This window comes from Crotalus tigris, unplaced genomic scaffold, assembly GCF_016545835.1.
Source record: "Crotalus tigris isolate CLP2741 ecotype Arizona unplaced genomic scaffold, ASM1654583v1 scf7180000023632.101745, whole genome shotgun sequence".
NCBI lineage: Eukaryota > Metazoa > Chordata > Lepidosauria > Squamata > Viperidae > Crotalus > Crotalus tigris.
Window position 1 is genome coordinate 33279 of NW_024100090.1, and position 68467 is coordinate 101745.

General features: G+C 50.7%; 4 protein-coding genes across 6 annotated transcripts; 2 read left to right on the plus strand and 2 right to left on the minus strand.

The window, feature by feature from the left end:
- Nucleotides 1-5691: 5691 nt before the first annotated feature.
- LOC120297534 (H-2 class II histocompatibility antigen, E-S beta chain-like) lies at nt 5692-19619 on the minus strand. Of its 3 annotated transcripts, none has more exons than XM_039320260.1 (6): nt 19440-19619; nt 12062-12334; nt 7202-7483; nt 6935-7048; nt 6672-6695; nt 5692-6059 (listed from the first exon to the last, which is right to left on the minus strand). In XM_039320260.1, exons 1-6 carry the CDS (start codon nt 19522-19524, stop codon nt 6046-6048), a joined length of 792 nt encoding a protein of 263 aa, XP_039176194.1. In that variant the 5' UTR covers nt 19525-19619; the 3' UTR covers nt 5692-6045. The 3 variants fall into 3 exon arrangements, with proteins under 3 accessions (XP_039176194.1, XP_039176193.1, XP_039176192.1); XM_039320259.1 differs by lacking the exon at nt 19440-19619 and adding an exon at nt 16312-16939; XM_039320258.1 differs by lacking the exon at nt 19440-19619 and adding an exon at nt 14585-14757.
- Nucleotides 19620-28788: 9169 nt separating this feature from the next.
- Nucleotides 28789-38191, minus strand: LOC120297532 (DLA class II histocompatibility antigen, DR-1 beta chain-like). The gene is made up of 6 exons (XM_039320255.1): nt 38101-38191; nt 35663-35935; nt 30312-30593; nt 30050-30163; nt 29785-29808; nt 28789-29169 (listed from the first exon to the last, which is right to left on the minus strand). Exons 1-6 carry the CDS (start codon nt 38189-38191, stop codon nt 29156-29158), a joined length of 798 nt encoding a protein of 265 aa, XP_039176189.1. The 3' UTR covers nt 28789-29155.
- Nucleotides 38192-40174: 1983 nt separating this feature from the next.
- LOC120297535 (H-2 class II histocompatibility antigen, E-S beta chain-like) lies at nt 40175-52044 on the plus strand. The gene is made up of 6 exons (XM_039320261.1): nt 40175-40350; nt 42459-42731; nt 50281-50562; nt 50712-50825; nt 51065-51088; nt 51664-52044. Exons 1-6 carry the CDS (start codon nt 40260-40262, stop codon nt 51675-51677), a joined length of 798 nt encoding a protein of 265 aa, XP_039176195.1. The 5' UTR covers nt 40175-40259; the 3' UTR covers nt 51678-52044.
- Nucleotides 52045-58750: 6706 nt separating this feature from the next.
- On the plus strand, nt 58751-60515 carry LOC120297533 (H-2 class II histocompatibility antigen, A-D beta chain-like; the record flags this gene model as incomplete). Its single annotated transcript, XM_039320256.1, has 2 exons — nt 58751-58930; nt 60243-60515. Coding segments are annotated over exons 1-2 (367 nt in total), but the record flags the coding sequence as incomplete, so codon positions are not given.
- Nucleotides 60516-68467: the final 7952 nt, after the last annotated feature.

The window sequence follows — 68467 nt, forward strand, 5'->3', positions numbered from 1 at the left end:
TCCATTCCCGATTCTGCTCCAAAGAGCTTTGGGGGTCCAGAGGGGGCCTGAATCCTTCCTAAGGATGGGGGGGTCTGGAGGGGTCAAACTCCCCCCTGGCCCAGCATCACCCTCGGCAGGCCAGAGCCGGGTCTCCCCCCCCGCAGCTGAAGGAGGCTGCACCACAGTTGTGTCCATCCAGCCAGTCGCCCAAAGTGGGTCCGAGATCCAGGCAGCGTCTGGGGGGGGGGGCTCCATCGCTCGCCTGATCAAAGCAGAACTCCTGGACTCTTTTCCTGTTTCCCCAGGAAGATTTTGGTTTTCTCTGAGTTCCTCCTGCCACCCCAGCCCTCCACACACCCCCCACACACAAACACACAAACACACAGAGGAACTTTGTTTGTTTCTGCAACCCCCAACAGCTGGAGAAGTGCTGAAGTCCCGCTTCCCCCCCCCGCCCCCGCCCTGGAGCGCTGGGCTCCCCCGAAGCGGAACCGAGGAACTGGCCCTGATCCAGCAGGCAAGAAGCCCGGATTCTTCCCCGGGGCAGCTCCGGGACTCTCCCGCTTCTCCCCAAGGCTGAGTCTCCCCCTCGGTCCTCTGCCCTCCCCCCTTGAAGCGGTGGAGGGGCCCCTCCCGACCCCCGAGGAGACCCCGGACAGCCCAGGGAAGAAACCCAGGGAGGGCTGGAGAAACGTCCCCGGAGGCCAAAAGGACCCAAAGGCTCCGATTCTCGATTCTCCTCCTTCACACGTTACGGGGAGACTCGGCTCTCGGGGGGGGGTGAGAGGTTGAAGGGGCTCTGATGCCGGGAAAAGTGGAAGGAAAGAGAGGCAAAGGAGGAGAAGCAGGGAGGGGGAGGGGCTCAGCTGCAATGGGGGGAGGGGGATGCTGAGGGAGGACCTGGAGGAGTGGGGGGAGGGTCTCCCCAGAGAAAGTCCATCCATGGGGGGGGGGTTAAAGGTGGACACCAACTTGATGGCACAAACGATCTTTAGCCCATCTGGTTCAAGGAGATCTCCCGTCTTTTCCCCACCAATTAAAGCGCTGGGGATGGAGATGACTTCACAGCAGTTCATCTCATGGCTGTTCAACAACCCGACTCTTCGCCTAATATTTCTTCTTTTTAATTTTTTGTTTTTAATGTTTTTTTAATAATTTCATGTACATACCTGTGTTTAGCTTTGTGTATCCAACCCAGTCACTTGTTGTGAGATGGGTGGTTACATAAATTTGATAGCTAAATAATATAGAGTGGTAGAGAGATAGATAGAGATGATAGATAGATGATAGAGAAGAATGAAGAGATAGATGATAAAGATAGATGATAGATAGATAGATAGATAGATAGATAGATAGATAGATAGATGATAAATAGATGATAGACGATATAGAGAGAGATAGAGAGAGAGAGATGGATAGATGAGAGAGAACGATGAGACAGAGAAAGAGAGATAAAAAGATATATAGACAGATAGACTGACTGACAAGATAGAGAGAGAGATGTAGATAGACATAAAGAGATGAGAGAGATGAGGGGGTGGCAGGCAGAAAGAGGGAAAGAGGGACGGAAGGAAAGAGAGAAGGGGATAGAGAGATAGAGATGAGAGATAGATGATAGAGAGATAAGAGAAAGAGGATAGACAGACAGACAGATAAGATAAAGAGGGAGAGATGTAGATAGACACAAAGAGATGAGAGGGAGAGAGAGAGAGAGAGAGAGAGAGAGGGAGGGAGGGAGAGAGAGAGAGAGAGAGAGAGAGAGAGAGAGAGAGAGAGAGAGAGAGAGAGAGAGAGAGATTCTGGGATTTCCAGACCGCTTCAGCCCAGGACTAGCCTGGACTGGCCTTGCAGAGTTTCTGTGATCAGCCCTGCTGAGTGAGGGATTTTCTTCACCTGCTGACGGAGAGTCTTTCCTCTCCAGATCATCCGAAAAGCCCTTGTGGAAGAGAGAAAATAGCGTATCTGAGACAAGACTCAAATGAAGGAGCTGCTTCTTCTTTACCCTTCATATAATGTGTTTGATTTCATCTTCCAAAATACATTCTCCTTCTGGCACACCAATCAAAATGGGTGAAATAATCAAATTAGTTAATTCCCATTTTAAAAAGCATGCTTTCAAACCGGCGCAAAGAATGGCAAGAACACTGGATTAAAAAAACAAACAATGTAAAATTATGGGAAACAGAAGGAGACAATTTTTCCTAGGCAGCAAAAGGAGGGAAAGAAAGGGAGCAAATGGATCAGTCTCTAAGGAAGGATTTGGCCCAAAGGCTTTGAATTAAAGTGGTTGGGAGTCTCCTGGCCTTTCTCCACCTTTGATTTCAGTGCCCAGGGGAGACGCCCCAAATGGGAAGCATCCAGAATCTGCTGTGCAAAAATGTAACAGAATAACACAGCTGGAAGGGACCTTGGAGGTCCTCTAGTCCAGCCCCCTGCCCGTGCAGGAGAGAGACCCTATACCACTTCAGACAAATGGCTGTCCAGTCTCTTCTTCAAAGCCTCCAGTGATGAAGCCATCACAACTTCCAGAGGCAAGCAGTTCCACTGATTAATTGTTCTCACTGTTAGGAAATTGCTCCTTAAATCCAGATCTTCCATCCACTGCTCCTCGTCCTGCCTTCAGGGGCTTTGGGGAATGGCTTGACTCCCTCTTCTTTGGGGCAGCCCTGAGATATTGGAAGACTGCTATCCTGTCCCCCCTCGTCCTTCTCTTCGTTAAGCTAGACTTACCCAATTCCAGCAACCGTTCTTCGTATGTTTTAGCCTCCAGTCCCCTGATCATCTTTGTTGCTCTTCTCTGCTCTCTTTCCAGAGTCTCAACTTGTTTTTTACATCGTGGCGACCAAAACTGGTTGCGATATTCCAAGTGTGGCCTTACCGAGGCCTTGTAAAGTAGTATTAACACTACACGTAATCTTGATTCTGTCCCTCTGTTGAGGCAGCCTAGGACTCTTAGGGAGATTGGAGTCCAGTGGGGCTGACCCCCTAGTTCCCTTCTCTACTTTATGGGGGACAAAGTTGTCTGCTAGGTTCATCAGGAGCCTGCTGGATCTCCCACTAGGCGCAAAAAACTGTCTCCCAGTTGATGTCAGGGTGGTCAAAGTCCCCCATTGTTATTTTGCTCTGCTTTCTCCATGCCTTAGCTGACTGATTAAGAAAAATTTCATCTATTTCCTCTGTTGGGTTGGGGGGCTTTATAGTACACACCAATGGTGATGTCGTTCTGTTTCCCCTTTTTTTTAACCCAAATGCTTTCAAGGAGATTTTTGTCTTTGTTCTGTAGCATTTCTGTAGTTATTTGTTATATATAGTGCAACTCCCCCTTTTATTAAGTCTGTTTCTTTGCAACACTTTAAATGTTAAGATACTAAATTTAGTAGATGGAACAGTAAAGTGGACAATGGGCCGGGACACAGAGTTGTAGTTGATTGGTTGGAGAGTGCTGGCTCCTGTATGAGGTTATCTACGCAATGATTGGTTGCTGTGGGTGTAAAGGGGGCGTTTCCTCCTTTTTCCCCGCCCTTTTCTTCTGTGTGCTCCATCTGCGGATTGGTTTATCTCATGATGTTCCTGTGTTCCTGATTATCTTGTCTGCTGTGAATATAGATGCTACATAGATTTATGTAACACTACAGGTTTGTGTCATTTGGACAGCTGCTGTGCAATATAAATGTTATATATATTGATGTAAAACTACAAGTTTGTGTCAGTGTCTCCCACTTCATTTAAACAGCTCCTGCGCAATTCCTCAACATTAAATCTTTTTAGTTGTGCTTTCCAGTCGTGGGTTTCATCCCACTGAGTTTCGCTAATTGCAACATCATACCTGCCTTTGGGTTTCAAGTTCTCCCTGGTTTATTCCTCATACTTTGAGCATTGTTGTAGAAGCATCTGAGTCCCTTTTGACTGACCCTGTGTTTGGTTTCCACATCCCCTCTTTTTGTGTCCGAGTTCTCCTTTTTCCCTTCCATTTGGTTGATTGCCCAGAGATTTGTGCTTGGAATTAGCTTCTAAAAAAATCCGTCTCCCTCCTCCTTTGGTTTCAGTTTAAGACTCTTCAGATAGGACAAGCCAGTTAGCTTCTGAAGACGACATTCTCAATTCTTGTGAAGTGTAGCTCATCCCCTGCCAGAAGTCCCTCATGTGGGTATTGTAGACCATAGTCCAAGAATCCAAAGTTCTCTCGACAGAACCATCCTCTAAGCCAGGAGTTGACTTCAAAGGCTGTGCGTATCCTCATTGGATGCTGACCTTTATTGGGAGTACAGAAGGGAACACGACCTGTGCTCCCATCTCTTTGGCTTTGATCCCTACCTGCTCATAATCTCTTGATATTGTTTCCAGGGATTTTGTGTATCATTCATCCCCACATGAAAGAGGAGAAAGGAATAATAAAATAATCTGTGGATTATTTTTAGTAAGCCTCTCACTCACATCTTTGATAGTTGTTCCCGGGAAACAGCTAACTGCTAGTCTGACTGTCCATTCTACAAATTGCTGGTTCAGTTCCTCTGACCAATAAATCCTCAAACACCAACACAGGTCTTTGTTTATCTTAAGGAAGTCTGGTCTGATTTTCTTTCTGCAATTGGTACATTTGGAGTTGTCCCTTTTCCAGGTGCCTGCAGGCCCTCTTCCAAGGGGGGGGGGTATTACTGACAGGAGCCCAAGTCTGTGTTTGAGACAGTTCCTCCACTGACCTATTCTTTATGTGCCCCAGATGAGGAGTGGGAGGGAAAAAATCAGCCCTTGGAGATCGATGCCAGGGGAATCCTGCAGAACCAGTCTGGATGGCTTCTGGAGGGGGCAAGGCTCAGTGGGAGAGCTATCTAGGGGCATCTAAGGGTGCTGGGAAGAAGGGAGGGGTCTTCCACTCAGAGTTGCCCCCTTGATCTTTCCTCTCTCCCGCAGAGCTGCTCTCCCTCCCCCCTGATGGCAAATGTCTCCTACACCAGGAATGGCTTCGGCTGGACTTTCTGCTCTGGCCCCAAGAGGCCCTGGCGAAGACACCCTTCCCAACAACCCCTGCCCAGGAGCCCTCAGACCAGGGAGATGGACATCAGTGCAACCTTCCCAGAGATCAAGGCCATTGGCCACAGGACCACTCAGGGCCTTTTCTGTGGGGGCGGTCTCAGATGAGCTCCGGTTGGGGGCCACACGAGACTCGCCCAGGACTCTCTCTTTTGGAGACTCTCTGCCCAGAGGGAGGGGGCTTCAGACCCAAAGGCAGGAAAGGCTGTGGGGCAGCAGTAGCGATAGTTTGGCAGTCCTGGAAAAGGCCTCTGGGGTCTCAGGTGGAGGGAGGGAGGCATTGGGTGCCAAAATGGGGCAGGACCCTCCAATTGTGAAGGAGAAAAATGGCAGAAATGGCTGGGTGAGTATAGGGGGAGTCACGGGTGTCCCCCAATGGCTCCCCACAAATGGTTGAAGGGGACCATGCCTCCTGGCATCCTGGTCCTCAAAGGGAGGCTTGAGGTAAAGCACAGAAAGGGGGCCCTGAGCAGGAGGGGATTCCTGCCCCTTCCCCTCCCTGGATCTGCCCACCCTCCTCTCAAACCAGTTTTGACTTCAGACCTGAAGTAGTTGGGATGGTTGATCAGAGGCAGGGGAGGTGTCAATCTGGGGAGGGGAAGGGGAGAAGCAACAACCCTCCTGCGGGGAAGAGGGAGGAAAGAGGAGGAGGAAAAGAAAGGAAGGAAGGACGAATTCCAGGATTTTTCCTACAATGTTTATTCTTTTATAGCAAAGCGAAGGGAAGGGATTCGGACGAAGAGTAATGAAGATGAAGCTGCTGTGGATTTAAAGTCAGGAGAGATTTGGGTGTCTGGACTGACAGGCAGTTCCAGAGTCCCTGGGGTCAGTCTAGATGGACTCCACCTCTCCCTCACAAGAAAGCCAGAGTGGTCTCAGCAGGAAAAGCTCCAGGCTGCCATTCTCCTCCTCCCCCCAATCTAAAATCTTGACCCTCCATTTTTCAGAGGTTGCAAAAAAGAGACAGAAATTCATCAGCTAATGGAAAAAAGCCCCTTCCTTTCCCACAAGGAAGCAGGAAGGATGGCAGAATTAATTCATGAGTGCTGTAGAAAAAAAGAGATGGGGAGAAAATTAGAAAATAAAGTGAAACCAGTGTAAATAGCTTATTATTCCTCTCTTTCAGCCACCCCCCCAGACAGGCCCACATTGCAGGGGGGTGGTTGATGGGTAAGAACAAAGTGAGGGAGTTTCCACCCCCTTTTTTTTCAGAGAGGAAAAGGATGCAAAGGATCAACAATTCATTTTCAGAGGCTTATGGAATTTACCCCAATTGACTTAGCTGGGGGGTTAATCAAGAAAGGAGGTCTCCCTCCCCTCAGACGTTTCATATTAACAAAGAAGATGGGGCCAGGATGGGGAGTAGTAGAAAACCTGGGTGTCGCTTTGCCAGAAATTGTGTGAAATGTCACAAGGAGACTTCCCTTCTCTTTTGCAATTACCCAAAACCTGGAAATCTCCTGGGCCAGATTTTAGTGTTTATGTGTGTGTGCTTGTTTTTCATTGCACTCTTTTCAGGTCTCTGTAATGAAAAGCTGCCCAAAATTTCAAAAATTTGTGTTATCCACAGCTAGGAGGTTTTGTTCGGGCACATTTTTCTTTTAAAGGAACAATTAACAAATATTAAAGAAACATCTATAACTTGACGAGAAACTCACCTGCAGGAGGCTGGATGGGAATTGCTGGAATGAGAAAAAGACCCAATCAGGACCCTTTGTGGGATGGAGGACTCAGGGGGGGCTCCCTATCGATAGCCCATAATAGTTTGCAGGATGCTCACTTATACAATAGACCCTCAAAGAACAGAATTTCCCAAGCAAATTTCCAGGGGGGGCCTCCTTGCCATCTGCTAAGCTTGCTGAGAGGCCTCCCCTGGATGGTCCCCTCCCCACAATCTCTTATCCAGCCTCCCCAGACTCACCTTTCTTGCTCTTCAGGTAGAGGGAGAGCCCCATGGCAAAGAAGATCACCCCGATCACGGCTGCCACGATCCCCGTCCAGAGTTTGCTCTTGGCAGAATTGGAGGATCGGGGCTCTGGGGAAGGAGAAGGAGCTTCACTGAGTAGGAAGATCAGGGCCAGCTCCCCCGCCCCCCAGGAGGGTCCATCCCAGCTCCCCCGACAGAGAGGGTCTCTCCCCCCTTCTCAGGACAGGAGGAGGTCCCCAGAGGGGGAGGGGAGTGGCTCACCCCACTGGACGGTGATTGGGGCTTCCAGGCTGGCATGCTCCACCTGGCAGGTGTAGACGTCCCCTCGCTGGGGCTGGGTCTCCAGCATCACCTGGAGCTGGTAGGTCCAGTCTCCATTCTGGAGCTCCTCCCCGAAGGCCACGCCCTCCTCCTCTGGCCGCCCGTTCTTCAGCCACAGGACCTCAATCTCCACAGGGTAGAAGCCCCTCGCGATGCAGAGGAGGATGGTGTGGGGGGAAGCGGGGTCCAGCTTGGTGGGGGAGATGGAGACGGTGGGCTTGGCTGGAGGGTAGGAGGGGGAGGAGGAGAAGGGACATGGGGGGGAGACACAGGAGGGACCAGAACAGGAGACCAAGTTGGTTAATTCAGGCCAAGAGCCCTTTTCAGTCCTGAAAATAGTATTTGTTTTAAGTCATTTCCAAAGCAAATTGCAGCAAGAAGTTAAATGGGATCCTGAAAGATGGAAAAACATAAATCGTTCCTGGTTGGGATCAGTTTCCATCATCAAATTGCACAAGTCCAACAGAAATAAATACTGGAAACGCTCCGGAACGGAAGGAATTTCCTGCCAGATTTGGGGGAGACGGAAAGAGACCCAGAAGACAGGGAAGACACACAGCATGTTTTGGAGAATTGCAGGGATCCCATTCAAAAGAAAACCACATTTTTTAAAAAATAGGTAGAATACCGGAACATTTATTTATTTATTAAATTTGTTTGCCACCATCTCATGATAAAATGACTCTAGGCAGCTTACAGCAGGGCTTTTCAACTGGTGGTATGTGTACCACCTGTGGTACATGAGCACATGACAGATGGTATGCTGCCCTGCCCAGTCAAGTGTAGTGGGGGAGGGAACGGGCCAGCACAGGGAAGGACTTACTATGAGAGAGTCCTCTGGAGCTGCAGAGTGGCTGGGGTGAGGCAAAGGTCCCAGGCTCACTTCTGGCTCACCCCCCTCCCCCATGAGAAAGGAAGAGGAGGGTGCGGAGACAGGAGAGGCTATAAAAGGAGGCAGTTGGGTCGGGAGAAGGAGAGAGAGAAAAACAAGCAGCCTTGGGAGGAGGTGGAGTCAGCTCTAGCTGCACAGAATGGAAAGAAGGAGGAGGGTGGGGGGAGAGGAGAGGAGATCAAGCAGGCTGGCCACAAGTGGATCTACAACTTCTGTGGCAGCCACCTGTGCTGGGAGCAACCAAGAGGCAAGGAACATAGGGAGGAGGGTTGCTCTCCACGAGGAATGAAGAAAGGCAGCAATGAAGAAAGGCAGCAATGAAGAAAGGCAGCACGGGTAGAGGTGAGGCAAGGAGGGAGATGGAGAGTGGAAGGATTCTTTTGTCCTTTTGTGACTTTGAAGTTCTGGGATTTGTGCAATGGGGCTTTGTGTTCTTAAGGAGTGTTTGGCAATTTCTATTTGGCTGATGGCTGATGTCTCATGTTAGCTTCTACTGCTCTGCTATTGTTAGCTGTAAGTTTTGCTGCAAGGGATTTTGAAGTATTTTTCTCCTGAATGGATTTTGCCTGTAGCAGTCTTTTACTTAAGAATGGAGCCATTTGGGGAGGCTACCTTAGCCAGCAGCCATACTTACTACATTTTTTTTCTTCCTTAATTGGCGATTGATCTCCTTAACTTTCCTTTCTAGCCAGTAGCTAATTCTTAAAGGGGAATGCGCCTTTTTATGCTAGTTCCCTCAATGGCTTTTCTGTCTCTGGAGGCTTTTCCTTGTTCAATGAATATATGGAAGAAGGGAAATGGGGGGGGGTTCAAATTCTTCCTTCAGAAGGAGATGGGAATGAGAAAGAGGGAGGGAGGGAGGGAGGGAGGGAGGGAGGGAGGGAAGGAAGTCCCGCCTTAGCACTTGGCCACCTGCCAATGGCTTTGCTTGGCAAAAGGTTGCAGAAGGGGATCACATGACCCTGGGACACTGTGACCATCATAAATATGAATCTGTTGCCAAGCATCCAAATATAAATCACATGACCCTGGGGACACTGAAATGGTCATAAGTGTGAAAAATGGTCATAAGTCATTTCAGTGGAATTGCAACTTTGAACAGGGCTTTTTTTTGGGGGGGGGGTGATCAAGTGTTTGACACCTTGCTAGGTGGTACTCGAATATTGCCATATATCCTAAAAGTGGTACAGTCGGTGAAAAGGTTGAAAAGCCCTGGCTTACAGCATTAGAACATTAAAGTCCTAACAGATAAATATTTCTATAGCAATCAAAATGGAATTCCCAGTCAAGATAAAATTATAGTTAAAAGATGGGGAGGAACAGGAGGTGTGAGGGGGGAGGGGGGATTGCCTCTGAATTCAACAACTACCTCCAGTGTGAGGCTCCCCATTGGGACCCCCTGATTTTGAGCCAGATTTTGCCTAATCTGTACTTGAACCTTTGGTTTTTATTGCCCAGGTCCCCCCCAACCTCTCCCTGCAGCTTCCGGCCTCCCTCCCAGCCCCATTTCCCTGGGGAGGGGTCCCACCCTCCTGCCTGGGATGGGGGGGGCAGGGAGGGGTCTAGGACTACTCAGCCAAGTCAAGGCAGCACAAAAGTTACACAATATGGAAGAAATGGAGAAAGAGAATCAGGAAAGGAAGGAGGCCGAGGGAGGAGGAAAATGAAATAGGAAAGACAAAAATTAAAAAAAAAAACATTTTAAAAATTATTTTAAATAATTGAACAAAATTGTTGAATTGTCCTGCAGTGAGTTGTCCCATTCCGGACAGGGAGGGGGGAGGGGATCTGGGGGGGGATCTTGGGGAAAGGGAAGGTGGGGGCAGTTGGTGGCTGAGGAGATCAGGCAGATTCCAGGATCACAGAAGAGCCTTGGAAGGGATCCCTCTTGATCTCCTCCTTCAGCAAATGGCACAACTCTTGGGTGGATTAATGGGGGGGGGGCTGAGTGACCCCCCCAAGAGGGTCCTTCTTAGATCCACTCCAGATCAGAGAACTTTTGCTAGCAACGTTTCTCTCTCTTGAGGGATTTTCTGATGAACAGCTCATTATATAATGTTTAAGAACCTGCAATTTTTAAAGGTTTGATTATTTGTTATTTAATCCTGGGATTTTTTTATGAACAGTTAATTATCCTCCCAGGTTTGCAGGGAAGAATTTAGGAGTAAAAATGAATTCCAGACTGAATATGCGGAGAACAAAATCTGTGTCGGTTCCCCTTAAACATTCCATAATTTCCGGAAGGAGCAGATGCCCAGCTTCACCTGGTAAAATGCCTTTTTCTCTTGGGATCTTTTGGTTTTTCTCTCGTGGAAGAAAGACCTTATTTAATTCTTTGGTAGCGTGTTATTTTGGGAGACCCTGGCAACAAGAAATGGCAACAACTGCAGATGAAACACTTGTTTTGCACTATGAAACCTTTTCGGCTGATAGAAATAAATAAGGTTTTTTAATATAAACAAATAAAACTAGACCAACAATTTGCCAGGAATCTGGAACAGGGAAAACAATCCGAGCCTTCAGGGCTGAACGAAAAAATTCAGTTTTAATGTTTGTGGTGTTTTTTTAATCCTTGCCCCCATATGAGGAACCTTCCCAGATACGAAGAGGGAAGTGATTCGGCTGCAGGTGAAGCTGAGTCTCTGACCAAAAAGGGGGTTTCAAGGGGGGCTTTTCTCCCAGACCCCCAACATTGGATGAACAAATGACTCTGAATAAAGGATAAAAAGAACTAAAAGAGAGACAGGGCCCAGCAGACGAAAGAGCCTTCCCTGATTCCCTTTTCCAGACCTTTGGAAGTTCACTTTTTATCCTAAAATCCCAAAGGCCCCAGAGGTGAAGGGAGCCCCTCCCCCACTCCTGGCCTTCCGGAAAGGGGGGAAAAGGGGGCTCTGGGGCTTTTGTTGGGGGGAAAAGAGGGGGAAGAGGCAGCCGTGGGGCCGGTCAGCCTCCTGAAGCCCCCCCCTTTTCATATATTTTTATCACTGGATTTTAATCATTCCTGCCTTTTAAATGTTAAATTGTATAGAATATTTTGGTGGTTTGATATTTTATGTGTACACCATGCAAAGTCCCTCTGTGGGGGAGATGGAGAGAGAAGGTTTTAAAAGTTGATAAGTAAATCAATAAAGAAATGTTGATTTATTAATATAAAATATTATATTGAAATATTATATAGCATATAGATTATCTTGAAATATATCTATATACTGGACAAGAGAGAGATCTTGCTGGATTCCAGCCCCCCAAAGAAAAATATAATATTTGGTATAATATTCTGGAAAGAAGTTTTTCTGGGGAGGGGAAACTTTGGACCGTGAGAAGAGAAGGAAGATGATGGGAGGGATGGGAAGGAGAGGAATCTATTTCTTCCCTTTGGCATGTTTCATGGTCATCCTTGCTGAATTTCAAACTTTTTAACTGTAATTTAATTTTAAAGCTTATTTGTTATACATTTTTATTTAGGGGTGATGTTATATCGTGCACCATCCAGATCCCCGCTTTGAGGGGGGCAGTTTAGGAGTATCAATAAATATCAATAAATACCAATGAGTAAATTTCATAGGTCTGAGAGCAGAGAATGCATAAGATAAGATAACCTTTATTGTCATTTTTTTACGGTGGGCACAATGGCACACATCCCAAACGAAATTGAGTTGCCCGCTCTCAAAGTGAAAGACATGCATGACACACCCTAAAAACATCCTATGTGCAACATATGTTCAGACCCACAGCCCTCCATATACAGAACAAATCAATATTAAACACGCTCCCTCCTGAGTAGATAAGGGGAGGAGGAAGCTGGAGAGGGGCAAATCTTTCTCCGGGAGAGTCCTAAGAAATGAAAGGAAAAAAAGGGGGGGGTCCCGGCATTCCCCCCCCCGTGGAACTCCCCCTCCCCCACTCACCTCTCCGGCCAATCACGGAACCGCTCTGGAAAACCTCGTAGTTGTGTCGGCAGAAGGCATCCACTCCGGTCTTCCGGTACTGCAGCTCGTGCTTATCCCTGTTCCAAGCCTCCGCAATCGCCTTCCCCAACGCCGTGACGGCCTCGTACTCCCCGCGGGCGCTGTCGAAGCGGAGATACTCCTCCCGGTCGTAGAAGTTCCTGTACAGGTATCGCACCCGCCGCGTCCCGTTGAGGAAGCGGCACTCGGACTTCCACTGGGCCAGGAAATGGGCTGCGGGGGGGAGGAGGAGGAGGAGGAGGGAGGGGATGGAGCAGAAAGAAGAAAGCCCTCAGGAGGGACTCCAGGGCCCATCGTCCCCAGCGGCTCCTAGAGGAGGGACGGAGCGACGGGAAGGCGGAGCGACTGGAGACCTGCCGCGAGGGACCGCCGGAAGGCGCCCCCTGGAGGAGGGATGGAGAACTGTCGGTCCCAGCGGGATTCCCCCTTGGTGGGGGTCTGGAGGGGGGAGGAAAATGAGGGAGGGGGAAAGAGGGACCCCCCCCATCTCTCCAGGGAGGAAAAAGGCAGGCAGAAGTTCAGCCGGTCCAGCCCTCCGTCTGTCTGCAGGGAACGCTGGATTTCCCCCCCCCAAAGCGACAGGAAATATGGGGGGAGGGAAGAGACCCCCCCTCTGGGCTGGAGGGGAAATAATATCCAAGCTTCTCTCTTTCTCTCCCTTTTGGGAGCAGAAGGGAAGGGGGGGGGTCACAATCAGGATACCCACACCCATGCTCCTGGGCTCTCCCCGCCCTTCAACCCCCACCTCCCCTTTCTCCCCCTCTGCCCCATCTTCAGCCCCACGAGCTGCCTTTGGGTGCTTTTCAAAGCTTCTTTCCTGTGCCCCTTCCAAAATAAAACCCCCCTGCAGCCCCCCAAGACCACCTCAAAGGGAGGGGCTCCAGCCCCCTTCACTAAAGGGGGAGTCTGGAGGAGCAACTCAGACCCCCCCCATATCCCTCCCAATAGAGGCGGAGAAGGTGAGGGAGGGGAAGATTTTCAGTCTTGGGGGCTGCAGCTTTAGAGGGCTGTCGGGGGGGGGGTTGTGGACTTCCTTTTTCGCCCCCTCCCATGAATCTGAACCACAGTCCCCCTTTCTCTTTCTGCCTGGAGGGGTGGACTAGATGCCCCTTTAAGCTCCCTTAAGACCCCCCATGAGGAGTCCAGGCTGGGTGAGCGGAGACTTCAGAAGGGCCGAGGGGAGCCGGGGGGGTTCTCTCCAGAGACCCTCCCTCCCCCTGGTCTTACTTGGCCCAAAGGGGCTTCTCCAAAAGGCAGCTGGACTTTTCTGGTTCTTCCCTTGAAGATGTTTCGCTTCTCATCCCAGAAGCTTCTTCAGTTCTGACTGAGTGGTGGAGGGTGGAAGGACAGATATTCCTTGCGGTCATTTGGTCATTTTGAAAGCCAATCCCTGGTTCTCTGAGGGGCCTTGAGGACCCCCAGGGGTTTATCTGGGCCCTCAGGGTCCCCTGAATTGGGGGGCAAAGGGGTGGGGAGCCTTCCTGGGGCTGCCGAAAGGACCCCGTTGTAGACAGGAGATGGGGGGTCCTTTCCCTCCCCCCACTCTGTTGAGGGGGGGCTGCTCAATTTTGATCTAGATGGCTTGGGGGTCTGAGGATCTTGGGGAGAAGAGAACCCCCAAATTCCCGAATTACCCCCAAATTTTCTTTCCCATCAACTTCACCCCTACTGGCTGCCTTTGCATGATTTCTGGGTTTAGCCCTATTTTCTGTCACCCTGGAGCCCCCAAGACCATCTCAAAGGGAGGGTCTCCAGCCCCCCTCACTAAAGGGATAGAGTAGAGAATTTAGGGGAGCAATTCAGACCCCCCAGTATCCTTCTCCCTCAGTTTCCCCTCCCCTCCAAGTCCCGATTCAGCAATGGGGGAATATGGGGTGGGGGGTTCTGGGTCTCCTTCCCAAATTCAGAGTCTCCCCCAAGAAGGAATCCAGCTCAACTCTCCCCTCCCCTTAAAAAAATGGAGATTCAGAAGAAAAACTGAGGTTGCAAAAACACTTTTGCCAAAAAAAACCCTTTTTTTTCTTATACTCTTTGCTGGCCTTTGTGGATTCAGGTCTGAAAATGCCTCAGTTTCCCTCTTTCGCTTTCGCTTTCTGTCTTCTTCCTCTTTCGGTGCAATAAACTTTAGGGCTCAGGCGCTAATTCGGGGTGCACAAGGTCCCCCTCCCACCCAGCCACGGGGGGGAGGTGGAGAGGGGGTCCGGCTGCCTCTTATCCCATCTCGGCTGCCTTCTAACGACCCTCGCCCACCTCGGCCATAATTAGGGAACGGGGGCTCCCTCTTCGTCCTGCGGGGGAAAATGCGGCGAGGGAGGGAGACCACGCGGAGATCGAGGCCACTGCAGTCTCCCGTCTCTCTTGCCTTCGACCTCTTTCCCTACTTCAGGGGTCCCAGCCCCTTTCTCCCCCCCCCTCAGGAGCACTGACGGCCCCTCCCAGCCCCTCTCCGAGCCCCCTCCTTACCGGGCGTCTCCTTCCCCCCTTCGCTTCCGGGAATCCGGGCCAGCGCCCCCGCCAGCAACAGAAGAGGGACCCCAACGGAGCCCATGGACGCCGCCCCACCAGCGCCCCCAGAGAGCGGGGAGAGAGACGCGGAGGCTCCCAGCCCCAGAGGCGGAATCGGGGGGGGGGGTCTGGCTTGGGGGGAGGAAGCGGTTTCCTCGGACTTCGTCATCGGGAGGGCCCATAAAAGCGGAAGGACCAATGGGAATTCTCCCTTCTGCATCGTCATCGGTCTCCGGGCAGAGCCTCCCTTGAGTTCATCCACAGGAGGAGATAGTGCGAAGCCGAGAGAGAAGCGGAGAAAGTTGGAGGGGGGGGGAAATCCCTTCGGTCTGGGGGGGGGCTGCATTTTAGGGGGGCGTTTCATGCCAGCTGCGGAGAGGAGAGGAAGCGGCACTCGCACGTCCCCTGGTGCAGGAAATGGGCTGCAGGGAGGAGGAGGAGGAGGAGGAGGAGGAAGGGGATCAGGAGGGATTCCAGGGCCCATGGTTCCCAGCCTCCCCTCGAGGAGGGACACAGGCTTGTCAGAGGAGAGGAGGGAAACCTGCCGCAAGAGGCTACCGGAAGGCGCCCCCTGGAGGAGGGATGGGGAACCGTCGGTCCCAGCGGGATTCCCCCTTGGTGGGGGTCGGGAGGGGGGAGGAAAATGAGGGAGGGGAGGAGCTTAGTGAGGGACCGCCTCCATCTTCCCCAGGGTGGAAAAAGGCAGGCAGAAGTTCAGCTGGTCCAGCACTTGGTCTAAGTGTCTGCAAGGAATGTTAGATCCCGGTGGGGCCTCTTTCCCCCCAAACTGGCAGGAAATATGGGGGGAGGGGAGAGACCCCCCCTGCGCTGGAAGGAAAGGAATATCCAAGCTTCTCTCTCCCTCTTCCTTTTGGGAGCAGAAGGGAAGGGGGGGGTCACAATCAGGATACCCACACCCATGCTCCTGGGCTCTCCCCGCCCTTCAAGCCCCATCTTCCCTTTTCCTCTTCCCCCCTCGCCCCCATCTTCAGCCCCACTAGCAACTTTTGGATGATTTTCGACGCCTCTTTCCACTCCCCCGTCGAAACAGACCCCCCTGCAGCCCCCCCAGAATGTCTCAAAGGGAGGGGCTCTTAGGGGAGCAATGCAGACCCCCCAATATCCTTCTCCCTCAGTTCCCCCCTCCCCTCCAAGTCCGGATTCAGCAATGGGGGAATATGGGGTGGGGGTTCCGGGTCTCCTCCCCAATTCAGAGTCTTCCCCAAGAAGGAATCCAGCTCAACTCTCCCCTCCCCTTAAAAAAATGGAGATTCAGAAGAAAAACTGAGGTTGCAAAAACACTTTTGCCAAAAAAAAATCTCTTTGTCTTATACTTTTGGTGGCTTCTCTGGATTCAACTCTGAAAATGCCTCAGTTTCCCTCTTTCGCTTTCGCTTCCCGTCTCCTTCCTCTTTCAGTGCAAGAAACTTTGGGGGTCAGGCGCTAATTCGGGGTGCGCAAGGTCCCCCTCCCACCCACGGGGGGGGGGCGAGAGAGGGGCCCAGCTGCCTCTTAACCCACCTTGGTTCCCTTCCCGAGACCCCTCTCCGTCCTCCTGAGGGAGGGGGCGGAGACCACGCGGAGATCGAGGCTCCTGCAGGCTCCCGTCTCTCTTGCCCTCCACCCCCTTTTCCCCCTACTAGGGTTCCAGCCCCTCTCCTCCCCCCTCTGAGCCCCCTCCTTACCGGGGGTCTCCTTCCCCCCTTGGCTTCCGGGGATCCGGTCCAGCGCCCCCACCAGCAGCAGCAGCATCAGGGGGAGCCCAGCGGAGCCCATGGACGCCGCCCCACAAGCGCCCCCCCAAAGAGGGGAGAGAGACACGGAGGCTCCCAGCCCCAGAGGTGGAATAGATGGGTCTGGAGTGGGGGGAGGGGGCGTTTTCCTCGAATTTCGGACGTGGGAGGGCCCAGGAAAGCGGAGGGACCAATGGGAGCCTCAGCGTCTCCCCAAGAAGGAATCCAGCTCAACTCTTCCCTCCCCTTAAAAAAATGGACATTCAGAAGAAAAACTGAGGGTGCAAAAACACTTTTGCCAAAAAAAATCTCTTTTTCTTATACTCTTTGCTGGCCTTTGTGGATTCAGGTCTGAAAATGCCTCAGTTTCCCTCTTTCGCTTTCGCTTCCCGTCTCCTTCCTCTTTCAGTGCAAGAAACTTTGGGGCTCAGGCGCTAATTCGGGGTCCGCGAGGTCCCCCTCCCTCCCAGCCACGGAGGGGGGCGAGAGAGGAGCCCAGCTGCCTCTTATCCCTCCTGGGCTGCCTTCCCGCGACCCCCGCCCCACCTCGGCCACAACAAGGGAAGAGGGGAGGGGGCTCCCTCTCCGTCCTGCGGGGGGAAATGAGGCGAGGCCGGGGCGGAGACCACGCGGAGATCGACGCTCCCGCAGTCTCCCGTCTCTCTTGCCCTCGACCCCTTTCCCCACTTCTGGGGTCCCAGCCCCTTTCTTCCCCCACCCCCAGGGGCTCTGACGGCCCCTCCCAGCCCCTCTCCTCCCTCGACGAGCCCCCTCCTTACCGGGGGTCTCCTTCCCCCCTTCGCTTCCGGGGATCCGGGCCAGCGCCCCCGCCAGCAGCAGCAGCATCAGGGGGAGCCCAGCGGAGCCCATGGACGCCGCCCCACAAGCGCCCCAGAGAGACCAGAGACAGAGACGCGGAGGCTCCCATCCCCAGAGGCGGAATCGGGGGGTCTGGATTGGGGGGGGGAGGGGGCGTTTCCCTCGAACTTCGGACCTGGGAGGGCCCAGGAAAGCGGAAGGACCAATGGGAATTTTCCCTTCTGCAGCGTCATCGGTCTCCGGGCAGAGCCTCCCTTGACTTCGCCCGATAGAGGAGATAGTTCGGCGCAGAGAGAAGCGGAGAAAGTTGGGGGGGGGGGACAATCCCTTCAGTCAGGGTGGGAGGGGCTGCATTTTAGGGGGGCGTTTCAGGCCAGCTCCGGAGGGGAGGGCGGACTTCCTTTTGCGCCCCCCCCTCGTGATTCTCAGCCAGAGCCTCCTTTTCTCTGGGTGTGTGGAGGGGTGGACTAGATGCCCTTTCGGTTCCCAGAGGGAGCCTAGAGCAAAGTGGAGGCAGAGCTTGAGGGCTCCTCTTGGGCTCGCCCGGCTCAGTTTGGGGGCAGGAAGCCCCCCACAGGTCTGGACCATATGGGGGGGGGAGAACTGCAGACACAGGTACACACACACACACACACACACACACAAACTCCCAAACCCTTCAGGCAAGCGATACCAGATGTTATATCAGAGCCGTTGCAGGACTTCTTTCACAAATCCTGGAGCACCGGGGAAAAACCCGAGGATTGGAAAAGGGCTGATGTGGTTCCATCTTCAAGAAAGAAAGAAAAAACGGACCCAGGAAACTGCAGACCAATCAGCCTAACCTCAATACCTGGGAAGATCCTGGAAAAGATCATCAAAAAAACAGATCTGCGAACAACTAGAAGCAAAGAAAGCTATAACCAGGAGCCGGCAGGGGTTTGTCAAAAACAGCGCCCTCCCCCCTCCATTCTGGGCAGGGATCCCAATGGAAGCTCCCCCTCCCCACCCAAGACACTGCCTGGCCTCCAGTGACACCCCCGCCCCCCCCCCCACGCAGGGGAGCCCACCGGCTTTCGGGGCCGCCCTGAGGCTGCTCTCCCCCGGGCACATCGTTCCAAAGTGGGGGGGTCGCCCTTTCTCGCCTCCCCCTAGCTGGGAAAAACGTTCCCCTGGGATACGGAGCGTTTCCCCCCCTCCTCCTCCTTCACCCCAGAGCGAGGCTGCGAGAGGTTCCCCTCCCGGGGAGGGGCCATGAAAGCCCCCCCCCTTGTGATCCACAACAGCCATTCTTGAACCAAAACCGACCTTCTCTTTGCGGTGGGTCAGAAGACCCCACGGCGCTTGGAGGGAGTGGGGGGAGAGGGCGAAAGGAAGGGAGGGAGAGAGGGAGGGACGATGGAAGGAAGGGAGGGAGGGAGCAAGGAAGGAAGGAAGGGAGGGAGGGAGGGAGGGAGGAAGGAAGGAAGGAAGGAAGGGAGGGAGGGAGGATTCTCGCTTCCCCCCCTTCTGACCCCCCCCCCCTTGAGACCAACAACAGCCCTTCTTCAACCAATTCCGACCTGGGACAAAACCTCCCCCCCCTCCGGCAGCCCCTTTGCCAGGAACGGAAAAGGTCCAAGCAGAGGTTTCCTTCTCCCTCAGTTCCCCCCTCCCGTCCAGGTCCCGATTCAGCAATGGGGAATATGGGGTGGGGGCTTCTGGGTCTCCTCCCCAAATTGAGAGTCTCCCCCAAGAAGGAATCCAGCTCAGCTCTTCCCTCCCCTTAAAAAAATGGAGGTTCAGAAGAAAAACTGAGGTTGCAAAAACACTTTTGCCAAAAAAACGCTTTTTTTCTTATACTCTTTGCTGGCCTTTGTGGATTCAGGTCTGAAAATGCCTCAGTTTCCCGCTTTCGCTTTCGCTTTCTGTCTTCTTCCTCTTTCGGTGCAAGAAACGTTGGTGCTCAGGCGCTAATTTGGGGTTCGCAAGGTCCCCCTCCCACCCAGCCACGGGGGGGGGGGGCGAGAGAGGCGGTCCAGCTGCCTCTTATCCCATCTCGGCTGCCTTCTCACGACCCTCGCCCACCTCGGCCATAATTGGGCAACGGGGGCTCCCTCTTCCTCCTGCGGGGGAAAATGCGGCGAGGGAGGGAGACCACACGGAGATCGAGGCACCTGCAGTCTCACGCCTCTCTTGCCTTCGACCTCTTTCCCTACTTCAGGGGTCCCAGCCCCTTTCTCTCTCCCCCCCCCAGAAGCACTGACGGCCCCTCCCAGCCCCTCTCCGAGCCCCCTCCTTACCGGGGGTCTCCTTCCCCCCTTCGCTTCCGGGGATCCGGGCCAGCGCCCCCGCCAGAAACAGAAGAGGGACCCCAACGGAGCCCATGGACGCCGCCCCACCAGCGCCCCCAGAGAGCGGGGAGAGAGACGCGGAGGCTCCCAGCCCCAGAGGCGGAATCGGGGGGTCTGGCTTGGGGGGAGGAAGCGGTTTCCTCGTATTTCGTCATTGGGAGGGCCCAGAAGAGCGGAAAGACCAATGGGAAATCTGCCTTCTACATCGTCATCGGTCTCCGGGCAGAGCCTCCCTTGAGTTCATCCACAAGAGGAGATAGTGCGAAGCCGAGAGAAGCGCAGAAAGTTGGAGGGGGGGGGAATCCCTTCAGTCTGGGGGGGGGCTGCATTTTAGGGGGGCGATTGATGGCAGCTCCGGAGAGGAGAGGAAGGGCACTCGCACGTCCCCTGGTGCAGGAAAGGGACTGCAGAAGGAGGAGGAGGAGGGAGGGCGTCAGGAGGGACTCCAGGGCCCATGGTTCCCCACCTCACCCCATCTTCAGCCCCGCAAGATGCCTTTGGATGCTTTTCGAGGCCTCTTTCCACTACCCCGCCCAAATAGACCCGCCTGCAGCCCCCCAAGACCCTCTCAAAAGGAGGGGCTCAAGCCCCCTTCACTAAAGGGACAGTTTTGGATAGCCAATTTAGGGGAGCAATTCCTTCTCCCTCAGTTCCCCCCTCCCCTCCAGGTCCCGATTCAGCAATGGGGAAATACGGGTTGGGGGGGCGGGTCTCCTCCCCAAATTCACGGTCTCCCCCAAGAAGGAATCCAACTCTTCCCTCCCCTTAAAAAAAATGGGGATTCAGAAGAAAAACTGAGGTTGCAAAAACACTTTTGGTGGCTTCTCTGGATTCAGCTCTGAAAATGCCTCAGTTTCCCTCTTTCGCTTTCGCTTCCCGTCTCCTTCCTCGTTCAGTGCAAGAAACTTCGGGCTCAGGAGCTAATTCGGGGTCCGCAAGGTCCCCCTCCCACCCAGCCACGGAGGGGGGCGAGAGAGGAGCCCAGCTGCCTCTTATCCCACCTGGGCTGCCTTCCCGCGACCCCCGCCCCACCTCGGCCACAACAAGGGAAGAGGGGAGGGGGCTCCCTCTCCGTCCTGCGGGGGGAAATGAGGCGAGGCAGGGGCGGAGACCACGCGGAGATCGACGCTCCCGCAGTCTGCCGTCTCTCTTGCCCTCGACCCCTTTCCCCACTTCTGGGGTCCCAGCCCCTTTCTTCCCCCACCCCAGGGGCTCTGACGGCCCCCCCAGCCCCTCTCCTCCCCCCATGAGCCCCCTCCTTACCGGGGGTCTCCTTCCCCCCTTCGCTTCCGGGGATCCGGGCCAGCGGCCCCGCCAGCAGCAGCAGCACCAGGGGGAGCCCAGCGGAGCCCATGGACGCCGCCCCACAAGCGCCCCAGAGAGAGAAGAGACGAGAGACGCGGAGGCTCCCAGCCCCAGAGGCGGAATCGGGGGGTCTGGAATGGGGGGAGGGAGGAGGCGTTTCCCTCCAACTTCGGACCTGGGAGGGCCCAGGAAAGCGGAGGGACCAATGGGAATTCGTCCTTCCGTAGCGTCATCGGTCTCCGGGCAGAGCCTCCCTTGACTTCGCCCGATGGAGGAGATAGTTCGGCACAGAGAGAGAAGCAGAGAAAGTTGGGAGGGGGGAACAATCCCTTCAGTCGGGGTGGGGGGCTGCCTTTTAGGGGGGCGTTTCAGGCCAGCTCCGGAGGTGAGGGCGGACTTCCTTTTGCGCCCCCCCCCTCGTGATTCTCAGCCAGAGCCTCCTTTTCTCTGGGTGTGTGGAGGGGTGGACTAGATGCCCTTTCGGTTCCCAGAGGGAGCCTAGAGCAAAGTGGAGGCAGAGCTTGAGGACTCCTCCTGGGCTCGCCCGCTCAGTTTGGGGGCAGGAAGCCCCCCACAGGATTGGACCATGTGTGTGGGGGGGACCGCGGACACACACACACTAACTCCTCAGACAATCGATACCCATGTTTAAAGGCTCTGGGACGAAACCTCCAGTGCTGAGTGGGGAGTCCTATTTCCCCCCCCCCCTTTCTGGGGTCGCTATGCTGCAGCCGGGGTCACCGGAGGGAGATTTCCGTACGTGTAAAGTGGCGTCCTTTCCCTGGAGGGAGGGAGGGGGCTCCGCTGGGGGTCATTCCCGATCAGCAGGGGGTCCTCCTCCTCCTCCTCCAGGGGGTCCAGCCCCCACAGAGAGTGGCCCCCTTGGCTTCTCTCAATTCTGCCCCCTGAAGGGCTGCAGGAGCGGAGCCGGGTCGGGGTTCAGCCCGGAGCCAGGAGCGTCCGGGGCAGCTTCCCCTCCCCTCCCCCACCCCGAGGCAGGGGGGGCTGGGCTGGCGGAAGGCTTGGGGGGAGGGGAGAAGGGAGGGGGGAGACCTCAGACTCAGAGACAGGGTGGAGGGGACCCTTGAGATCTTCTAGTCCATCCCCCTGCTCGAGGCTGGAGTCCTTATTCCACAACCTCCTCCTCGAAGACCTCCAGGGATGGAGCCCCTCCCACCAATTCCAGGCTCCACTGATTGATTGGTTCTCACGGGCAGGAGATCCCTCCCGTTCCCTTCCAAGTCGGATCCCCCTCGGAGGCTCCGGACGGTCCCATCTTCCCTCCCAGGCTGAGCGACCTTCTCCGGGCTTCGGCTTCGGTCAGCGCCGGGGGATCCCTGGCGAGGCTGCCCCCCTCCGGGATCTGCCCGGGAGATCCCAAAGGGAGCGAGGGGGATCCCGAGGGCGGGAGTGGGTCTCCACCCGGTCTCCTCCTCCGGGAAGGGCCGCGAGTGGATCTCCCCTCCCACCCAGGGAAAGCCCGGCCGAGACCCCCGTTCCCCCCTCCTCTCCCGGCCGAAGCCCCGGATCCGGGAATCTTCCCCGAGGGATCCGGGAATCTCCCCCGAGGGATCCGCGGCTCTTCCTCGCTCCGCCCGGCCCGATTCTCCGCCAGGGGAGCTTCAGGCGCGGCTTGTCCTCCCGCGTGGAGATTCCGGGCGGGTTTTTCTCCACGACCCTCTCCGGCTTTTCTACGGGGGTTCCTCGAAACCCTCTTTTGAAGGGAAAGACCGTTTCCAAACACGGGCAGCCTTTCCCGCCCTTCCAAATCTCCGCCTTAATTCGAGATAAAGACTAACAAAGTCCCCGACAGCCCCGAAGACGCGGAGGAAGGAAAAGAGGATTCCGAGATTCAGGTCTGGCCAAAGGATTTCAGCTCCATCAATCGGAGAAAGAATTCCCAGGATGAGCAGGACAGAATTCCCCATTCCCGCCTTTCGCCCTTTGCCAGGGAATTCAGCATTCTGACTGCCGGGAGGGGGGCGGGAAGGGACGGTTGTGGGGAGAGGAATCCGCCCTGGGACTCGGTCCTCGGGATCCAGACTCTGAGAGGAACGCCGCTCTTCTGCATGGGAGGGGAAGGGAACCTTTGGCCGAAAAAGGAGAAGAAAAAAAGATCCACACCCCTGGGCGTGATGGCTGAGATTTTCCTCCAGGTAAATTGTTTTATATCCTTCTGACAGGGACGAAAGGACTGAGGGGTGGATAGACGGTATGTTAAACCAAAGGGTCAGTTTACAATTTGTCATCTAAATCGGAATTTTAATAGAAATTCTGTGGACTTCAATAATCCTTTGCCTTCAAATATAGGATGACAGGCTTAACCATTAATGTCTGAAAACCTTTTCTCTCCCCCCCCCCCAAACTCTCCAAAAAAACCAGACATTCCCCCAGCCCCAGAGGCGGAATCGGTGGGCCTGGATTGGAGGGGGGGGGGCATTTTTTCTCTCAAAGTCAGTCTTGGGAACGCCCAGAGATCCGAAAGGACCAATGAGAATTCTCCCTTCTGTAGCGTCATCGGTCTCCGGGCAGAGTCTCTCTCGACTTCCCCTGATGGAAGGGGCTGTCCGGCGCAGAGCGAGAAGCGGAGAAAGGGGGGGAGAAGTGTTGGGGGGCAGCTTGTATGGGGAGAGAAATCAGCCCTGAAAGAAGAGGGGGAAAAAAAGAAAAAAAAATATGCATATCCGTAGACAGGATGTATAAGAGGATCTGAGCAGATTTTCTTCCTTCTAGAATATCTCAATATTATTTTAAGGATGGAAGGATGCAGCCTATATTAAATAAAATAAATTTATAACACCTAATTATAACCTGGAATATCAATAGAAATTCTGTGGACTTCAGTAATCCTAGCACCGTAATGAATAGGATGACAGCCTTAACCATTAAAGTCTGAAAACCTTCCCCCCCCCCCAAACTCTCCCAAAACCGGACATTCTGTTTCTTTTGTTTCCTTCCATCCAGAGAAAACCTTTTTTCTCGCCTTCTCCGGAGATTCGTGTTCGGGGGAGTTCCGCAAAGGCGGGTCGGGCAGAGCCTCCATTCCCGGCTCTGCTCCGAAGGGCTTTGGGGGTCCGGAGGGGGCCCGGATCCTTCCCGGGGACGGGGGGGCTGGAGGGCTCAGACTCCCCCCTGGCCCAGCACCAGCCCCGGCAGGCCAGAGCCGGGTCCCCCCCCCCGCAGCCCAAGGAGGGCAGAGTCCGCATCTGCCCCCCAGTTGCGTGTCTGGACACAGCCGGTCGCCCACAGTCTGTCCCGGATCCAGGCAGCCTCTGGGGGGGAGGGAGGGGCCCCCCTCGCTCGCCTGACCCGGGCAAAACCTCTGGGCGCCTTTCCTGCTCCCCCCCCAAATATTGTGGTTTTCTCCACAGTTCACCCTGACACACACACACACACACAGCAACTCCTTTCCACAACTCCCGAAGAGGCGCCTGAGTCCCGCTTCCCTCCCCCCCCCGCCCCCGGCCTGAAGCGCTGGGCTCCCCCGAAGCGGAACCGAGGAACCGGCCCTGATCCAGCAGGCAACAAGCCCGGATTCTTCCCCAAACCAAAGTCACATCAGGTCTGTTTCTTTGGAAGACTTTCAATGTGAAAATATTCAATTGAAGAGCTGGATCAGGAAAGGGTAGAATGGCCCAGAACACGGCCTGGCAGTTGAGCGAGGGCGGGCTCCTGCGTGAGGCGATCTGTGCTCTGATTGGTGGCTGCGTGTGTAAAGGGGGAGTTTCCCTGTTTTCCCGCCTTTTTCTTCTGTGGACTCTGTCGGCCGTTTTGTGATTTACCTCACGATTTACCTCAGGCTTATAGTGATATGCCGAATTATGTTATCTGCTGCAAATATAGAGGTTAAATATATTTATTGATGTAAAGCTACAAGTTTGAGTCAGTGTCTCCCACTTCATTTGGACAGCTGCCGCTCAATTCCTCAACTTTAAATCTTTTTAGTGTGCCTTCCAGTCCTGGGTTTCATTCCACTAAGTTTCAGGAATTGCAACAATGACACACCTGCCTTTGGGTTTCAAGTTCACCCTGTTTATTCCTTGGTGTAGCCTTGGTGTAAATGCATGTGAGTCCCTTTTGACAGGCCCTGTGTTTGGTTTCCACATCCCTTCTTTTGTGTCCAAGTTCTTTTCTGCCCAAAGTTTCAAAAATCTGCTGTATCCACAGCAAGGAGCTTTTGTTAGGAACTTTTTTTTTTAAAGTAACAATTAATGAATGTGAAAGGAACATCTATCAGTTGAGAAACTCTCAGGGCAGGAGGGGAGGGAGGGGAGGGGCTCACCCCACTGCACAACAGTTGTGTATACACAGCCAGTTGCACAAAGAGGGTCCCAGATCCAGGCAGCGCCTGATCAGAGCAGAACTCCTGGACTCTTTTCATGTTTCCCCAGGAAGAGTTTGATTTTCTCCTGAATTCCTCCTTCCCCCCCCAGCCCTCCACAAACCCCCCACACAAACACACAGAGGAACCTTGTTTGTTTCCACAACCCCCAACAGCTGGAGAAGTGCTGGAGTTTCGCTTCCCCCCCCCCCCCGCCTGAAGCGCTGCGCTCCCCCGAAGCGGAACCGAGGAACTGGCCCTGATCCAGCAGGCAAGAAGCCCGATTCTTCCCCGGGGCAGCTCCGGGACTCTCCCGCTTCTCCCCATGGCTGAGTCTCCCCCTCGGTCCTCTGCCCTCCCCCCCCGGAAGAGATTTAGGGGTCCCTCCCAACCCCCGAGGAGACCCCGGACAGCCCAGGGAACAAAACGAGGGAGGGTTGGAGAAATGTCACCTGGGAGACTCGGCTCTGGGGGGGGGGAGAGGTTGAAGGGGCTCTGATGCCGGGAAAGGTGGAAGGAAAGAGAGGAAAAGGAGGAGAAGCAGGGAGGGGGAGGGGCTCAGCTGCAGTGGGGGGAGGGGGATGCTGAGGGAGGACCTGGAGGAGTGGGGGGAGGGTCTCCCCAGAGAAAGTCCATCCATGGGGGGGGGGGTTAAACGTTGACACCAACTTGATGGCATAAACCATCTTTAGCCTATCTGGTTAAAGGAGATCTCTGGTCTTTTCTCCACCAGTGAAAGAGATGGGGATGGTGATGACTAAACCACAGTTCATTTCATGGCTGTTCAAAGTTACAGTGGCACTGAAAAAACTTCATCTTATATTTCTTTTTTTAAATTTTTTTTTATTGTTTTTAATGTTTTTTTAATAATTTCATGTATATACCTGTGTTTAGCTTTGTGTATCCAACCCAGTCACTTGTTCTGAGATGGGTGGTTACATAAATTTCATAGCTAGATGATATAGCTGGTAAGGGGAGGGGTAGAGATAGAGAGATGTGTGTGTGTGAGAGAGAGGTGTGTGTGTGTGTGTGTGTGTGAGAGAGAGAGATGATAGACAGATAAGATAGATGAGATAGATATGATATGATATGATAAGATATGATATGATAGAGAAATGATAGAGAAGATACAGAAAGGGAGACAGAGATAGATAGATAGATAAGATATAGAGAGATAAGATATAGAGAGATGTAGAGAGAGAGATGATAGAGATAAGAGAGGGAGAGAGTGGGAGGGAGGGAGGGAAAGAGGGAGGGAGGGAGAGAGAGACATCCTGGGATTTCCAGACCGCTTCATCCCAGGACTAGCCTGGACTGGCCTTGCAGAGTTGCTGAGATCAGCCCTGCTGAGGGAGGGATTTTCACCTGCTGACAGGGAGCTTTTCCTCTCTAGATCATCCAAAAAGCCCTTGTGGAAGAGAGAAAATAGCGCAGTGGTGGGGAACACTCTGTGGGCACACGTGCCTTCCCTCCCCCCATGACCCCCTCCTCTCCATCAGCCCCCTTGAAGGAGAATCACCCCTGAGTGTGGCCCACATGGAGCAGCGCAGACAAGGACATGGCAGCCAGGCAGCGTAGAGAAGACTCTGCCCTCACACCCCATCTTGCAGTTGATGCTGCAGGGTGCAGGCAGAGGGTGTGGCTGCCATAGCGCTGCTGAGCTGCGTGGGCGATCTGTGGCGGGCCCTGGAGGTGGTGATTGGTCCTGTGGGCAGACGGGCGGGGGATGGGGAGGCAGAGTGGGGGGGCAAGGGGTGGAGCGGGGGCGGGGGCAGTTTTTGGGCACTCGTCTCTAAAAGGTTCGCCATCACTGAAATAGCATATCCCTAACAAGACTCAAAAGAAGGAGCTGCTTCTTCTTTACCCTTCATGTAAAGTGTTTGATTTCATCTTCCAAAATACGTTCTCCTTGTGGCACACTGATCAAAATGGGTGAAATAATCAAATTAGTTAATTCCCATTTTAAAAAGCACGCTTTTCAAACCGGCGCAAAGAATGGCAAGAACACTGGATTAAAAAAAAAAAACAATGTAAAGCAGAGTTAGGGAGGTCTTATGGGGAACAGAAGGAGACCATTTTTCCTAGGCAGCAAAAGGGGGGAAAGAAAGGGAGCAAATGGATCAGTCTCTAAGGAAGGATTTGGCCCGAAGGCTTTGAATTAAAGTGGTCGGGAGTCTCCTGGCCTTTCTCCACATTGGATTTCAGTGCCCAGAGGAGACGCCCCAAATGGGAAGCATCCAGAATCTGCTGTGCAAAAATGTAACAGAATAATACAGCTGGAAGGGACCTTGGAGGTCCTCTAGTCCAGCCCCCTGCCCACACAGGAGACCCTATGCCACTTCAGACAAATGGCTGTCCAGTCTCTTCTTAAAAGCCTCCAGGGATGAAGCCATCACAACTTCTGGAGGCCAGCAGTTCCACTGATTAATTGTTCTCACTGTTAGGAAATTGCTCCTTAAATCCAGATCTCTCCTTAATAAATTTCCATCCGTTGCTTCTCGTCCTGCCTTCAGGGGCTTTGGAGAATAGCTTGGCCCCCTCTTCTTTGGGGCAGCCCCACAAACAACTTCGATCAGCTATCACGTCACCCCTAGTTCTTCTTTTCTGGAGACTAGACAAACCCAATTTCTCAACCTTTCCTTATGTTTCAGCCTCTGCCCCTCATTAATCATCTTTGTTGCTCTTCTCTGCACTCTTTCTAGAGTCTCAACAACCTTTTTACATCGTGGTGACCAAAATTGGATGCAGTGTCCCAAGTGTGGCCTTACCAAGGCCTTGTAAAGTGCTATTAAAACTTCAGGTGATCTTGATCCTCTCCCTCTGTTAAGGCAGCCTAGGACTCTTAGGGAGATTGGAGTCCAGTGGGGCTGACCCCCTAGTTCCCTTCTCTACTTCATGGGAGTCAAAGTTGACTGTTAGGTTCATCAGGAGCCTGTTTGATCTCCCACTAGGTGCAAAAAAATGTGTCCCAGTTGATGTCAGGGTGGTCAAAGTCCCCCATGACTATTTTACTGTGCTTTCTCCATGCCTTAGCTAGTAAAAAGTTCATCTATTTCCTCTGTTTGGTTGGGTGGCCTATAGTATAAACCTAGACCAGGGGTAGACAACCTTGGCTCTTTTATGACTGGTGGAGTTCAACTCCCAGAATTCCTGAGCCAACATGGCTCAGCTTGGAAACATCTCCCTTTTCTCTCAGCGTGTCTGGCTCAGGAATTCTGGGAGTTGAAGTCCACGAGTCATAAAAGAGCCAAGGTTGCCTACCCCTGGCCTATACCATTAGAATGAGTCCCAAAGAGGGAGGAGGAGGAAGGTGTTGGGTGCCAAAATGGGGCAGGACCCTTCAGTTGTGAAGCCTCAGGTGCTCCCAAATGGCTCCCCACGTGTGCTTGGGGAGGACTGCTGACCTTCTGGTCCTCAAAGGTAGACATAAGGGGAAGCAGAGCAAGGGGGCCTATGAGAAGGAGGGGAGTCCTGCCCCTTCCCCTCCCTGGATCTGCCCACCCTCCTCCCAAACCAGTTTTCACTTCGGACCTGAAGTAGCTGGGATGGTTGATCCAGAGGCAGGGGAGGTGTCAATCTGGGGAGGGGAAGAGGAGAAGGGAGGACCCTCCTGCAGGGGGGGGGGAGGAAAGAGGAGGAGGAAGAGGAAGGAAGGAAGGAAGAATTCCAGGATTTTTCCTACAACGTTTATTCTTTTACAGCAAAGCGAAGGGAAGGGATTCGGACGAAGAGTAATGAAGATGAAGCTGCTGTGGATTTAAAGCCAGGAGAGATTTGGGTGTCTGGACTGACAGGCAGGTCCAGAGTCCCTGGGGTCAGTCTAGATGGTCTCCACCGCTCCCTCACAAGAAAGAGAGGCCTTCAAAGGAAAGCCAGAGGGGTCTCAGCAGGAAAAGCTCCAGGCTGCCATTCTCCTCCTCCCCCCAATCTAAAATCTTGATCCTCCATTTTTCAGAGGTTGCAAAAAAGAGACAGAAATTCATCAGCTAATGGAAAAAAGCCCCTTCCTTTCCCACCAGGAAGCAGGAAGACGGCAGGATTAATTCATGAGTGCTGTAGAAAAAAAGAGATGGGGAGAAATTTAGAAAATAAAGTGAAGCCAGTGTAAATAGCTTATTATTCCTCTCTTTCAGCCACCCCCCCCAGACAGGCCCACATTGCAGGGGGGTGGTTGATGGGTAGGAACAAAATGAGGGAGTGTCCCCCTTTTTTTTCAAAGAGGAAAAGGATGCAAAGGACCAGCAATTCATCTCCAGAGGCTTATGGAATTTTTCCCAATTGACTTAATTGGGGAGTTAATCAAGAAAGGAGGTCTCCCTCCCCCCAGACGTTTCATATGAACAAAGAAGATGGGGCCAGGATGGGGAGTGGTAGCAAAGCTGGGTGTCACTTTGCCAGAAATTGTGTGAAATGTCACAAAGAGACTTCTCTTCTCTTTTGCAATTTCCCAAAACCTGGAAACTTCCTGGGCCAGATTTTAGTGTTTATGTCTCTCTATGTGTTTGTTTTCGATTGCACTGTTTTCAGGTCTCTGTAAGGAAAAGCTGCCCCAAATTTGAAAAATTTGTGTTATCTACAGCTAGGAGGTTTTGTTCAGGCACGTTTTTTTTTTTTAAGGAATAATTAACGAATGTTAAAGAAACATCTATATCTTGAGGAGAAACTCACCTACAGGAGGCTGGATGGGAATTGCTGAAAGGAGAAAAAGACCCAGTCAGGACCCTTCATGGGCTGGAGGACTCAGGGGGTCCCCCTCCCCATTGATAGCCCATAATAGGTTGCAGGATGCTCACTTATACAGTAGACTCTCAAAGAACAGAATTTCCCAAGCAAATCTCCAAGGGGGCCTCCTTGCCATCTGCTGAGCTTGCTGAGAGGCCTCCCCTGGATGGTCCCCTCCCCACAATCTCTCATCCAGCCCCCCCAGACTCACCTTTCTTGCTCTTCAGGTGGAGGGAGAGCCCCATGGCAAAGAAGATCACCCCAATCACGGCTGCCATGATCCCCGTCCAGAGTTTGCTCCTGGCCGAGTTGGAGGATCGGGGCTCTGGGGAAGGAGAAGGAGCCTCACTGAGTAGGAGGATCAAGGCCAGCTCCCCCCCCCAGAAGGGTCCATCCCAGCTCCCCCACAGGGAGGGTCTCTGCCCCTTCTCAGGGCAGGAGGGGGTGCCCAGAGGGGGAGGGGAGGGGCTCACCCCACTGGACGATGATCGGGGCTTCCAGGCTTGCGTGCCCCACCTCGCAGGTGTAGATGTCCCCCCGCTGGGGCTGGGTCTCCAGCATCACCTGGAGCTGGTAGGTCCAGTCTCCGTTCTGGAGCTCCTCCCCAAAGGCCACACCCTCCTCCTCCGGCCGCCCATTCTTCAGCCACCGGACCTCGATCTCCATGGGGTAGAAGCCCCTCACGATGCAGAGGAGGATGGTGTTAGGAGAAGTGGGATCCAGCTTGGTGGGGGAGATGGAAACGGTGGGCTTGGCTGGAGGAGAGGAAGGGGAGGAGGGACACAGGGGAGACATTGGAGGGGCCAGAACAGGAGACCAAGTTGGTTAGTTCAGGCCAAGAGCCCTTTTCAGTCCTGAAAATAATATTTGTTTTAAGTTATTTCCAAAGCAAATTGCAGCAAGAAATTAAATGGGATCCTGAAAGATGGAAAAACATAAATCGTTCCTGGTTGGGATCAGTTTCCATCATCAAATTTCACAAGTCCAACAGGAATAAATACTGGAAATGCCCCAGAATGGAAGGAATTTCCTGCCAGATTTGGGGGAGACAGAAAGAGACCCAGAAGACGGGGAAGACACACAGCATGTTTTGGAGAATTGCAGGGATCCCATTCAAAAGAAAACCACATTTTTTAAAAAATAGGTAGAATACCAGAACATTTATTTATTTATTAAATTTGTTTGCCACCATCTCATGATAAAATGACTCTAGGCAGCTTACAGCAGGGCTTTTCAACTGGTGGTATGTGTACCACCTGTGGTACATGAGCACATGACAGATGGTATGCTGCCCTGTCCAGCCAAGTGTAGTGGGGGAGGGAACCAGCCAGCACAGGCAAGGACTTACTGTGAGAGTGTCCTCTGGAGCTGCAGAGTGGCTGGAGCGAGGCAAAGGCCCCAGGCTCACTTCCGGTTCACCCCCCTCTCCCATGAGAAAGGAGGAGAAGTGGGCGGAGAGAGAAGAGGGTATAACAGGAGGCAGTTTGGGCCGGGAGAAGGAGAGAGAGAAAAAGAAGCAGCCTAGGGAGGAGGTGGAGTCAGCTCTAGCTGCACAGAATGAAAAGAAGAATGAGGAGGAAGGGGGAGAGGAGACGAGATCAAGCAGGCTGGCCACAAGTGGATCTAGAACTTCTGTGGCAGCAACCTGTGTTGGGAGCAAGGAACATAGGGAGGAGGGGTTGCCCTCTATGACAGTGGTTCTCAACCTTTCTAATGCCGCGACCCCATAATACAGTTCCCCATGTTGTGGTGACCCCCAACTACTTATACATCATCGGGTGCCAGGGGCGTGGCCAAAGAAAAGGGGAAAAAAATGGCAGACAGCCTTGTTTGGCGACCCCTGTGAAATGGTCATTCGACCCCAAATGGGATCCCGACCCACAGGTTGAGAACCACTGCTCTATGAGGAATGAAGAAAGGCAATGAAGAAAGGCAGCAGCGTCTGGAGGTGAAGCAAGGAGGCAGATGGAGCAATGAAGAAAGGCAGCAATGAAAAAAGGCAGCAATGAAGAAAGGCAGTACTGGCTGGAGGTGAGGCAAGGAGGGAGATGGAGAGTGGAAGGATTCTTTTGTGCTTTTGGGACTTTGAAGTTCTGGGATTTCTGCAATGGGGGCTTTGTGTTCTTAAGGATTGTTTGGCAATTTCTATTTGGCTGATGGCTGATGTCTCATGTTAGCTTCTACTGCTCTGCTATTGTTAGCTGTACGTTTTGCTGCAAGGAATTTTGAAGTATTTTTCTCCTGAATGGATTTTGCCTGTAGCATTCCTTTACTTACGAATGGAGCCATTTGGGGAGGCTGCCTTAGCCAGCAGCCATACTTACTACATTTTTTTCTTCCTTAAGTGCCGACTGCACTCCTTAACTTCCCTTTCTAGCCATTGGCTAATTCTTAAAGGGGAATGCACCTTTTTAAGCTATTTCCCTCAATGGCTTTTCTGTCTCTGGAGGCTTTTTCTTGTTCATTGAATCTATGGAAGAAAGGAAAGGGGGGGGGGTTCAAATTCTTCCTTCAGAAGGAGATGGGAATGAGAAAGAGGGAGGCAGGGAAGGAGGGAGGGAGGGAGGAAAGGAAGTCCCGCCTTAGCACTTGGCCACCAGCAGCCCTGCCAATGACTTTGCTTGTCAAAAGGTTGCAGAAGGGGATCACATGACCCTGGGACACTGTGGCCATCATAAATATGAATCAGTTGCCAAGCATCCAAATATAAATCACATGACCCTGGGCATGCTGCAATGGTCATAAGTGTGAAAAATGGTCATAAGTCATTTCAGTGGAATTGCAACTTTGAACAGTTTTTGGTTTTTTTGGTCATCAAGTGTTTGACACCTTGCTAGGTGGTACTCAAATATTGCCATATATCCTAAAAGTGGTACAGTCGGTGAAAAGGTTGAAAAGCCCTGGCTTACAGCATTACAATGTTAAAGTCCCAACAGATAAATATTTCTATAGCAATCAAAATGGAATTCCCAGTCAAGATAAAATTATAGTTAAAAGATGGGGAGGAACAGGAGGTGTGAGGGGGGAGGGGGGATTGCCTCTGAATTCAACAACTACCTCCAGTGTGAGGCTCCCTATGAGGACCCCCTGATTTGGATCCAGGAAATTACAGACCTATCAGCCTGACCTCAATACCTGGGAAGATCCTGGAAAAGATAATCAAACAACGAATCAACGAACACCTAGAGGCAAACAAAGTCATTACTAAAAGCCAACATGGGTTTGTCAAAAATAGATCATGCCAGACAAATCTTATTGCATTCTTTGACCAAGTGACAAAATTAGTGGATCAGAGGAATGCTGTGGACATAATTTACTTGGACTTCAGTAAGGCATTTGATAAAGTAGATCACAACCTACTACTTGACAAGATAGAAAAATGTGGGGTAGACAGAACCACCACCAGATGGATCCGTAGCTGGCTGACCGGCCGTACTCAGCGAGTGGTCCTCAATGGAACTGCATCTATATGGAGGGAAGTGTGTAGTGGGGTGCCCCAGGGCTCTGTTCTGGGCCCAGTACTCTTCAACATCTTCATCAACGATTTGGATGAAGGGATAGATGGGGAACTCATCAAATTTGCAGACGACACCAAGCTGGCAGGAATAGCCAACACTCCAGAAGACAGGCTTCAGATACAGAAGGATCTGGACAGACTTGAACACTGGGCACTAACTAACAAAATGAAATTCAATGGTGAAAAAAGCAAGGTTCTACATTTAGGCAAGAAAAACCAAATGCACAAGTACAGCATAGGTGGCACCATGCTCAATAGTAGTAACTGTGAGAGGGACCTCGGAGTCCTAGTAGACAATCACTTAAATATGAGCCAGCAGTGTGCTGCAGCTGCCAAAAAGGCCAACACAGTGCTAGGCTGCATTAACAGAGGGATAGAATCAAGATCACGTGAAGTATTAATACCACTCTTCAATGCCTTGGTAAGGCCACACTTGGAATACTGCATCCAGTTTTGGTCACCACGATGTAAAAAAGATGTTGAGACTCTAGAAAGAGTACAGAGAAGAGCAACAAAGATGATTAGGGGACTGGAGGCTAAAACATATAAGGAACGGTTGGTAGAATTGGGTATGTCTAGTTTAACGAAGAGAAGGACAAGGGGGGACATGATAGCAGTATTCCAATATCTCAGGGGCTGCCATAAAGAAGAGGGAATTAAGCTATTTTCCAAAGCACCTGAAGGCAGGACAAGAAGCAACGGGTGGAAACTAATCAAGGAGAGAAGCAACCTAGAACTAAGGAGAAACTTCCTGACAGTGAGAACAATTAATCAGTGGAACAGCTTGCCTCCAGAAGCAGTAAATGCTCCAACACTGGAAGTTTTTAAGAAGAGACTGGACAGCCATTTGTCCGAAATGGTGTAGGGTTTCCTGCCCAAGCAGGGGGTTGGACTAGATGACCTCCAAGGTCCCTTCCAACTTTACTATTATTATTATTATTATTATTATTATTATTATTATTATTATTATTATTATTATTATTATTATTATTATTATTATTATTATTATTTTGAGCCAGACTTCGCCTAATCTGTTTCATTATTTGTTATTTAATCCTCGGATCTGGTTGGGATTTTTTTATGAACAGTTAATTATCCTCCTAGGTTCGCAGGGAAGAATTTAGGAGTAAAAATGAATTGCACACTGAATATGCGGAGAACAAAATCTGTGTCGGTTCCCCTTAAATATTCCATAATTTCCGGAAGGAGCAGATGCCCAGCTTCACCTGGTAAAATGCCTTTTTCTGTTGGGATTTGGTGGTTTTTCTCTTGTGGAAGAAAGATCTTATTTAATTCTTTGGTAGCCTATTATTTTTGGAGACCCTGGGCTCACAATGTTAATATTAAATTTATCCATTTTTTGAGTAATGATGCTTTAAAGAAATAAATAAGGTTTTTTAAATATAAACAAATAAAACTAGAACAACAAATGTAGGCAATTTGCCAGGAATCTGGAACAGGGAACTAAACAATCTGAGGCTTCAGGGCTGAACGAATGACCAAAATTCAGTTTTAATGTTTGGGGTTTTTTTTTGAATCTTTGCCTGCAGATGAAACTCTTGTTTTGCACAATGAAACCTTATCAGTTGATAGAAATAAATAAGGTTTTTTTATATACAAAGAAATAAAATTAGAAAAACAAAGGTAGGCGATTTGCAAGGAATCTGGATGAGAGAATTCAACCATTCATGATTCCATTTCAGGCCTGAATGAAGGTGGGATGTGTTTCTTATGACCCCAAATCCAATTTTTATCTTTGTGGGTGTTTTGGGACTCCCTCCCCCAATTCAGGGACCTTCCCAGGTGTGAAGAGGGAAGCAATTCGGCTGCAGGTGAAGCCGAGTCTCTGACCAAAAAGGGGGTTTCAGGGGGGGCTTTTCTCCCAGACCCCCAACATTGGATGAACAAATGACTCTGAATAAAGGATAAAAAGAACTGAAAGACGGACAGGGCCCAGCAGACGAAAGAGCCTTCCCTGATTCCCTTTTCCAGACCTTTGGAAGTTCACTTTTGATCCTAAAATCCCAAAGGCCCCAGAGGTGAAGGGAGCCCCTCCCCCACTCCTGGCCTTCCGGAAAGGGGGGGAAAGGGGGCTCTGGGGCTTTGCCATCCAGATCCCCTCTTTGAGGGAGGGGAAGGGATTAGGAGTATCAATAAATATGAATAAATACCAATGAATAAATTTGATAGATTGGAGAGCACAGAATACATAAGGGGCAAATCTTTCTCCGGGAGAGTCCTAAGAAATGAAAGGAAAAGGGGGGGTCCCGGCATCCCCCCCAGTGGAACTCCCCCTCCCCCACTCACCTCTCCGGCCAACCACAGAAATGCTCTGGGCAATCCCGTAGTTGTGTCGGCAGAAGCGATTCACTTCGCCCTTGTAGAACTGCAGGAGGCGCTTATCCCTGTTGAAAGCCTCCGCATCGACCTTCCCCAACGCCGTGACGGCCTCGAACTCCCCGCGGGCGCTGTCGAAGCGGAGGAACTCCTCCCGGTCGTACATCTCCCGGTACACGTATCGCACCTGCTGCGTCCCGTTGAGGAAATGGCACTCGATCTTCCCCTGGTACAGGAAATGGGCTGCGGGCAGGAGGAGGAGGAGGAGGGGGGGGGTCAGGAGGGACTCCAGGGCCCATCGTTCCCAGCCTGCCCTCGAGGAGGGACACAGGCTTGTCAGAGGAGGGGAGGGAGACCTGCCGGGAGAGGCTACCAAAAGGCGCCCCCTGGAGGAGGGATGGGGAACCGTCGGTCCCAGCGGGACTCCCCCTCCCTTAATGGGGGTCGGGGGAGGGGAGGAAAATGAGGGAGGGGAGGAGCTTCCTGAGGGACCGCCTCCTTCTCCCGAGGGTGGAAAAAGGCAGGCAGAAGTTCAGCTGGTCCAGCACTCGCTCTGTCTGCAAGGAACATTGGATCCCGGTGGGGCCTCTTTGCCCCCCCAAACTAGCAGGAAATATGGGGGGAAGGAAGAGACCCCCTCTGGGCTGGATCCATGCTTCCCTCTCCCTCTTCCTTTGGGGCGGGGACACAATCAGGATACCCACACCCATGCTCCTGGGCTCTCCCTGCCCTTCAAGCCCCACTTTCCCTTTTCTTCTCCCCCCCCCCATCTTCAGCCCCACAAGCTGCCTTTGGGTGATTTTCGAGGCCTCTTTTCTGTCCCTCCCCAAAAGAGCCCCCTGCAGCCCCCCAAGGCCACCTCACAGGGAGGGGCTCCAGTCCCCTTCACGAAAGAGGGAGTTTGGAGGAACAACCCAGACCCCCCCCCAATATCCCTCCCAATAGAGGGGGAGAAGGCGAGAGAGGGGAAGATTTTCAATCTTGGGGGCTGCAGCTTTAGAGGGGTGTCCAGGGGGGGGGTTGTGGACTTCCTTTTTTGCCCCCTCCCATGAATTTGAACCACAGTCCCCCTTTCTCTATGTGCCTGGAGGAGTGGACTAAATGACCCTTTAAGCTCCCTTAAGGCCCCCCATGAGGAGTCCAGGCTGGGTCTGCAGAGACTTCGGAAGGGCGGAGGGGAGCCGGGGGGGGTCTCTCCTGAGACCCTCCCTCCCCCTGGTCTCGCTTGGCTCAAAGGGGCTTTTCCAAAAGGCAGCTGGACTTTCCTGGTTCTTTCCTTGAAGACGTTTCGCTTCTCATCCCAGAAGCTTCTTCAGTTCTGACCGAAGGGTGGAGGGTGGAAGGACGGATATTCCTTGCGGTCATTTTGAAAGTCGGTCCCTGATTCTCTGAGGGGCCTTGAGGACCCCCACAGGTTTATGTGGGCCCTCAGGGTCCCCTGGGGGGGCAAAGGGGTGGGGAGCCTTCCTGGGGCTGCCGAAAGGACCCCGTTGTAGGCAGGAGATGGGGGGTCCTTTCCCTCCCCCCACTCTGTCGAGGGAGGGGTGCTCAATTTTGACCTAGATGGCTTGGGGGGCTGGGGATCCTGGGGAGAAGGGAGCCCCCAGATTCCCTAGTTACCCCCAAATGTTATCCCTACCTGCAACTTCAGTCCTACTAGCTGCCTTTGTGTGATTTGGGGTTTCAGCCCTCTTTCCTGTCCCCCTCCAGTCCCCCAAGAACCATCTCAGAGGGAGGGTCTCCAGCCCCCCTCACCAAAAGAGTAGTTTTGGGGAGCCAATTTAGTGGAGCAATTCAGACGCCCCAATATCCATCTGACCCCCTCCTCTCTGGGTCCCGATTCAGCAATGGGGGAATATGGGGTGGGGGTTCTGGGTCTCCTCCCCAAATTGAGAGTCTCCCCAAGAAGGAATCCAGCTCAACTCTCCCCTCCCCTTAAAAAAATGGAGATTCAGAAGAAAAACTGAGGTTGCAAAAACACTTTTGCCGAAAAAAATCTCTTTTTCTTATACCTTTGATGGCCTTTGTGGATTCAGCTCTGAAAATGCCTCAGTTTCCCTCTTTCGCTTTCGCTTTCGTTTTCTGCCTTTTTCCTCTTTCAGTGTAAGAAATTGCGGGCTCAGGCGCTAATTCGGGGTCCGCAAGGTCCCCCTCCCACCCAGCCAAGAGGGGGGCGAGAGAGGGGTCCAGCCGCCTCTTATCCCACCTCGGCTGCCTTTCCACGACTCCGCCGCAACCAGGAAAGGGGGGGCTCCCTCTTTGTTCTGCGTGGGAAATGCTGCGAGGGAGGGGCGGAGACCACGCGGAGATCGAGGCTCCCGCAGCCTTCCGTCTCTCTTGCCCTCCACCCCTTTTCCCCCTACTGGGGTCCCCGCGCCTCTCCTCCCCCCTCTGAGCCCCCTCCTTACCGGGGGTCTCCTTCCCCCCTTCGCTTCCGGGGATCCGGGCCAGCGCCCCCGCCAGCAGCAGCAGCGTCAGGGGGAGCCCCGCGGAGCCCATGGACGCCGCCCCACAAGCGCCCCCAGAGAGAGGGGAGAGAGACGCGGAGGCTCCCAGCCCCAGAGGCGGAATCTGGGGGAGGGGGCGTTTTCCTCGAACTTCGGAATTGGGAGGGCCCAGAAAAGCGGACGGACCAATGGGAATTCTCCCTTCTCTAGCGTCATCGGTCTCCGGGCAGAGCCTCCCTTGACTTCACCCGATAGAGGAGATAGTTCGGCGCAGAGAGAAGAGCGGAGAGGGGGGGACCAATCCCTTCAGTCGGGGGGGGCGCAGCTCAAGGGGGGGTCTCAGACCAGCCCTGCAGGGGAGCGTGCACTTCCTTTTGCCCTTCCCCCCGTTGGTCCTGCCTAGAAGGGCCGGGGGGCTGCAGGGGAGGGCAGAAGGGGAGGGGCAGCCCCGCAGCCACCGAGGACTTGGGGGGTCCCTGAGGCGGCTGACTGGGCGCCTTCACACACGGAGAGACACGCGTTTCCTGGGCCCCCGTGAAGAAGGAGGCCAAATCTACGTCCTGGGTGGGGCTTCCCCCCCCCGGCCCCTCCTGAAACCTGCTTGGACCTTTTACGTTCCTGGCAAAGGGGCTGCCGGATGGGGGGGAGGTTTTGCCCCAGGTCGGAATTAGTTGAAGAAGGGCTGTTGTTGGTCTCAAGGGGGGGTCAGAAGGGGGGGAAGCGAGAATCCTCCCTCCCTCCCTTCCATCGTCCCTCCCTCCCTCCCTCCCTTCTTTCCTTTCTTCTGCCCTCTCCCCCCACTCCCTCCAAGCGCCGTGGGGTCTTCTGACCCACCGCAAAGAGAAGGTCGGTTTTGGTTCAAGAATGGCTGTTGTGGATCACAAGGGGGGGGGCTTTCATGGCCCCTCCCCGGGAGGGGAACCTCTCGCAGCCTCGCTCTGGGGTGAAGGAGGAGGAGGGGGGGAAACGCTCCGTATCCCAGGGGAACGTTTTTCCCAGCTAGGGGGAGGCGAGAAAGGGCGACCCCCCCACTTTGGAACGATGTGCCCGGGGGAGAGCAGCCTCAGGGCGGCCCCGAAAGCCGGTGGGCTCCCCTGCGTGGGGGGGGGGGCGGGGGTGTCACTGGAGGCCAGGCAGTGTCTTGGGTGGGGAGGGGGAGCTTCCATTGGGATCCCTGCCCAGAATGGAGGGGGGAGGGCGCTGTTTTTGACAAACCCCTGCCGGCTCCTGGTTATAGCTTTCTTTGCTTCTAGTTGTTCGCAGATCTGTTTTTTTGATGATCTTTTCCAGGATCTTCCCAGGTATTGAGGTTAGGCTGATTGGTCTGCAGTTTCCTGGGTCCGTTTTTTCTTTCTTTCTTGAAGATGGAACCACATCAGCCCTTTTCCAATCCTCGGTTCTTCCCCCCGGTGCTCCAGGATTTGTCAAAGAAGTCCTGCAACGGCTCTGATATAACATCTGGAATCGCTTGCCTGAAGGGTTTGGGAGTTTGTGTGTGTGTGTGTGTGTGTGTGTGTGTGTGTGTGTGTGTGTGTGTGTGTGTGTACCTGTGTCTGCAGTTCTCCCCCCCCCCATATGGTCCAGACCTGTGGGGGGGGGGATTTCCTGCCCCCAAACTGAGCCGGGCGAGCCCAAGAGGAGCCCTCAAGCTCTGCCTCCACTTTGCTCTAGGCTCCCTCTGGGAACCGAAAGGGCATCTAGTCCACCCCTCCAGACACTCAGAGAAAAGGAGACTCTGGTTGAGAATCACGAGGGGGGGCGCAAAAGGAAGTCCGCCCTCCCCTCCGGAGCTGGCCTGAAACGCCCCCCTAAAATGCAGCCCCTCCCACCCTGACTGAAGGGATTGTCCCCCCCCCCTCCCAACTTTCTCCGCTTCTCTCTCTGCGCCGAACTATCTCCTCTATCCGGCGAAGTCAAGGGAGGCTCTGCCCGGAGACCGATGATGCTGCAGAAGGGAAAATTCCCATTGGTCCTTCCGCTTTCCTGGGCCCTCCCAGGTCCGAAGTTCGAGGGAAACTCCTCCTCCCCCCCCAATCCAGACTCCCCGATTCCGCCTCTGGGGCTGGGAGCCTCCGCGTCTCCGTCTCTGGTCTCTCTGGGGCGCTTGTGGGGCGGCGTCCATGGGCTCCGCTGGGCTCCTCCTGGTGCTGCTGCTGCTGGCGGGGGCGCTGGTCCGGATCCCCGGAAGCGAAGGGGGGAAGGAGACCCCCGGTAAGGAGGGGGCTCGTCGAGGGAGGAGAGGGGCTGGGAGGGGCCGTCAGAGCCCCTGGGGGTGGGGGGAAGAAAGGGCTGGGACCCCAAAAGTGCGGGGAAAGGGGTCGAGGGCAACAGAGACGGGAGGCTGCGGGAGCGTCGATCTCCGCGTGGTCTCCGCCCCTGCCTCGCCTCATTTCCCCCCGCAGGACGGAGAGGGAGCCCCCTCCCCTCTTCCCTTGTTGTGGCCGAGGTGGGGCGGGGGTCGCGGGAAGGCAGCCCAGGTGGGATAAGAGGCAGCTGGGCTCCCCTCTCGTCCCCCCCCCGTGGCTGGGTGGGAGGGGGACCGTGCGGACCCCGAATTAGCGCCTGAGCCCCAAAGTTTCTTGCACTGAAAGAGGAAGGAGACGGGAAGCGAAAGCGAAAGAGGGAAACTGAGGCATTTTCAGACCTGAATCCACAAAGGCCAGCAAAGAGTATAAGAAAAAGAGGGGGGTTTTTTTTGGCAAAAGTGTTTTTGCACCCTCAGTTTTTCTTCTGAACCTCCATTTTTTTAAGGGGAGGGAAGAGTTGAGCTGGATTCCTTCTTGGGAGACGCTGAGGCTCCCATTGGTCCCTCCGCTTTCCTGGACCCTCCCACGTCCGAAATTCGAGGAAAACGCCCCCTCCCCCCATTCCAGACCCATCTATTCCACCTCTGGGGCTGGGAGCCTCCGTGTCTCTCTCCCCTCTTTTGGGGGGCGCTTGTGAGGCGGCGTGCATGGGCTCCGCTGGGCTCCCCCTGACGGAAGCGAAGGGGGGAAGGAGACCCCCGGTAAGGAGGGGGCTCAGCGGGGGGAGGAGAGGGGCTGGGACCCGAGTAGGGGGAAAAGGGGTGGAGGGCAAGAGAGACGGGAGCCTGCAGGAGCCTCGATCTCCGCGTGGTCTCCGCCCCCTCCCTCAGGAGGACGGAGAGGGATCTCGGGAAGGGAACCAAGGTGCGTTAAGAGGCAGCTGGGCCCCTCTCTCGCCCGGCCCCCGTGGCTGGGTGGGAGGGGGACCTTGCGCACCCCGAATTAGCGCCTGACCCCCAAAGTTTCTTGCACTGAAAGAGGAAGGAGACGGAAAGCGAAAGTGAAAGAGGGAAATTGAGGCACTTTCAGAGCTGAATCCACAAAGGCCAGCAAAGAATATAAGAAAAAGAGGGGTTTTTTTTTTTTTGGCAAAAGTGTTTTTGCAACCTCAGTTTTTCTTCTGAATCTCCATTTTTTTAAGGGGAGGGAAGAGTTGAGCTGGATTCCTTCTTGGGGGAGACTCTGAATTTGGGGAAGGGACCCAGACCCCCCACCCCATTTTCCCCCATTGCTGAATCGGGACCTGGAGGGGAGGGGGGAACTGAGGGAGAAGGATATTTGGGAGGCTCTGAATTGCTCCCCTAAATTGGCTCCCCAAAACTATCCCTTTAGTGAAGGGGGCTGGATCCTCTCCCTTTGAGACGCTCTTGGGGGCTGCAGGGGGGTCTTTGGGGGAGGGGAGAGGAAAGAGGCCTCGAAAATCATCCAAAGGCAGCTTGTGGGGCTGAAGATAGGGACGGGGGGGAGAGGAAAAGGGAAGGCGGGGCTTGAAGGGCGGGGACAGCCCAGGAGCATGGGTGTGGGTATCCTGATTGTGACCCCCGCCCCTTATGCCCCGAAAGGGAGAGGGAGAGAGAAGCATGGATATTATTTTCCCTTCCAGCCCAGAGGGGGGTTCTCTTCCCTCCCCCTATATTTCCTGCCAGTTTGGGGGCAAAGAGGCCCCACCGGGATCCAATGTTCCCTGCAGACAGTTAGGCCGAGTGCTGGACCAGCTGAACTTCTGCCTGTCTTTTTCCACCCTGGGGAAGATGGAGGGGGTCCCTCACTAAGCTCCTCCCCTCCCTCATTTTCCTCCCCCCTCCCAATCCCCACTAAAGGGGAATCCCGCTGGGACCGACAGTTCCCCATCCCTCCTCCAGGGGGCGCCTTCCGGCAGTGCCTCGCAACAGGTCTCCCGTCCCTCCGCCTTCCCGTCGCTCCGCCCCTCCTCTAGGAGCCGCTGGGAACGATGGGCCCTGGAGTCCCTCCTGAGGGCTTTCTTCTTTCTGCTCCATCCCCCCCCCCCCGCAGCCCATTTCCTGTACCAATGGAAGACCGACTGCCATTTCTCCAACGGGACGCAGCGGGTGCGATACCTGGACAGGTACTTCTACGACCGGGAGGAGTATCTCCGCTTCGACAGCGCCCGCGGGGAGTATGAGGCCGTCACGGCGTTGGGGAAGGGGGATGCGGAGGCTTTCAACAGGGATAAGCACAAGCTGCAGTACCAGAAGACCGGAGTGGATCGCTTCTGCCGACACAACTACGAGGTTTCCCAGAGCAATTCCGTGGTTGGCCGGAGAGGTGAGTGTGGGGGGGGGGAAATGCAGGGACCCCCCCCCTTTTCATTTCATTTCTTAGGAGTCTCCCGGAGAAAGATTTGCCCCTGATGTGTTCTGTGCCCTCCGATCTATGGAATTATTGTTATTTATTGATACTCCTAAATCGCCCCCCCCTCAAAGGGGGGATCTGAATGGCAAAAGATATAACATCACCCTAAATAAAAATGTATAAAAAATAAGGTTAAAAATTAAACATGTTAAAAAGTTTGAAATTCTACAGTGATGAGAATGAAACATGCCAAAGGGAAGAAATAGATTCCCCTCCTTCCCATCCCTCCCATCATCTTCCTTCTCTTCCCAGGGTCCAAAGTTTCCCCTGCCCCGAAAAACTTCTTTCCAGAAAATTATACCAAATATTATATTTTTCTTGGGGGGGAGGGAGGAATCCGGGAAGGTCTCTCTTTTGCCCAGTATATAGAGATATTTCAATAATAATCTATACTATATGCTATATAATATTTAAATATAATATTTTATATAAATAAATCAACATTTCTTTATAGATTTAAACTTATCAACTTTTAAAACCATCTCTCTCTCCCACAGAAGGACTTTGCTTGGTGTTCACATAAAATATAAAGCCACCAAAATAATCTATAGAATTTAAGATTTAAAAGGCAGGAATGATTAAAATCCAGTGATGAACATTCATGAAAAGGGGGGGGGGCTTCAGGAGGCTGACCGGCCCCACGGCTGCCTCCTCCTCTCTGCCCCCCCCAACAAAATCCCCAAAGCCCCCTTTTCACCCCTTTCCGGAAGGCCAGGAGGGGGGGAGGGGCTCCCTTCACCTCTGGGGCCTTTGGGATTTCAGGATAAAAATTGAACTTCCAAAGATCTGGAAAAGGGAATCAGGGAAGCCTCTTTCGTCTGCTGCGCCCTGTCCCTCTTTTAGTTCTTTTTATCCTTTATTCAGAGTCATTTGTTCATCCAATGTTGGGGGTCTGGGAGAAACCCCCCCCTGAAATTTGGGGGCAAAGATTAAAAAAAAAAAACCCACAAACATTAAAAATGAATTTCGGGCATTCGTTCAGCCCTGAAGCCTCGGATCATTTAGTTCCCTGTTCCAGATTCCTGGCAAATTGCCTACGTTTGTTGTTCTAGTTTTATTTGTTTATATTTAAAAAACATTTATTTCTATCAACTGATAAGGTTTCATTGTGCAAAACAAGTGTTTCATCTGCAGTTGTTGCCATTTGTTGTTGCCAGGGTCTCCAAAAATAATACGCTACCAAAGAATTAAATAAGGTCTTTCTTCCACAAGAGAAAAACCACCAAATCCCAAGAGAAATTTCCTTCCGGAAATTATGGAATATTTAAGGGGAACCGACACAGATTTTGTTCTCCGCATATTCAGTCTGGAATTCATTTTTTCTCCTAAATTATTCCCTGCAAACCTAGGAGCATAATGAACTGTTCATTAAAAAATCCTGACCAGATCCCAGGACTAAATTACAAATAACCAAACCTTTCAAAATTGCAGGTTCTTAAACTTTATATAATGAGCTGTTCAACAGAGAATCCCTCAACGGAGAGAAACGTTGCTAGCAAAAGTTCTCTGATCGGGAGTGGATCTAAGAAGGACCCTCTTGGGGGGGTCACTCAGCCCCCCATTAATCCACCCAAGAGTTGTGCCATTTGCTGAAGGAGGAGATCAAGAGGGATCTCTTCTGTGGTCCTGGGATCTGCCTGATCTCCTCAGCCACCAACTGCCCCCACCTTCCCTTTCCCCAAGATCCCCCCCAGATCCTTTCCCCCCTCCCTGTCTGGAATAGGGCAACTCACTGCAGGACAATTCAACAATTTTATTTAATTATTTAAAATAATTTCTAAAATATTTTTTAAATTTTGTCCTTCACATTTCATTTCTTTCCTCCCTCGGCCTCCTTCCTTTCCTGATTCTCTTTCTCCATTTCTTCCATATTGTGTAACTTTTGTGCTGCGTTGAGTTGGCTGAGTTGTCCTAGACCCCTGCCTGCCCCCCATCCCAGGCAGGAGGGTGGGATCCCTCCCCACCTCCCTCCCCAGGGGAAATGGGGCTGGGAGGGAGGCCAGAAGCTGCAGGGAGAGGTTGGGGGGGGGAACCTGGGCAGAAAAAACCAAAGGTTCAAGTACAGATTAGGCGAAGTCTGGCTCAAAATCAGGGGGTCCTCATGGGGAGCCTCACACTGGAGGTAGTTGTTGAATTCAGAGGCAATCCCCCCTCCCCCCTCACACCTCCTGTTCCTCCCCATCTTTTAACTGTAATTTTATCTTGACTGGGAATTCCATTTTGATTGCTACAGAAATATTTATCTGTTAGGACTTTAATGTTCTAATGCTGTAAGCCAGGGCTTTTCAACCTTTTCACCGACTGTACCACTTTTAGGATATGGCAATATTCGAGTACCACCTAGCAAGGTGTCAAACACTTGATGACCCAAAAAAAACCCCTGTTCAAAGTTGCAATTCCACTGAAATGACTTATGACCATTTTTCACACTTATGACCATTGCAGCATGCCCAGGGTCATGTGATTTATATTTGGATGCTTGGCAACGGATTCATATTTATGATGGTCACAGTGTCCCAGGGTCATGTGATCCCCTTCTGCAACCTTTTTTTTTTATTGAAAGTTTTTTAAGTTTTACAAAAACAAATCCCCTCCCCATACCCCCCCACCCTTCCTTACCCTCCCCCCCCTCCCCAAACCTCCCAAACCCTCCCCTGGGCTTCCCAGAGCTGAGTACAGGCTTAATTAAAAAAAAAACTTAAAACACTTATAAATCCTAAACAAATCTAAATACAATCATCATTCTATATAAACTCCCTCCAAAACACAAATTTAAACATTACTTTCTTTGAATATCTATACCTATAATATAAAATCTAATCTCTCCCTCTTTCTTTATCCTAGAACAGAAAAATAAACATATAAACCTTTGTTATGCCATTAAAACTAAATACTCTTTGAATATTTAAAGTAAATACGTATTTCCTTCAATCTTCATAATCTTCTCTCCTATCAAAAAAAAAATTTAAAAAACATATAAATCCTAAACAAATCTAGATACATTTAGTTAAACAAATTATTTTCTCTTAAAAATATTAATAATAATATTTAAACTTCTTATCTAAAATTTAATTAAACAAATTAACTTCTCTTAAAAATAATAATAATAAAAATAATAAAAAAAGAAACCAATCTTTAAACAAACTATAGTATACTCTAAACCCTTTTCATATCATTTATATTATTATCCATCATTTTATAATATACTCTAAACCTTTTCATATCATATTTATATTATTATCCCAAAACACATATATAAACATTACTTAAGACATTTTCCAAAAACATTATAAATTTTAATTCTCCCACAATCTCAATAATCTTAAACAAAATACTTAAACTTAAACTTCTTATCTAAAATTTTCATTCAGTCTCCATAGTCTTCTATCCAGTAGCCAGTTGCGTCCACTATAAACACAAACTTCTTATCTAAAATTTTCATTCAGTATCCATAATCTTCTGTCCAATAGCCGGTTGCGTCCACTATAAACACAATCCTTATCAGTCTCTCTTGCCCATAAGCAACGAAAGAAATGCATTAAAATCTGCCCTTGAAGATCGCTCCAAAAAATTTGTAAGTCCTGGTTCTCCCACAAGCTCAGGAATCAATACCTGTGAAACTTCCTCAACCTCCTTCTTCTGTTGGTCTTTCTCTTTACGTTTATATGTTACTTTTTCTTTACATTTATATGTTGCACAAGTCTCAGGAACCAATACCTGTGAAGCTTCCTCAACCTCCTTTTCTATACGTTTATATGTTGGACAAGTTGTCTTCTGGTCTTTCATCTCTTGTAGAACTTCCTTGAGCTTCTTCTGTTGATCCTTATCTTTATAATTGTATGTTGCACAGGTTATCTTCTGCTCCTCCATCTCTACTTGTTGAGGCCTCCCATTTTTAATTAATATAGGCTCTTCAGACTGCAGTTCTGGCATTAAAGGTTGCTCCAAAGAATTTATAAATCCTACTTCTCCCGCAAATTCAGGAACCAATACTTGTGGAACTTCCTTAAACTTCTTCTGTTGATCCTTGTCTTTACAATTATATGTTGCACAGGTTGTCTTCTGCTCCTCCATCTCTACTTGTTGAGGCCCCTCAAACTGAAGTTTCCCAATTTTCATAATTCTAAGCACTTCTGGCTGCAATTCTGCCTTTTTTTCTTCCAAAGCTTTAAACATAATAGGTGACGATGAGCTTACCCCCAGGACCGAAGTATAAAAATCTTTTGCTTTAGAAACAGTATTAAGACTATAACGTATCCCCAGGTAGCTCACCACCATTCCAGTCGGAACATCCCATCTAAACAAAATTTGTCTCTTTTTAAGTTCGTCTGCTAAAAAAGCAAACTCCTTTCTTCTTCTTAAAATTTTTGGTGGGATCTCCTTTAAAATTATAACATCTTGTGAAGCAATTTGAAACCTCTTCTTATAAAAAGCTTGTATAATTTCATTGCGCAAGGATCTTTTCCCAAAGTAAATTACCACATCTCTTGGCAAGTTCTTTTGCTCTGCCACCACAGAGTTAACTCTAAATGTCTGATCAATTCCACTAAGTATTTCCTCTTCTTCTCTATTCAGAATCAGAGCAAAGTCCTTTGCCACCATCTCTCTCAAATCTCCTTGCACAGACTCATGTAAACCTCTGATTCTTAAAGCATATTCCATTTGTTTATATTGAAGCATAAGAATCTCATCCTGAAAGTTTTTCATCTCTTTTTCCATACTTTCAAATTTTTCCTCCATCAATTCCACTTTCTCTACTACTTCTTCTACACGAGAGTTCAACTTTTCAAGAACAGAGGCAACTCCTTTTAAAGTTAAAACTATCTCTTGCCTCAAAGTCTTGTTATTTTCCTCTAAAATCTCTTTCATTTCTCCCCTAATTTGAAGTATAACATCTCCCATCATATCTTGCAAGTCCTTCACCATTATTGACTGTGGCAGGGAAGAAAGTGAAGCTATTAATTTAGGTTGTTGCCCTGATGATAACACCGAAGAAGAAGCCACCTTGGAAGCTGTAGAGATTACTGGACGCTTTGGAGCCATCTTAAAAAAACTTTACTCCTTCTTAAAAATTACAAGAATTAAGCAAAAAAAAAAAAATATGAAATTAACTCCCTAAATTCAAAAAAAAAAATCCTTCAAAAGGGATCATTATTAAAAAGAAAGGGGTTCAGAAAAAAAAAGAAAAAAGGAGAAGAAAAAAAATAATTAAATAGAAAAAATCCGTTCCATTTTTTAAAAAGTAACAAAAAATACAAAATACAAAACACAAAAACTAAACAAAAATAATAATACTAACACTCCATTCCAATCATAAAAAAACAAAAAAGAAAAAAGGAAAGGGAAAAAAAGAAACACCAAAAAGCCTGCCGGTCACCATTCTAGCTTCCCCCCCCAAAAAAAAACACCGAGAGGCTTGCCGATCGCCATTTTACTTTCCCTTTCAACAAAGAGAAAAAAAAATAAAAAGAGGGAGTATAAAAGTAAAAACAAGTCTTGAAACCTGAAATCCAAATAAATCAAAGAAAGCAAAAACTAAATCCTCTACTCAGCTCTGTCCGTTTATAAAAAAAAAACTCACCAGTTCTCTTTAATCACGGAGGTGTTTGCAGTGGCTCGTTTTGTCCCTAAGGACAAAAGCAGCTGGGAAGCGGAGACAGTCTGAATTCCGTGGGAGCACTCCTTTCACTCCCCAAAAGAAAAACTTGGGGGGTGCATAAGAGGCTCTACCACTATTCAGACAACTCTTTGCCCCCCCCTTTGCCCGGGAGGGGGTTTTGAACCGCTGAACAGCTGATGTCTGCTGTTCATAGCGGTTCTTACACTTACCCAGGAGGACAGCTACAAAGTAGCCGCCATCGCGCGCGCAAAATCCCTCTGCAACCTTTTGACAACAAAGTCATTGGCAGGTGGCCAAGTGCTAAGGCGGGACTTCCTTCCCTCCCTCCCTCCTTCCCTCCCTCCCTCTTTCTCATTCCCATCTCCTTCTGAAGGAAGAATTTGACCCCCCCCCATTTCCCTTCTTCCATATATTCACTGAACAAGGAAAAGCCTCCAGAGACAGAAAAGACAAGCCATTGAGGGAACTAGCTTAAAAAGGCACATTCCCCTTTAAGAATTAGCTACTGGCTAGAAAGGGAAGTTAAGGAGCGCAGTGCACACTTAAGGAACAAAAAAAAAGATGTAGTAAGTATGGCTGCTGACTAAGGCAGCCTCCCCAAATGGCTCCATTCATAAGTAAAGGAAAGCTACAGGCAAAATCCATTCAGGAGAAAAATTCTTCAAAATCTCTTGCAGCAAAACTTACAGCTAACAATAGCAGAGCAATAGAAGCTAACATGAGACATCAGCCATCAGCCAAATAGAAATTGCCAAACACTCTTTAAGAAAATAAAGCCCCCATTGCACAAATCCCAGAACTTCAAAGTCACAAAAGCACAAATGAATCATTCCACTCTCCATCTCACTCCTTGCCTCACCTCCACCCGATGCTGCCTTTGTTCATTGCTGCCTTTCTTCATTCATCATGGAGAGCAACCCCTCCTCCCTACGTTCCTTGCCTCTTGGTTGCTGCCAGCATAGGTGACTGCAAAAGAAGTTGTAGATCCAGTTGTGGCCGGCCTCCTTGATCTCCTCTCCTCTCCCCCCACCCTCCTCCTTCTTTCCATTGTGTGCAACTAGAGCTGGCTCCTCCTCCTCCCTTCTTTTTCTCTCTCTCCTTCTCCCGACCCAAACTGCCTCCTGTTATAGCATCTCTTGTCTCTGTGCCCTCCTCTTCCTTTCTCATGGGGGAGGGGGGTGAACCGGAAGTGAGCCTGGGGCCTTTGCCTCGCCCCAGCCACTCTGCAGCTCCAGAGGACTCTCTCACAGTAAGTCCTTGCCTGCACTGGCTCGTTCCCTTTCCCACTACACTTGGCTGGGCAGGGCAGCATACCATCTGCCATGTGCTCATGTACCACAGGTGAATAAGATCACCAGTTGAAAAGCCCTGCTGTAAGCTGCCTAGAGTCATTTTATCATGAGATGGTGGCAAACAAATTTAATAAATAAATAAATGTTCCGGTATTCTACCTATTTTTTAAAAATGTGGTTTTCCTTTGAATGGGATCCCTGCAATTCTCCAAAACATGCTGTGTGTCTTTCCCGTCTTCTGGGTCTCTTTCCGTCTCCCCCAAATCTGGCAGGAAATTCCTTCCGTTCTGGGGCGTTTCCAGTATTTATTCCTCTTGGACTTGTGCAATTTGATGATGGAAACTGATCCCAACCAGGAACGATTTATATTTTTCCATCTTTCAGGATCCCGTTTAATTTTTTGCTGCAATTTGCTTTGGAAATGACTTAAAACAAATAATATTTTCAGGCGTGAAAAGGGCTCTTGGCCTGAACTAACCAACTTGGTTTTCTGTTGTGGCCCCGCCTGTGTCTCCCCCCCATGTCCCTTCTCCCCCCCTCCCCCCTCCAGCCAAGCCCACCGTCTCCATCTCCCCCACCAAGCTGGATCCCACTTCCCCTAACACCATCCTCCTCTGCATCGTGAGGGGCTTCTACCCCGTGGAGATTGAGGTCCGATGGCTGAAGAACGGGCGGCCGGAGGAGGAGGGTGTGGCCTTTGGGGAGGAGCTCCAGAATGGAGACTGGACCTACCAGCTCCAGGTGATGCTGGAGACCCAGCCCCAGCGAGGGGACGTCTACACCTGCCAGGTGGAGCATGCCAGCCTGGAGGCCCCGATCATCACCCAGTGGGGTGAGCCCCTCCCCTCCCCCTCTGGGGACCCTTTCCTGCCCTGAGAAGGGGGAAGAGACCCTCCCTATGGGGGGAGCTGGGATGGACCCTCCTGGGGGGGAAGGTGGCCCTGATCTTCCTACTCAGTGAGGCTCCTTCTCCTTCCCCAGAGCCCCGATCCTCCAACTCTGCCAAGAGCAAACTCTGGACGGGGATCGTGGCAGCCGTGATCGGGGTGATCTTCTTTGCCATGGGGCTCTCCCTCTACCTGAAGAGCAAGAATGGTGAGTCTGGGGGCTGGATGAGAGATTGTGGGGAGGGGACCATCCAGGGGAGGCCTCTCAGCAAGCTTAGCAGATGGCAAGGAGGCCCCCTTGGAGATTTGCTTGGGAAATTCTGTTGTTTGAAGGTCTACTGTATAAGTGAGCATCCTGCAACCTATTATGGGCTATTGATGGGGAGGGAGACCTCTTGAGTCTTCCAGCCCATGAAGGGTCCTGATTGGGTCTTTTTCTCCTTCCAGCAACTCCCATCCAGCCTCCTGCAGGTGAGTTTCTCCCCAAGTTATAGATATTTCTTTAACATTCGTTAATTGTTCCTTTAAAAAAAAAAAGTGCCTGAACAAAACCTCCTAGCTGTGGATAACACAAATTTTTGAAAATTTGGGCAGAGACCTGAAAACAGTGCAATCAAAAACAAACACACACACATAAACACTAAAATCTGGCCCAGGAGATTTCCAGGTTTTGGGAAATTGCAAAAGATAAGGGAAGTCTCCTTGTGACATTTCACACAATTTCCAGCTTTGCTACCACTCCCCATCCTGGCCCCATCTTCTTTGTTCATATGAAACATCTGGGGGGGGGCTCCTCTCTTGATTAACTCCCCAATTAAGTCAATTGGGAAAAATTTAATAAGCCTCTGGAGATGAATTGCTGGTCCTTTGCATCCTTTTCCACTTTGAAAAAAGGGGGGGAAACTCCCTCATTTTGTTCCTACCAATCAACCACCCCCCTGCAATGTGGGCCTGTCTGGGGGGTGGCTGAAAGAGAGGAATAATAAGCTATTTACACTGGCTTCACTTTATTTTCTAAATTTCTCCCCATCTCTTTTTTTCTACAGCACTCATGAATTAATCCTGCCGTCCTTCCTGCTTCCTGATGGGAAAGGAAGGGGCTTTTTTCCATTAGCTGAAGAATTTCTGTCTCTTTTTTGCAACCTCTGAAAAATGGAGGGTCAAGATTTTAGATTGGAGGGAGGAGGAGAATGGCAGCCCGGAGCTTTTCCTGCTGAGACCCCTCTGGCTTTCCTTTGAAGGCCTCTCTTTCTGTGAGGGAGCAGTGGAGCCTATCTAGACTGACCCCTAGGACTCTGGACCTGCCTGTCAGTCCAGACACCCAAATCTCTCCTGGCTTTAAATCCACAGCAGCTTCATCTTCATTACTCTTCATCCGAATCCCTTCCCTTTGCTCTAAAAGAATAAACATTGTAGGAAAAATCCTGGAATTCGTCCTTCCTTCCTTTCTTTTCCTCCTCTTCTTTCCTCCCTCTTCCCCATAGGAGGGTCCTCCCTTCTCCCCCTCCCCTCCCCAGATTGACACCTCCCCTGCCTCTGGATCAACCATCCCGACTACTTCAGGTCCGAAGTCAAAACTGGTTCTGGAGGAGGGTGGGCAGATCCAGGGAGGGGAAGGGGCAGGACTCCCCTCCTGCTCGGAGGCCCCCTTTCTCTGCTTCTCCTCAACCCTACTTTTGAGGACCAGGATGCCAGGAGGCATGGTCCGCTTCAAGCCCTTGTGGGGAGCCATTGGGAGACACCCGAGACTCCCCCTACACTCACCCGGCCATTTGTGCCATTTCTCTCCTTCACAACTGGAGGGTCCTGCCCCATTTTAGTACCTTACGTGTCCCTCTTTCCACCTGAGACCTCAGAGGCCTTTTCCAGGACTGCCCACCTATCACCACTGCCACCCCACAGCCCTTCCTGCCTTTGTGTCTGAAGCCCCCTCTCTCTGGGCAGAGGAGACCCCTAGAGCAGCGTCTCCTGCACAGTTTGAGAGTCTTTCTGCTTCATGTCCTGGGTGGAGGACCCCATCCTGATCCGATGGTCCCCAACAGAGAGAGTCCTGTGAGAGTCTCACGTTTGGCCCCCAACTGGAGCTCATCTGAGACCCCCCCTCAGAAAAGGCCCTGAGTGGTCCTGTGGCCAATGGCCTTGATCTCTGGAAAGGTCGCCCTGATGTCCATCTCCCTGGTCTGAGGGCTCCTGGGCAGGGGGTGTTGGGAAGGGTGTCTTCCCCAGGGCCTCTTTGGGCCAGAGCAGAAAGTCCAGCCGAAGCCATTCCTGGTGTAGGAGACATTTGCCATCAGGGGGGAGGGAGGGAGAGCAGCTCTGCGGGAGAGAGGAAAGGTCAAGGGGGCAACTCTGAGTGGAAGACCCCTCCCTTCTCCCCAGCACCCCTAGATGCCCCTAGATAGCTCTCCCACTGAGCCTTGCCCCCTCCGGAAGCCATCCAGGCTGCTTCTGCAGGATTCCCCTGGCATCGATCTCCAAGGGCAGATTTTGTCTCCCTCCCATTCCTCATCTGGGGCACATAAACAATAGGTTGGTGGAGGAACTGTCTCAAACACAGAGAAGACTTGGGCTCCTGTCAATAACACCCTCTGTTGGAAAAGGGCCTGTGGGCACCTGGAAATGGGACAACACCCAATGTACCAATTGCAGAAAAAATAATCAGACCAGACTTCCTTAAGATAAACAAAGTTGTGTGTTGGTGGTTGAGGATTTATTGCTCAGAGGAACTGAACCAGCAATTTGTAGAATGGACAGTCAAACTAGCAGTTAGCTGTTTCCCAGGAACAACTATCAACGATGTGAGTGAGCTCACTAAAAATAATCCACAGATTATTTTATTATTTTTTTCTCCTCTTTCATGTGGGGATGAATGATACACAAAGTCCCTGGAAACAATATCAAGAGATTATGAGCAGGTAGGGATCAAAGCCAAAGAGATGGGAGCACAGGTCGTGTTCCCTTCTGTACTTCCAATAAAGGTCAGCATCCAATGAGGATATGCACAGCCTTTGAAGTCAACTCCTGGCTTAGAGGATGGTTCTGTCGAGAGAACTTTGGATTCTTGGACTATGGTCTACAATACCCACATGAGGGGCTCATGGCAGGGGATGAGCTACACTTCACAAGAACTGAGAATGTCATCTTCAGAAACCAACTGGCTTGTCTTAGCTGACGGGTCTTAAACTGAAACCAAAGGAGGAGGGAGACGGATTTTTTAGAAGCTAATTCCAAGCACAAATCTCTGGGCAATCAACCAAATGGAAAGGAAAAAGGAGAACTCGGACACAAAAAGAGGGGATGTGGAAACCAAACACAGGGCAATCAAAAGGGACTCAGATGCTTCTACACCAATGTTCAAAGTATGAGGAATAAACCAGGGAGAACTTGAAACCCAAAGGCAGGTATGACGTTGCAATCACCGAAACTCAGTGGGATGAAACCCATGACTGGAAGGCACAATTTAAGAGATTTAATGTTGAGGAATTGCGCAGCAGCTGTTCAAATGAAGTGACACAAACTTGTAGTTTTACATCCATAAGTATAATATTTATATTGCATAGCAGCTGTCCAAATGACACAAACCTGTAGTGTTATATAAATCTATTTAGTATCTATATTCACAACAGAAAAGATAATCAGGAACACAGAAACATCATGAGATAAATCAATCAGCAGTCGGAGCACACAGAAGAAAAGGGCGGGGAAAAGGGGGGAAATGCCCCCTTTACACCCACAGCAACCAATCATTGCATAGATAACCTCATACAGGAGCCAGCACTCTCCATCCAATCAACTACAACTCTGTCTCCCGGCCCATTGTCCACTTTACTGTTCCATCTACTAAATTTAGTATCTTAACATTTAAAGTGTTGAAAAGAAACAGACTTAATAAAAGGTGGAGTTGCACTATATATAAGAAATAACTACAGAAATGCTACAGAACAAAGACAAAAATCTCCTTGAAAGCATTTGGGTTAAAAAAAAGGGAAAACAGAACGACATCACCATTGGTGTGTACTATAAAGCCCCCCAACCCAACAGAGGAAATAGATGAAATTTTTCTTAATCAGTCAGCTAAGGCATGGAGAAAGCAGAGCAAAATAACAATGGGGGACTTTGACCACCCTGACATCAACTGGGAGACAGTTTTTTGCGCCTAGTGGGAGATCCAGCAGGCTCCTGATGAACCTAGCAGACAACTTTGTCCCCCATAAAGTAGAGAAGGGAACTAGGGGGTCAGCCCCACTGGACTCCAATCTCACTAAGAGTCCTAGGCTGCCTCAACAGAGGGACAGAATCGAGATCACGTGAAGTATTAATACCACTCTTCAATGCCTTGGTAAGGCCACACTTGGAATACTGCATCCAGTTTTGGTCACCATGATGTAAAAAAGATGTTGAGACTCTGGAAAGAGAGCAGAGAAGAGCAACAAAGATGATCAGGGGACTGGAGGCTAAAACATACGAAGAACGGTTGCTGGAATTGGGTAAGTCTAGTTTAACGAAGAAAAGGACGAGGGGGGACAGATTAGCAGTCTTCCAATATTTGAGGGGCTGCCCCAAAGAAGAGCGAGTCAAGCTATTCTCCAAAGCCCCTGAAGGCAGGACGAGAAGCAGTGGATGGAAGATCTGGATTTAAGGCAGTGGTTCTCAACCTTTTTAATGCCGCGACTCCCAACCAGTCGTAAGTCGAGGACGACTCAACTGGTCGTAAGTCAAGGATGACTCAACTGGTGCAGCCCCGTTTGCAGACTGGGACTTTTGGCGGGCTCAGCAGGGCAGAGACAGCCTGGACAATTCCTATTGGCTTTTGAAAGCCAATAGAATTAGACTCTATTCAAGAGAGTCTCTTCTATTGGCTTTTGAAAGCCAATAGAATGGCTTTCTAAAAAGCCAATAGAATAAAAGGGAGTAGCACAGCTAAGGAAAAGGGGGAAAAAATGGCAGACTGCGTTGTTTGGCGACCCCCGTGAAATGGCCGTTCGACCCCAAATGGGGTCCCGACCCACAGGTGGAGAACCACTGATTTAAGGAGTAATTTCCTAACAGTGAGAACAATTAATCAGTGGAACTGCTTGCCTCCAGAAGTTGTGATGGCTTCATCACTGGAGGCTTTTAAGAAGAGACTGGACAGCCATTTGTCTGAAGTGCTATAGGGTCTCTCTCCTGCACGGGCAGGGGGCTGGACTAGAGGACCTCCAAGGTCCCTTCCAGCTCTATTATTCTGTTACATTTTTGCAGAGCAGATTCTGGATGCTTCCCATCTGGGGCGTCTCCCCTGGGCACTGAAATCAAATGTGGAGAAAGGCCAGGAGATTCCCAACCACTTTAATTCAAAGCCTTTGGGCCAAATCCTTCCTTTGAGACTGATCCATTTGCTCCCTTTCTTTCCCTCCTTTTGCTGCCTAGGAAAAATGGTCTCCTTCTGTTCCCCATAAGACCCTCCTAACTCTGCCTTACATGGTTTTTTTTTAATCCAGTGTTCTTGCCACTCTTTGCGCCGGTTTGAAAGGGTGCTTTTTAAAATGGGAATTAACTAATTTGATTATTTCACCCATTTTGATTGGTGTGCCAGAAGGAGAATGTATTTTGGAAGATGAAATCAAACACTTTATATGAAGGGTAAAGAAGAAGCAGCTCCTTCTTTTGAGTCTTGTCTCAGATACGCTATTTTCTCTCTTCCACAAGGGCTTTTCGGATGATCTGGAGAGGAAAGACTCCCCATCAGCAGGTGAAGAAAATCCCTCACTCAGCAGGGCTGATCTCAGAAACTCTGCAAGGCCAGTCCAGGCTAGTCCTGGGATGAAGCGGTCTGGAAATCCCAGAATATCTCTCTCTCTCTCTCTCTCTCTCTCTCTCTCTCTCTCTCTCTCTCTCTCTCTCCCTCCCTCCCTCCCTCCCTCCCTCCCTCCCACTCTCTCCCTCTCATCTCTCTCATCTCTTTGTGTCTATCTACATCTCTCCCTCTCTATCTTGTCTATCTGTCTGTCTGTCTATATATCTATTTATATCTCTTTCTCTGTCTCATCTCTTTCTCATCTATCCATATCTCTCTATCTCTCTCTATCATCTACCTACCTATCTCTCTCTCTATCATCTACCTATCTATCTATCTATCTATCTATCTATCTATCTATCTATCTATCTATCTATCATCTATCTATCATCTATCTATCTCTTCTTTCTTCTCTATCATCTATCTATCATCTCTGTCTATCTCTCTACCGCCCCCTCTATATCATCTAGCTACCAAATTTATACAACCACCCATCTCACAACAAGTGATGGCTTGGATACACAAAGCTAAACACAGGTATATACATGACATTATTAAAAAAAACATTAAAACAATTAAAAAGTTTAAAAAGAAGAGTCAGTTTTTTCAGTGTCATAACTTTGAACAGCCATGAAATGAACCCTTGTTTAGTCCTCACCATCCCCAGCACTTTCACTGGTGGGGAAAAGACCAGAGATCTCCTTGAAGCAGAGAGGCTAATGATGGTTACCTGCTGTCAAGTTGGTGTCAACGTTTAACCCCCCCCCCCATGGAGAGACTTTCTCTGGGGAGACCCCTCCCCCCCACTCCTCCAGGTCCTCCGTCAGCATCCCCCTCCCCCCACTGCAGCTGAGCCCCTCCCCCTCCCTGCTTCTCCTCCTTTGCCTCTCTTTCCTTCCACCTTTCCCGGCATCAGAGCCCTTCAATCTCTCCCCCCCCCCCCCCGTGAGCCGAGTCTCCCCGTAACGTGTGAAGGAGGAGAATCGAGAATCGGAGCCTTTGGGTCCTTTGGGGACGTTTCTCCAGCCCTCCCTGGGTTTCTTCCCTGGGCTGTCCGGGGTCTCCTCGGGGGTCGGGAGGGGCCCCTCAGCCGCTTCAAGGGGGGGCAGAGGACCGAGGGGGAGACTCAGCCACGGGGGAGAAGCGGGAGAGTCCCGAAGCTGCCCCGGGGAAGAATCCGGGCTTGTTTCCTGCTGGATCAGGGCCAGTTCCTCGGTTCCGCTTCGGGGGAGCCCAGCGCTTCAGGCCGGGGGCGGGGGGGGGGAAGCGAAACTCCAGCACTTCTCCAGCTGTTGGGGGTTGCAGAAACAAACAAAGTTCCTCTGTGTGTTTGTGTGTTTGTGGGGGGGGATATTGAGGGCTGGGGGGGGGGGCAGGAGGAACTCAGAGAAAATCAAAATCTTCCTGGGGAAACATGAAAAGAGTCCAGGAGTTCTGCTTTGATCAGGCGAGCCATGGAGCCCCCCCCCCAGATGCTGCCTGGATCTGGGACCCACTTTGGGCGACTGGCTGGATGTACACAACTGTGGTGCAGCCTCCTTCAGCTGCAGGGGGGGGGACCCGGCTCCGGCCTGCCGAGGCTGGTGCTGGGCCAGGGGGGAGTGTGACCCCTTCAGACCCCCCATCCCTGGGAAGGATTCAGGCCCCCTCTGGACCCCCAAAGCTCTTTTGAACAGAATCGGGAATTGAGGATCGGCCTGACCCGCCTTTGCGGAACTGACCACAACCCGAATGTCCTAGAAAAAATGGCTTCCATGGGTGTAGTGAAACATAAAAAAAAAAAAGAATGTGTGGTTTTTGGGATAGTTTGGGGGGGAAGTTTTCGGACATTAATGGATAAGGCTGTAATCCTTATACTTGAGGGTATATAGAATTACTGAAGTCCACAGAATTTCTATTAACTGTCCGGGTTATTTTATAAATTATAAATTTATTCTTTGGTTTACTATGCTGTCCATCCATCCATCCGCCCATCCTTCTTAAAATAGCACTGAGATCTTTCACAAGGGAGAAAACCTGCGCGGATCCTCTTATACATCCCGTCCATGGATATGGATTTTTTCTTCTTCTTCTTCGGGCAAAATATCCCCTCCACTCCCACCCAGAGGAACGGAGCCAACCTCAAGAGGGTCGATTCTTGGGAGGGGGTCCCAGGGCTGATTCCCCCCCCATAAAATCCCCCCCCCTTCTCCGCTTCTCCCTCTGCGCCCAACTCCTCCATCGGGTGAAGTCAAGGGAGACTCTGCCCAGAGACCGATGACGCTGCGGAAGGGAGAATTCCGATTGGTCCTCCTGCTTCTTCTGGGCCCGCCCAGGTCCGAAGTTCGAGGGAAACGCCCCCTCTTCCCTCCCCCCAATCCAAACCCCCTGATTCCGCCTCTGGGGCTGGGAGCCTCCGTGTCTCCGTCTCTGGTCTCTCTGGGGCGCTTGTGGGGCGGCGTCCATGGGCTCCGCGGGGCTCCCCCTGGTGCTGCTGCTGCTGGTAGTTGGAGCGCTGGCCCGGATCCCCGGAAGCGAAGGGGGGAAGGAGACCCCCGGTAAGGAGGGGGCTCAGAGGGGGGAGGAGAGGGGCTGGGGGAGGAGGGGGCTGGGAAGCACCGCCGAGACTCGTGGGGGGGGAGAGGGGAAAGAAAGCTGCTAGCTCTTCAGAGGGTAAGAGTGACGGGAGCCGGCGACAGCCTCGATCTCTGCGTGGTCTCCTCCCCCTTCCCTCCCCACTTCCCCCCCAGGAGGGCGGAGAGGGACCCCCTCTTTCCCGATTGTAGCCGAGGTGGGGAGTCGCAGCCGGGCCCCTCTCTGCCCCCCCCCTCCAAAATGGCCGGGTCGGAGTCGGAGCGGCTGCGTGGAAAGAGGAAGGGGAGGGAAAGCGAAAGCGAAAGAGGGAAACTGAGGCATTTTCAGACCAGAATCCACACAAGGAAAAAGCTGCATTTTGGCCAAAGTTTTTTTCCTTCTTCAAAGACTTCAACTTTTCTTCCCAAATCTCAAATGTGAGGCTTTCAAAGTCAGGCCGGAGTTGAGCTTCGGTCCCTTCCGGGGGAGGCTCTGAATTTGGGGAGGAGGCCGAGAAACCCCCACCCCATAATCCCCCGTTGCTCTATCGGGACCTGGAGGGAGGGGGAAGTGAGAGAGGAGAATTGGGGGGGCTCTGAGTTGCCCCCCTATGGCTCCCCCAAACAATCCCTACCGTGAGGGGGGCTGGAGACCCTCCCTTTGAGATGCTCTTGGGGGGCTGCAGGGGCCTTTTGGGGAGGGGGAAAGGGAACAAGTCTGAATCTCAAAAATCATACCAAGGCAGGGAGTTGGGCTGAAGATTGGGGGGTAAAAGATAAGTTGGGGAGACCCAGGGAAGATGGGCGGTTGAATGGCTGGGACCCCTCCGGAGTGTCACTCATTGTTCCCCCTTCCCCATATTCCCCACCCCCCCAAAGGAAGAGAGAGACTGGGGGGTATGGATATTACTTTCCATCCACCCCAGAAAGTTTCACACACACCCTAATTCCTCCCCCTTTAGATCCAAAGTTCTCTACAGAGAGTAGATCTGCTCGACCAGTTGAGCTTCTGCCTGCCTTTTTCCACCTGGGGAGGATGGAGGAGTCCAGCAGGAAGTTCCTCCCCTCCCCCTCTTTCTTTCCTCCCCACTTCAGAGCCCCCCCCCAGCAAGTCCGCCTCCCAGTGGCACTGAGAGTGTTCCGCCTCTCTCCTCCAGGGGGCGTCTTCTGCCAGTCTCTCGCGGAAGGCCTCCCTCTCCTCCCATTTCGCGTATGGGTCCCTCCTTTGCTAGCAGCTGGGGACGATGGGCCCTGGAGTCCCTGCTGATGGCCCTCCTCTTCCTCCTCCTCCCTGCAGCCCATTTCCTGGTCCAGTGGAAGCTTGAGTGCCATTTCTTCAATGGGACGCAGCGGGTGCGACTCCTGGACTGGTACATCCACGACCGGCAGGAGATGGACTACTACGACAGCGACCTCGGGAAATACGTGGCCGTCACTCCGTTGGGGCAGCCCGATGTGGACAAGTGGAACAGCGATAAGGTCTTCATGCAGATCAAGAGGGCCGAAGTGGATCGCTTCTGCAGGAACAACTACGAGGCAGCCAAGACCGGTCAGATGGTGGGCCGGAGAGGTGAGTGGGGGAGGGGGTGTTCGGGAGGGTATCCCGGGACCCCCCCTTCCTTTCATTTATTAGGTTTCTTCCGGAGAAAGATTCCCTCCTTGTATACATTCTCTCCTCTCAGATGCAGGAAATTTATTCATTTCTATCTGTCCCTATTGATGGATCCTTCTAAATCGCCCCCTCCCTCCCCCAAAGAGGGGCTCTGGGGGGGTGTAGGATAGAACGAAACCCTTGAATAAAGATAAGGCTAAAATTTAAATCACAGTTTAAAAAAGGTGGGATTACACAACAAGGTGTCCTGGTTCCGGCTGAAGATCCCAGGGAAGGAAGCAGATGGGAGACCTTCCCCTCCCGAATGCAGAACTTTCCTGGGCAGAGAATCCCAGCACGGAAGGAGTTGGAAACCAGCTCTGGCCTTTTGGGGCCAGAAGGACAGATTATTTATTTATTTATTTATTTATTTATTTATGAGACTTATATACCGCTTTAAGTGCAAGCACTCTCTAAGAGGTGTACACCAGTAAGCAATGTGTATATATATATATATATATGTAGGTCTTTGGTTGTTCGGGTTTTCTCCCGCGTAAAATTGGAAGTGTCTTGGCGACGTTTCGACGAAGTCACATTCGTCATCTTCAGGCTGGTGTTTTCAGCTTCGTGCTTCGAGCAGCAATGTGTGGTCTTAGCTGTTTCTTCCTTTTAACTGCCAGTGGGGGTATGAACTGATTGGGTGGGAGCTTGCTGTGTTCTGATTGGGTGGAGGTGTGTTCTGATTGGTTAGGGGCATGGCTGTGCTCTGATTGGCTGGGGGGTTGGCTGTGCTCTGATTGGCTGGGGGGTTGGTTGTGCTCTGATTGGCTGGGGGAGTGTTCTGTTTGGTTGTGCTCAGGTTAGTCTGAGTTGCAGAGGGGTTTAAGATTTTGGGCTGCCTTGCTATTTTTTGGCTTCGCGTTTGTGGTCGTGCCTCATTTTCAGGGAGGGTGTCAGTTTGCTTCGTGTATGGATTGGAGGGCTTTGAAGTGGCTAATGATGCAGCTCTGGTCTGGCTTCTGGTTTGTGGTCGTGCCTCATCATCGGTGTGGCTGTGGGTTTGCGTTTTGCGTGGATGTGTGGTGGTGACATCCTGTGTGGTTTTTGTGAGTGTGGGTCTGGTATCATTTTTTGTGTTAGGGAGTCGTTTGTCAATAAGGGCGGGTTTCCAAATGGCTGGTAGGCGGGAGGTATCATCTCGCTTGTTCATGCTGTGTGGGCGTTTTTCTATCTCGATGGCTTCTCTGATTATTCTGTTATTAAAATGTTCACTTTTGGCAATGGTTATGGTATTTTTAAAGTCAATTTCATGTCCTGTGGCTTTAAGGTGTTGGACCAGGGAAGATGTTGGTTCCTCTTTTTTGACTGAGTTCTATGTGCTTCAATGCGTGGCACTTATTCTTCTGTGTTTGTCCGAGTATGGGTGGGCCAAGTGGTGCAGGGGATTTGTATTACTCTTGATTTTCTAATTCAAGTTTATCTTTGGGGTTTCTAAGGATGGTGGATATTTTTCTGTTTGTGCAGAATGCTGTTTTGATGTTGTGTTTATGGAGGATCTTACTGATTCTGTCTGTGATGCCTTTTATGTATGGGAGGATGGCTTTGCCGTTTTCTTGTTCTTTGTCTTGGATTTTAGTGGGGGTTTCGTTTTGGATTAGGTTTGTAATCTTATTTCTATGGAATCCATTGGATGTTAGTACATTGGTGAGAGTGTGTAGTTCGGGTTTTAGGTGTTGTTCGTCAGCTAAGCGTTTTGTTCTGGAGATGAGTGTATTGGCTACAGAGTTGATCTGTGCTGGGTGGTGGTGTGAGAGAGCGTGCAGATAGCGGTTTGTGTGTGTTTTCTTCTGGTAGATGGTGTGTCCTAGGGAGCATTGGATTTCTTGTAGACTAAGACATCCAGGAAGGGAAGTTGGTTGTTAGCTTCTGTTTCCATGGTGAACTGTATTTTGGGGTGTAGGCTGTTGAGGTGTGTGAGGAAGTTGTCCAGTTTTTCTTTCCATGTGGCCAGATTATGAAGGTGTCATCTACGTATCTGAGCAGAGTTTGGTTTGTGATCGATGTTTCTAGAGCGTGGGTTTCAAAGTGGTCCATGTAGAGGTTGGCAATGACAGGTGAGAGGGGTGATCCCATGGGTGCTCCTTCTGTTTGTTTGTATTTTTGTCCATTATAGATGAAGTATGTGTTGGATAGGCAGTGGTTGGTCAGATCTAAGATGTGTTTGGGGGGGGTTATATTTGTTTTTGATAGCTGTCAAGGCTTCTTTGATAGGCACTTGGGTGAAGAGGGATATGACATCGAAGCTCACTAGTAGGTCGCTGGGCTGTAAGTGTTGTTTCTTTATGATCTCTATAAACTGGAATGAGTTTTTTACGTGTGAGGTGATGGATTCTGCATAGGGCTGTAATTGTTTGGCGAGAAATTTGGCTAGGTTTTGTAGAGGTGAGCTTATGGAGCTGACTATAGGTCTGAGTGGGGTTCCTTCTTTGTGTATCTTGGGGAGACCATAGAGTTGGGGCATCTGGATGATTTCTCTCTGGGAATGATTCTTTGCTGGATCTCTTCGCTAATGGGGGAGGCTTTTATTTTGGATCTGGTGGTTTTTTCCAGGTAAGTGGTGGGATCTGTATTTAGGGGTTTGTATGTGGAGTCTTGGAGTAGGTTGGTTAATTTGCGTTGGTAGTCAGTATGTGTCATAACCCACCGTTGGGTGCCCTTGTCTGTGGTAGGATTATTATGCTGGTGTCTTCTTTCAGGCTAGTAGTGCTGTCTGTTCCTCTTTGGGTAAGTTGCTTTTGGGTGGCTTGCTGGTTCAGAGGATGTTGGTGATTTCAAGTCTGATTCTGTTAGCGTCGTCGGGGTTGATTTTGGTCAGGCTGGTTTCAACTCCACATATAATGGTTTCAGTGGGGATGTGTTTGGGAGCGACTGCAAAGTTGAATCCTTTGGACAGGACATTGGTTTCGGCTTTGGTGAGGATCCTATCTGAGATGTTATGCACTGTTTGTTTCATGTGTGGCTGTGAGGGAGGAGGGGGTTGTTTCTGGCGTTCTTGTAGTCTTCGGAGTTTGTGGGTGTGTGTATCTGTCTTGAGGGTGGTCTGTGTTTCGGCTCTCCAGACGGCGAGTTGTTTGGATTTGTCCCAAAGTGCGGGGTGGATCTTGTTGCTGAGTTGGAGGTGGAGTGTGAGGAGATCTTTGTTAATTCGGTCTAGGAGGAATCTTTTTGTGTGAAGTTCATTTCTGATTAGGGCCAATTCTGTTCGTTTCAGGATCCGTTTGGGGGCTGCAGAGTTGGAGTGGAATTTCAGTTGGAAACATGTGGGGATTAGATTTTGATCTCGGCAGTTACGTAGGAATGCGAGGTCACATAAAATGGAAGCTCTTTGGACTTCAAGTTTTTCATAGGTCCTGGTCAGATGGTGGATTTCCTCCCCGTAGAGGTTCGATATTTGATTTCTGAGGTTTTCGCGGGTATTTGTATATAGGTCTTTGGTTGTTCGGGTTTTCTCCCGCGTAAAAAATTGGAAGTGTCTTGGCGAAGTTTCGACGAAGTCCCATTCGTCATCTTCAGGCTGGTGCTTTCAGCTTCGTGCTTCGAGGAGCAATGTGTGGTCTTAGCTGTTTCTTCTTTTTAACTGCCAGTGGGGGTATGAACTGATTGGGTGGGAGCTTGGCTGTGTTCGGATTGGGTGGAGGTGTGTTCTGAATGGTTAGGGGCTTGGCTGTGCTCTGATTGGCTGGGGGGTGGCTGTGCTCTGATTGGCCTCCAATTCTTGGGGGGGGGTGCGGGTTGGTCCGGGTGGTTGTGATATCCAAAACAAATATAACCCCCCCAAACACATCTTAGATCTAATCAACCACTGCCTATCCAACACATACTTCATCTATAATGGACAAAAATACAAACAAACAGAAGGAGCACCCATGGGATCACCCTCTCACCTGTCATTGCAAACCTCTACATGGAACACTTTGAAACCCAAGCTCTAGAAAAATCGGATCACAAACCCAAACTCTGGCTCAGATACGTAGACGACACCTTCATAATCTGGCCACATTGGAAAGAAAAACTGGACAACTTCCTCACACACCTCAACAGCCTACACCCCCAAATACAGTTCACCATGGAAACAGAAGCTAACAACCAACTTCCCTTCCTGGATGTCTTAGTCTACAAGAAATCCAATGGCTCCCTAGGACACACCATCTACCAGAAGAAAACACACACAAACCGCGATCTGCACGCTCTCTCACACCACCACCCAACACAGATCAACTCTGTAGCCAAGACACTCATCTCCAGAACAAAACGCTTAGCTGACGAACAACACCTAAAACCAGAACTACACACTCTCACCAATGTACTAACATACAATGGATTCCATAGAAATAAGATTACAAACCTAATCCAAAAAGAAACCCCCACTAAAATCCAAGACGAAGAACAAGAAAACGGCAAAGCCCTCCTCCCATACATAAAAGGAACCACAGACAGAATCAGTAAGATCCTCCATAAACACAACATCAAAACAGCATTCTGCACAAACAGAAAAATATCCACCATCCTTAGAAACCACAAAGATAAAATTGAATTGAAAATCAAGGAGTAACGAAAATCCCAGGCACCACTTGGCCCACACATACATGGAACAAACCAAAAGAAGATAGTGCACGCAGTGAAGAACATAACGAAACTCAGTCAAAAAAGAGGAAACCAACATCTTCCCTGGTCCACAACTTAAGCCAACAGGACATGAAATTGACTTTAAAAATACCAGAACCATTGCCAAAAGTGAACATTTCAATAACAGAATAATCAGAGAAGCCATCGAGATAGAAAAACGCCCACACAGCATGAACAAGCAAAATGATACCTCCCGCCTACCAGCCATTTGAAAACCCGCCCTTATTGACAAACGACTCCCTAACACAAAAAATGATACCAGACCCACACTCACAAAAACCACACAGGATGTCACCACCACACATCCACGCAAAAAGCAAACCCAAAGCCACAACGATGATGAGGCACGACCACAAACCAGAAGCCAGACCACAGCTGCATCATTAGCCACTTTAAACCCCTCCAATCCATACATGAAGCAAACTGACACCCTCCATGAAGATGAGGCACGACTACGAACGCGAAGCCAAAAAATAGCAAGGCAGCCCAAAATCTTAAACCCCTCTGCAACTCAGACTAACCTGAGCACAACCAAACAGAACACCCCAGCAATCAGAGCACAACCAAACCCCCAGCAATCATGAGCACAGCCAACCCCCCAGCCAATCAGAGCACAGCCAAGCCCCTAACCATTCAGAACACACCTCCACCCAATCAGAACACAGCCAAGCTCCACCCAATCAGTTCATACCCCCACTGGCAGTTAAAAGGAATAAACAGCTAAGACCACACATTGCTGCTCAAAGCACGAAGCTGAAAACACCAGCCTGAAGATGACGAATGGGACTTCGTCGAAACGTCGGCAAGACACTTCCAATTTTACGGGGAGAAAACCCGAATAACCAAAGACCTACATAACAATACACTCCGCGAAAACCTCAGAAAACAAATATTGAACCTCTACGGGGAGAAATCCACCATCTGACAGGACCTATGAAGAAAAACTTTGAAGTTTCCAAGAGCTTCCATTTTTGCGACCTCACATTCCTACGCAACTGCCGAGATTCAAAAATTATCCCACATGTTCCAACCTGAAATTCCACTCAAACTATGCAGCCACCAAACGGATCCTGAAAAGAACAGAATTGGCCTAATCAGAAAATGAAACTTCACACAAAAAGATTCCTCCTAGACCGAATAACAAATAATCTCCTAACACTCCACATTCAAACTCAGCAACAAGATCCACCCCGCACTTGGGACAAATCCAAACAACTCGCCGTCTGGAGAGCCGAAACACAGACCACCCTCAAGACAGATACACACACCAACAAACTCCGAAGACTACAAGAACGCCAGAAACAAACCCCTCCTCCCTCACAGCCACACCTGAAACAAACAGTGCATAACATCTCAGATAGGATCCTCACCAAAGCCGAAACCAATGTCCTTTCCAAAGGATTCAACTTGGCAGTCACTCCCAAACACATCCCCACTGAAACCATTATATGTGGAGTTGAAACCAGCCTGACCAAAATCAACCCCGACGATGCTAACAGAATCAGACTCGAAATCACCAACATCCTCTGTACCAGCAAGCCACCCAAAAGCAACTTACCCAAAGAGAAACAGACAGCACTACGTAACCTGAAAGAAGACACCAGCATAATAATCCTACCAGCAGACAAGGGCAACGCCACGGTGGTTATGAACACATCTGACTACCAAACCAAATTAACCAACCTACTCCAAGACTCCACATACAAACCCTAAATACAGATCCCACCACCTACCCGGAAAAAACCACCAGATCCAAAATAAAAGCCTCCCCCATTAGCGAAGAGATCCAGCAAAGAATCATTCCCAGAGAGAAATCATCCAGATGCCCCAAACTCTATGGTCTCCCCAAGATACACAAGGAAGGAATCCCACTCAGACCTATAGTCAGCTCCATAGGCTCACCTCTACAAAACCTAGCCAAATTTCTCGCCAAACAACTACAGCCCTATGCAGAATCCATCACCTCACACGTAAAAAAACTCATTCCAGTTTATAGAGATCATAAAGAAACAAAACTTACAGCCCAGCGACCTACTAGTGAGCTTCGATGTCATATCCCTCTTCACCAAGTGCCTATCAAAGAAGCCTTGACAGCTATTCAAAACAAATATAACCCCCCCAAACACATCTTAGATCTGACCAACCACTGCCTATCCAACACATACTTCATCTATAATGGACAAAAATACAAACAAACAGAAGGAGCACCCATGGGATCACCCCTCTCACCTGTCATTGCAAACCTCTACATGGAACACTTTGAAACCCAAGCTCTAGAAAAATCGGATCACAAACCCAAACTCTGGCGCAGATACGTAGACGACACCTTCATAATCTGGCCACATGGGAAAGAAAAACTGGACAACTTCCTCACACACCTCAACAGCCTACACCCCAAAATACAGTTCACCATGGAAACAGAAGCTAACAACCACTTCCCTTCCTGGATGTCTTAGTCTACAAGAAATCCAATGGCTCCCTAGGACACACCATCTACCAGAAGAAAACACACACAAACCGCTATCTGCACGCTCTCTCACACCACCCAGCACAGATCAACTCTGTAGCCAAGACACTCATCTCCAGAACAAAACGCTTAGCTGACGAACAACACCTAAAAACTGAACTACACACTCTCACCAATGTACTAACATCCAATGGATTCCAAAGAAATAAGATTACAAACCTAATCCAAAAAGAAACCCACACTAAAATCCAAGACAAAGAACAAGAAAACGGCAAAGCCCTCCTCCCATACATAAAAGGCACCACAGACAGAATCAGTAAGATCCTCCAAAAACACAACATCAAAACAGCATTCTGCACAAACAGAAAAATATCCACCATCCTTAGAAACCCCAAAGATAAAATTGAATTAGAAAATCAAGGAGTATACGAAATCCCATGCACCACTTGTCCCACCACATACATCGGACAAACCAACAGAAGAATAAGTGCACGCATTGAAGAAAATAAGAACTCAGTCAAAAAAGAGGAACCAACATCTTCCCTGGTCCAACACCTTAAAGCCACAGGACATGAAATTGACTTTAAAAATACCAGAACCATTGCCAAAAGTGAACATTTTAATAACAGAATAATCAGAGAAGCCATCGAGATAGAAAAACGCCCACACAGCATGAACAAGGGAGATGATACCTCCCGCCTACCAGCCATTTGGAAACCCGCCCTTATTGACAAACGACTCCCTAACACAAAAAATGATACCAGACCCACACTCACAA

Bases quoted from the DNA above. Each gene is read 5' to 3' on its own strand.
- LOC120297532 (XM_039320255.1), bottom strand. From the start codon at position 38,191: ATGGGCTCCGCGGGGCTCCCCCTGACGCTGCTGCTGCTGGCGGGGGCG. The intron at 30,594-35,662 runs GTGAGTGGGGGA...CCTCTCCTCCAG, and splicing joins TTCTGTGGTTGGCCGGAGAG to CCAAGCCCACCGTTTCCATC. The intron at 29,809-30,049 runs GTGAGTCTGGGG...TTCTCCTTTCAG, and splicing joins CCACCTGAAGAGCAAGAAAG to CAATTCCCATCCAGCCTCCT.
- LOC120297534 (XM_039320259.1), bottom strand. From the start codon at position 16,402: ATGGGCTCCGCTGGGCTCCCCCTGATGCTGCTGCTGCTGGTGGGGGCG. The intron at 7,484-12,061 runs GTGAGTGGGGGA...CCTACCCTCCAG, and splicing joins TTCCGTGATTGGCCGGAGAG to CCAAGCCCACCGTCTCCATC. The intron at 7,049-7,201 runs GTGAGCCACTCC...CTCCTTCCCCAG, and splicing joins CCCAATCACCGTCCAGTGGG to AGCCCCGATCCTCCAATTCT.
- LOC120297535 (XM_039320261.1), top strand. From the start codon at position 40,260: ATGGGCTCCGCTGGGCTCCTCCTGGTGCTGCTGCTGCTGGCGGGGGCG. The intron at 40,351-42,458 runs GTAAGGAGGGGG...CCCCCCCCGCAG, and splicing joins AGGGGGGAAGGAGACCCCCG to CCCATTTCCTGTACCAATGG. The intron at 50,826-51,064 runs GTGAGTCTGGGG...TTCTCCTTCCAG, and splicing joins CTACCTGAAGAGCAAGAATG to CAACTCCCATCCAGCCTCCT.